The sequence below is a fragment of the Myotis nattereri genome (genome assembly GCF_964212035.1).
Source record: "Myotis nattereri genome assembly, chromosome: 19".
Lineage (NCBI taxonomy): Eukaryota > Metazoa > Chordata > Mammalia > Chiroptera > Vespertilionidae > Myotis > Myotis nattereri.
Genome location: NC_138095.1, coordinates 23,324,386 through 23,396,474, shown reverse-complemented (window position 1 = coordinate 23,396,474; position 72,089 = coordinate 23,324,386).

Sequence of the window (72,089 nt, the reverse complement as noted above, 5' to 3'; positions counted from 1 at the left end):
GGGTGGCTCATGGGCCCAGGGGGTGGTTACCACTTACAACAAGTGATGTCACAAACACAAAGCCTTACTGGCCCCGTAGTAAACGCCCGAAGCATAAAGGTCCTCACACTCAACCCACAAAACCCTGAGCGGGAAAGAGGGGCCATGCAGATGACTACAAGACAAGTCAGAAAAACACCCAACATGTATTGAGCACCGATTTGTGGGAGGCAGTTCCCTGCGCTCCTTTTGAGCCCCTCCCTTAATCGTCACTGCAGTCCTGGGAGGCAGGGGTCATTGTGCCCATTTTACAGATGAAGCTGGGGCCTAAGCGACTTCCCTGACTCAAGCTCAATGCATTGATTTAGTGGCAGGAGCAAGATTCCAACCCACGTGGACCTGACTCCCTAGTTCATGGTTTTCACTGGTCTACCAGATGCCTCCCAGTCCTCCCCCTGGTACCAATAGCTGTGACCTTCCAGAGGATGAACCAGTCACTTCTAGTGGAGGCAGAGCAGGACTAAAGGCTTCGTGGAGGAGGTGATCTTGGAGGAAGACCTGCTGGGCTGGATGGGCACCATCCACAAAGGCAAAAGACAGGCCAAGGCCAGATCTTGCAATAGATTCACCTACTGATGTGGTCACTGCCTGATCCCACAGCATGACAGCTGGGGCAAAAAACAAAACAAAACAAACAAACAAAAATATTGGCAGTGTCTTGAGATGGGAAACAGTATACTTAGGCTCTACACATATGCGCTCTGGAGCCAGACTGCCTGGGTTCAAGGCTTCCCTCTGCCACTTACCAGCTGTGTGTCCTTGATGAGTCACTCAACCACTCTGTGCATCAGTTTATCCAACTGTAAAATGGGGTTAATCGTACCAGAACTTAAGAGTGACATGGAGATTAAACTGAGGCACATGACACATTTGGCACAGCACCTACACAAAATAAGCTCTCAGTAAATGTTAGTTATTACTGTGGCTTTTGCCAATACCATTCTACATCTGAGATGCTTCTCGGGGGCCCTGAATATTGGACTGTTGGCTTAATTCATCCTGAAAATGTAAAATACCTGGGGCAGTTGGACACATGGAATTTCAGCATCACAGAATCAGGAAACATTAGACTCCTGGAATTCTAGAACTTGCTTCAAAGCTTAGAATAAAAATACAGTTTGAGCCAATAAAACTTACAACATAAATTTCCCCTAAATGGCTCCCCCCCCCGCCCCGTCTTTGGGGACCGGAACTATCATTTTGTCACCCGGATCTGTGACTTTTCTCCCCCGGAATATATGCTCTTTTGTTTTGTTTTGTTTCGTTTCAAGGAGAAGCATTTATGTTCTTTCCTCCCCTCCCCTGTTCCTTTCGCTCTCTTGTACCGAGAATATGATGTGATGGGTAAGATAGCAAGTGCAATAAGTCAACGTTTCTGACAGAATAAGAGAGCCCGCATCCATTTCCAGCCGTTTCCCCAGTGATAACAATTAAATCCCGGACAGTTTGAACTTTTTACAAAGAATTAATGATGCACGTGAATGCATGGTGGGGGAGAACATGGCTAATAATTTATGAAGTCTTCCCCGGCTCCACGTAGGAAGTTTGGTAAAGTGAGGGGGGAAGATTTGAAAGGTAAACACTTTGAAAAGCCATTCTGAGGAGCTGCCCTGTCAATTGAGAATTTACTACATTCCATTAAACAACCTAAAATAACTTCTATGGTAATCACCCTTCAGATGCAGGCGCCGGCGCCGACAAAGGTATTATTAAGTTAAATTACCCTAAAAGTGTTGGATTGACAGAAAGGCTCGGTCAATGGTTTGGAAAGCTGGGGTCTCTACGTGACACCAGCAAACAGATACTGATGTTCCGGGGCTGGAGAACTTGGCGCTCTCCGAGGCCGGGTGCTAACAGGATTTCAAATGGAGCTTTTAAATATTTCATGCTCCCCCTGCCGATCTCAGGAGGAGGCGGTGGGATTCGCAGAGGTGGGGCCCGGGCCCCTCCTTGCCTTGCGTTTCCTTTTCCAGGGCCAGGATCTGAAAGGTAGGTCTGAGTGGAAATAAACACAGAGGCATATGGTGAGGAGGGTTGCCTCTCTGAGGGGAGGAGAGAGCAGGGCGGAGGGAATTCTCCCGCTGGGTTTGATGAGGGGAAAGAGTTAGGATTTTCAACTTATAGATAAGTGAGATGAGACCTCCCAGCGACCAGTCACCTGAAGGCGCAGACGGTAGCCCACCTGGAATTCCAAAGACCTCGGATAAGGCCTGGCTTGACTCCTAATGTGCTGTGTGACCTTGGGCAATTCACTTAACCTCTCTGAATCTGGGAAATAAGAGTAACTCCTTTTCCAAACTGCCAGGGACATTAAAAGCATTTATGTAAAGGGATAATCACCGTGCCTGGTGCATAGTAACAATAAATTATCATTATCCTTTATAATAAAATGGTAATATGCAAATTGACCCTAACAGCAGAAAGACTGGGAATGACTGGTCACTATGATACACACTGACCACCAGGGGGCAGACGCTCAATGCAGGAGCTGCCCCCTGGTAGTCAGTGCGCTCCCACAGGGGGAGCTCTGCTCAGCCACAAGTCAGGCTGATGGCTGCCAGCACAGTGGTGGTGGTGGGAGCCTCTCCTGCCTCCTCAGCAGCACTAAGGATGTCTGACTGCAGCTTAGGTCTGCTCCCTGTTGGTAAGTGGACATCCCCCGAGGGCTGCTGGGCTGCCAGAGGGATGTCTGACTGACAGCTTGAGCCTGATCCCCCAGGGAGCAGGCCTAAGCCAGCAGGTGGACATCCTCCAAGGGGTACCAGACTGCAAGAGGGCATAGGCTGGGTTGAGGGACCCCCCAGAGTGCACAAATTTTTGTGCACCAGGCCTCTAGTCTATATATATAAAAGCCTAAATGACCATCCAATCGTCCAACCAGTAGCTGTAACACACTATGACCACCAGGGGGTAGATGCTCAATGCAGGAGCTGCTGAGCTGTGGTGACTTGGCAGCTGCAGGTCTTAGGTGATACACCCAGAACCAAAGAGGAGGGAGCCTGATTCCAGGGTGCATCACCTAAGAACCGCCCTCTCACAATCCAGGACCCCTCGGGGGATGTCGGAGAGCCTGTTTCAGCCCCATCCCCACAGGCCAGGCCAAGGGACCCCACCAGTGCACGAATCCGTGCACCCGGCCTCTAGTTACTTTATAAGTATTATTATTTACAGTACTTAGGGTAGGCATTAGGACTAAATGAGATAGTGTGTCTAAAGCTATTAGATAGAGTCCTGCACAGAGAACTTGCTCAATAATTATTCATTCCCATCCCAAATGTGGAGAGGCACCAATTAGAGGAGACTGGAGTCTCCAGCCACCATATGGTCTTGGATAGCCTTCAACGTACCCCCAATGTTCAGATGGATGGGTGGGTGAAAAGGAAGAGCTCAGGTAACCTGATGCACATCTTCGTAGTGGCCTCATGAATGCACCGTCCTCATCTCGAGCTAGGAGGCATGGAGTTCTCGGTTTCAGAGTGTTGGGTACCAGGGCCTCTGGAAGGGATGTTCTAGAACCTGTGAAGTCAGATGCACTGTATCCCACCTCACCACCAACTTGAGCGATGCTTCCTCCCACAGATTCCGTCACACTTCCCAGCATGCTTTGGGCCAACTCCTTTGGAGATTCCCATCAGCCCCTGTGGGCCCTGATGCAGCTCTTATCTGGATGGAAATGTCCTCCCTCCCCTCCAGGCAGAATCCTAGAAGGTTGGAGCTGTAAAAGGGCCTAGGGATTATTGAACACGACTCCCTCATTTAACAACTACAGCCACTTAAAGAGTTCTAGGGGCAGGAACTGGGTGAGGATTAACAACAAAACAGTATATGACTCTCTGAGTCCTCTCTCCCTGGTGTGGCACCTGCCTCTGACTCACCGGGTTCACTGGGTGGCCATCACCAACATAAAACGAGTGAAAATATCTCAGTGACGTTTTCTCCTCTTGCTGGGTGAGAATGTTCCAGGTCTGGGCACCTTGGCAATCCCCCAACGTCAGCCCTCATCAGCTGTAACTGGCACTTCTACTAATAAATTGAGAATGTCACATCTCCCCAACTGCATTATTACTGTTTATAATTTTGATTGTTCATTTGCATACGAAAATTAGTCCTGTGACATGCGCGGATTTTATTTTATTCTTGAACTAATTATAAACAAGAATGCCACATTATTTACATAACTAATTATTGTTCCTTATGTTCCCGTTTTTTAAAATCGGGGGGCCCATGCGCCATTGGTTAACTACGCAGATGAAAAACCCGAGAACGTTTCTAAAGTTTAGGAACTTGTGCTATTTGCATCAAATACGAATTCCTTTGAATGAGAGATAATATGCTTTCCATTTTAATAGGCCTAAATTAGGTTGATCTTAATTTATAGTTAATTTGAATGAATAATTTCTGTCTACCTGAGTCTGTTTTTTCAGCCGCGCGTTGTAAATGTTTATTAACCCATAAATCTGCTGCCTTCCTTTAAGAGGGAAGTCGAAGGCCTCCCAAACAAGAGGGAGTACAGTGCCGAGGGGGGGGTAAAGCACAAGAGTGGTTAAGAAACCCAGGAATACATCCTTACACTGTGAGTCACATGCTATGTACCTTTGGGCACATACCTAACCCTCTCTGAGTCTGGGTCATGACATGAGTGGTTTGAATTAGGTTGTTGCTAAGGTTCTGACTCACATTCTTGGCAGGGCAAGGAGGGACAAGATGGAGAGGTCCAGGTATCTCCTTCCTCTTGCCTTTGATTATACCTGTTCCCAGAGCTCTCTTTCGATTAAGATCTTGAATCTTCACTCATGGGAGCTGACCCATTTAGTTGGTCTCTGCAAAAGAGGCAAAAAGATTCTCCCAAGAAGAGTTCTGGAAGGGCTGCCAGGTTCGTGTTGGAATTCCAGGCACCGGTGAGCCTGTGGGGAGATGGGGGTTGGGCAAATGGCACTGCTGGGGACTCCGTGGAGGCCCCCACTAGCTGTCAGTCATCCCCGGCAGCTGTGCACCACGCTGCTCTGTCTGCAAGGGGAAGAACCTTGCAGCCTGAGAGACCTGGGTTTTAACCCCGGTTTTGTCCCTGCCTCTGAAAAATGGCGTAAGCTCCCTGAGGCTTTGGGTGCCCAAGGAGAAGAACAACCCTACCTACTTCCCCAGAGATTGCTGGGGGGTCACATGAGACAGTAACGTGCAAATCGCCTGGTATGTAGCCCGTGCCCAAATGCTGAATCCATAAACAAGACGGGATGTTCAAAGTCCACAGATTAGGTAAGGAGTTTCAGGTAAACGTCCATCTTGCCACACAATTGCCATTTCTTTTTTGTGGTTAGAACGTAGAAGATCTATTTCCTTGGCAACTTTCAAATATATAAGGCGGTATTATTGACTAAAACCACCTTGTACATTCGATCTCCAGAATGTATGCATCTTATAACTGGAAGTTTGTATCCTTTGACCAACATCACCCCTACCCCCTACCCCTAGGACCCACCATGCTCCTCTCTATCTCTATGATTTGGCGCCTTGGGGTTCCACACATTAGTGACACCACACAGTACGTGTCTGTCTGACTGATGTCACTTAGGATAATGCCCTCAAGTTTCACCCACATTGTCACAAATGGCAGGCTTTCCTTCTTCCTCGTGGCTGAGTAATATTCCATTGTGTAGATATACCCCATCCTTTTACCCACCCCTCCTCTGACGGACACACGTTGGCCGTTGTGAATAATACTGCAGTGAGCATGGGAGTGCAGATAGCTCTTTGAGATCCTTCTTTCATTTCCTTTGGATAAGTACCCAGAAGTGGAATTGCTGGACCATATGGTAATTCCATTTTTGAAATGTTGAGGAACCTCCACGCTGTCTTCCACAGTGGCTTGTACCAATTGACAATTGCGCCAAAAGTGTACAGGGGTCCCTTTCTCCACATTTTTGCCACCACTTGCCGTCTCTTGTCTTTTTAGCGACAGCCATTCTAACGGGTGAGGGCTGTCTCATTAAGGTTCGCATTTGCATTGCCCTGATCATCGGTGATGTTGAGCACCTTTCCATTTACCTTTCACGGCATTCCTGTGTCCATGGGTAACTGACACACGGTTGTGTGTCACCTTCCACTTCACCAGGCAAACTCCCATCCCTCATTCCATCTGAGCCTCTGCTTCCTCATCCAGGCGAAGAGATGCATCGCTTTCTCTAGATCACGTGATTCTCAAAGCAAGGGAGACCTCGTTCTCCTTGCATTCATTTCCACAGTCACACATACATAACTAGTGACCACCTACTATGTACCAAACATTGTCCTAGATGTTGGGTTTTCAACAGGAAAAAAAAATAAAAGACATAGAACCCTGACTTCATGGGGCTTAAAATCAATTTCCCTTCTAACATGTTTCATTCATTCATTCATTCATTCATTCATTCATTCATCATTCACTCAGGGCGAAGGCAGGGGAAGTTAGTCATCTGCCCTTGAGGGTCTGAGAGTCTCAAGGAGCAGAGACAACTTGGCTTATTGCCTGTTGTCGCACCTGTCGCAATAAGGTGGGATTTCTAAACATCTGAAGAGCGGGGACAAGAACCCCAACGAGGTCACCAATGCATATTTAAAATGAGTGTGTTTGGGGGGCAGAAGTGGGAGTATAATCCTCCTTCTCCTGGCCTGGGAGGGACTCTGCATTCACACAATTACCCTTCTGCTAAAGCGATATATTAACGTGTTCACACAGTTGTTTCTCTGGTTAAATGAGAGCACGGAAGAGAAGCTACAGCAAAGGGGTCTCACTGAGCTCTGCCATCAGCCGGAATCTGGTCACCTCCCCCCCCCCCCAGTCTGTGCAGCGATCAGGCAGGGCAAGTGCGACCATGAATTGCGTGTTGTAGGTACAGACACTTAGGTGCAGGGCTAAGTGGCCCCCACGTTGCCTGTGATCGGTGGTCCGCGGCTTATTTAGTGACACATCCTTTGTTTTGCTAAGTCTCGTTATCTATTTATGATTCAACTAGAGGCCTGGTGCACGAATTCGTGCACTGGTGGGGTCCCAGTCGGCCCGCCCCAATGGGGGCCGATTGGAGGCAGGGCCAGCCGGGGCGAGGGGTTGCGGTTGTTCTGGTCATTCCGCCATTCGGTCGCTGGGTTTTATTATATAGGATGCTGTTTATGGTTGGAAGGGACCATAATTAGAATGAGCAGCAACTCTCACTTAACACAGGCAACCTCTCTAGAGCGTTCCCGAGAGATGAGCACCCTCCAAACTTCTCAAAAATGTCCAGCAACGTGGAGCTAACCGCCTTATAAGGAAATTGGAACCAAAAAAGCAATTCCTTCTGAGAGAGCCATGTCAGCAGGGAATTCACCAGATCTGGAGATCCACTGGCCAAGGACCTTCTTTGCAGCACACAACTCAGCCAAGCGTGTGGGGTAGCCGGCTCCTTTGTCTCTGTCCATGGTCCTTACGGAGATCTTGGCTCATGATGGCCCTGTGGTTTCTCCTGGCCCTTGAACACTGGCGAGAGAAAGAGGAGGGAGAAGGAGAAAGGGAGGGAGAGGATGAAAGAGACAGAGGCAGACGCTACTGGAGAAACACTACTGTTTTGACATGGTTTTCAAATAACTGCAGTTACCAAGGAAGAAAATTGTTTTCCTGGGGAAGTCAAGAGAGCATTTACTTCCCCTTCACCAGCCCCAACACGATGCCTGTGAGCACAAGGCTGTCTGTCAGCCTGCGGTTTTGTTATGTTCAAATTCCTGGGTGGGGCTTGGCCCTGCACAGGCCTTGGGGAGAAGCCAATGTCGGGGATCCCAGCTTCAGGGGCTAAGTGAGGCTATTTCTGGTCTCCCCCGTAAGGTTAGGCCGTGGGCCACGGCCACTCTGCCATCACCCACTAGAAAGGGTCAGAGGGCAAATGGAGGACCAGGTTCTAGTCCTGGTTCTGCATTCACATGCTGGGTGACCGTGGCCAAGCACCTGCCCCTCTCTGCGTCTCAGGTAGCCCAACCTCAAAGTGAGGGAGCCAGGCTAAACGGATTCAAGGTCATCCATCTCTCTTCTGACATTCTGAAGTCCCTCACGCCAACTTTTTTTTCAAGGAGTGAAAGAAACGAGCACATTTCTCACTCAAAATTGCCAAGAAAACGTTTCACTGCCACTAGGCAACGACTCGGCCGAGCAGCAGAAATTTCGGAATTTTATACTGAGCTTTTCCGTCTAAAAAAAATAGACCTTTGCCAGCCACAGAGCAGCCGCTGACCACCCAGGGCCTTCGGGCTTCCCCACTTTACTCAAATGCTCATCCCAGCAACCCCAGGATGCAAATACTGTTGCTATCCCCAATGTCCAGAAGAGACACTGAAGTCCAGGGGAATGGAGTGACTTGTTCGAGGTCACCCAGGGGAGCTGGCATTCGGCAGCCGAGCTGTTTGCATTTAAATGGTTTCCACTATATCCCTACCTGGTTTGACTCAGTGGATAGAGCGTCGGCCTGCGGACTGAAAGGTCCCGGGTTCGATTCCGGTCAAGGGCATGTACCTTGGTTGTGGGCACATTCCCAGTGGGAGGTGTGCAGGAGGAAGCTGATCGATGTTTCTCTCTCATCGATGTTTCTAACTCTCTATCCCTCTCCCTTCCTCTCTGTAAAAAAATCAATAAAATATATATTTTTAAAAATAAATAAATGATTTCCACTATAGTGGGCTGCCACTCCAGGGTCATTGTGAGCTACCCCCAGCCCTGGCCAGCCCCACTGACCTCAGGCAAAGTGCCCAGGCTCCCCCCAGCCCCTCTCCGGGGGCTCTATCCTGACTTCCCGGGTACCAGGCACTCACTAAGGCCTCTGCCAACTAATTAGGTTTCTTTTCCAGAACACGGGTGATGCCACGCTCCAGTCCCAAGCAGAGAGACCTACGGCTGGCTTTTAATTAGGAGGCCCGTGATTTTTGTTGTGACTTGGATAACAAGCACTCCGTCACCTGGGGAAATCATTAAACAGGCGGAGAGGCGACGCGGCTTGCTCAAGACTCAGGCTAGAGAGCTCAGAGGGGGATGGAGGGCGGAGGGCCCCCCTCGGGAAGTGGGCTGCCCATCCAAGGCCGGGTCTAATGCAAACAGGACCAGGCTCTGGGGTCAAGGAGGGAGCGCTGGTCTGTTTCCAGCCTCCTGCCCAGGGAAGGCCGCTCTATCTTCTGGCCACGTCTGCCCAGCCGGGGAAGGGCTCCTGGAGAGTTACGTCTCAGAGCTGGAAGGGACGTGAAGACCCTGGCGATGGCCCCCCACGGCCCCTCCCCCAGCTTGTGCCGGAAGTCCTCACTCTGTGTCAGAGGCTAACTGGGCGAGATTCTGGGGACCAGGCACAGTCCCGGGCGGTGGGAGAGCCAGGAAGCAGAGAGGAAGCCCTCGTCCCTTCCAGAGGAGGCGGGAGAGAGCGCAGTTCCACGCAGCCGCCTTCTGCAAATGCAACATGACACCTCATAATGGGCGACATCAGTGCAAATCCAGCCTCATCGCGGCCCCAAACCTCCCGGTAATTCCTCCCATATTGTGCTCGTGTTACCGTAAATACGATCGCCAAGCTCGGGCCTCCACCACGGCCGGCCGATCGGGGGGATCGTCCCCATTTCTATGGCGGAGAAGACTGAAGGCCGCGGGAGGTCACAGGTCCTCGATCACCCAGCGGGTGAGTGAGTGGCACAGAGGAGCAATGAGCAAGGTCGCATCCCAATTCCACATCTGGGAAGAGGTTGGGAGTAAGACAGGGGGGTTTAGGGGGTCAAGGCATGGGGGGTGAGTTGGAGGAGAAGTGAGGAACGGATGTGGTCAGACAGAAAATAGCTAGGCACCCAGGTATAAGCGGGAAAGAAATGGAGCCCAAGGAAGGCATTAGAGATAGGTGGACTTGGGCAAGAGGCGAGTGGGCTGCTGAACGGGGGAGAAAACCAGTCAGGCATCACAGGGGCAGCCCTGGGTGTGGACAGAGAGAGATCCCCAGCCAGAGGCAGGGACCCGCATACCTCCTCCTGAGGGTGAGATAATGGAGCTGTGGTGGATGAGGGATCAACCAGTTCCAGATGCTAAAAGGCCAGAGGACAGGCCACCACCATGAGGAGAGGGACTGCTGGAGGGTAACGCCGTCACAGGAAAAAAAAGAGAGGCTGAGAGATGAATGCCCGTGCACCTTAGGCAGCACCTGGATCCAGCCATGCCTGAAGGCCTCCTACTGCTGGAGTTTTCAATGACATGATCCAACAAATCCCCTTCTTCCCTTAAGCTAGCCTCGACTCCGTTAGATGCTCCAGCCAATTGAGCACCCGCTCTGGTTTTATTTACGCATCATCTCATTGAGCCCTCGACAACATAGCTCGGTGAGGCTGGTGACAATGTCCCAGCAGCACAGACGGGGAAACAGCTCAGAGACGCGGCACTGCTCACCCGACGGTCGGAGCTGGGATTGAGCACGTGTGCCCAAATCCAGGCCCGGCGTGTGTAAGGACTACATGACACCGCCGCCCCAGGGCGGCGTCCCCACCTGCGCTCAGCCGGCACGCTCCCTGAACTTAGAAAGGCATCCTTTTGGCTCGCGACAAGCGCAAGCCCTCCGGAGAAGGTTCCCACGTTCGCTCCTCCAGCCGCCCCCCTGTGCGAGCACACTTTCTGTTCGTGTGAATGAAACCCACAAAATGGTACGGTGTCGGTCTAATTATAGGCTCCCCGGCCCGTGCCAAGTGGAAGTGGGTTAATGTACACTTGAGTAGGTTTCAAATCAGATTCTGTGCGTCCCCAGCTCGAGGGACGGAGGCCAAGTTCTCCTTTGGAAGAAAAACGGCAGGAAGTGCTGGCACCGACCGCGTGCGCTCCGGGCGCCTCTCCTGCCGGAGCAGGTGCCGCCTTCTGCTCCCAGCTGCTCTCCCTCGGGCCCTGCCCTCTCCCGGGAGCTGGGATGCTGGGGGCCCGGAGTGGGAGAAGCAGTCGGAGGTGCTGGGGTGGAGGAGGTGTAGGGAAGCGGAAACACTACCGTGGGACCAGAGGAGACCGGACTCTGCGCACAGCTGGGCCTCACTGTGGCTTGCACTGCCTCTCTGAGTCTCCACCTCAGCATCTATCCAATGGGGGTGCCGGTACCTTCCCCCCATAAACCAAGGATGCGTATCACGGTGTGGACTCAACATCTACCCACTACTGATGCCTGGCCTATCTTGTGCTGCGCTGTCCCAGCTGCTGCCATGAATAAGGTGGCAGCCCCGGGAGCCTCGGAGCGCCTGGCCCAGCCAGGAGCAGGCCGCTGCGGCACATCCTGGTCCCACACTGCAATGAGAGGAGGAGAGGGCTCGACAGGAAGGACGGTGCATCACGGAAGACTTCCTGGAGGAGGCACATCTAAACCACGACCTCAGGATGAGTTGAAGTAAGGAAGGGTGGGAGGAGGGCCCTCCTTCACGTGGGAAGAGCCCCTGCCAAGACCCGGGAAGGGAAGAGAACAGCACGTCACACACGCATCATTTGGAAAGGCCAAAAAAAAGGGGGGGGGGGGTTACAGGGCCAAAATACAGAAATGTTTTTAACAATCATAGAATTAAATAGAGCCAGTCAAAATAACATGAGCAAAAACTAGTGTATAAGGTGGGGATTATTTAGGAGGAGTGACTGGGTGAGTGACACATGAGCCATAATGATGTAAAAAGTAAAATAAAGTGATATATGTGTGCGTGTGTTTTTAAAAAGTCTGACCAGATACACACAAAAATGGGGCCACTAATGATCTCGAAGGGATGGGATTATAAATGGTTGGGGGTTTTTCAATTTCCCAAGTCACTGCAAGGAGCACGGGCTGCGTTTGTCGTCAGAATGTAGTGCTTTCGCAGGAGGCGTGTCACTTCTAGGAAGTGATGTGTAGGCACAGCTCCCCTCAGCCTCGTGGGGTGCTGTCCGGTCACCGTGCAGACGTCCTCCCAGGCCAGCCCGGGAGAGGCCCCGGCTCAGGAATGCCAGCGCCTGGAGCCGGGACGGCCCTTCTCTCCTGCCCGTTCCCTCTCCTCCTATAGTGTCTGTGGAGCAACCTGGGCAGGTGGGGCTGTGGCCACCGTGCTTCCTCAGACCCCCACCTCCTTCAGGGCACAGCCCCCGGGGGGCACAGGCAGGACCTCCAATGGTACCAGCTAGAGCCTGGCCGGAGCGCGGCCCGGAGCGGGAGAGCAATCCACCCAGCACTTCCGGCAGACACACAGCACACACTGGTCACCCCCACTCACACTCACACACACACTCACTCACACCCTTACACACGCACTCACACACACACACTCACTCACACACACACACACTCACACCCTTACACACACACATTCACACACACTCACACACTCACACTCACTCACACACTCACACACACTCACACACACACACGCGCACACACACACACTCTCACACCTTGGGCTTGCCTGCCCCACCCACTCCTCAGCGCATTCGTGCCCACACTCAGACTCTTACACTCGGCTCACACATTCCCACCCCTCACCCACACACTCGCAGTCAACACACACACACACACAACGCAGGCAACCCCATTTATTCCACCACGCACCCACTGACACCCAGCCCATGTCAACTCACGTGCACGTAAGTTCAGCCACAACACACATGTGCATTTACACACGCCCTCACACACACTCAACACACGAGCTCACCAACAACACATGCATACATACACCTAGGGCACACTCACCGCACATAAACTCCCCAATACACACTCACTCATACACATTGACACACACACACTCAGCACCCACACAAGCTCACCATCAACACACACACGCACACATTTACACACGCCGGGCGCAGCTCGGGTCAACAACACACTCCATCTCTTGGAGCGTCTCTTTTGTCATCGCTCCCCCTCCCTCCTGGAGGTGAGGTGGACAAAAGCAGCTCCAAGTCCCCCCAAACCGACTCAGCGACCACCACCGAAGCCCAAGGTCATTGCACCAGTTTGGGATCATGTGACCATCCAGCCCTCTCTCTGCGAGCACGAACACGAGGATTGGCCCTGAGGCTGGGGAGGCGTCCGGGGTGGAGGAGAGGACCATCCCCATGAACGAAAAACAAGAATCTTGTACCCAAACCCACAGAGCAGAGGCCAGGCAGCCGCGCTGCCTCCACCATCACACGGGTTTGGCCCAGCACCGCCTGGCTCGCGGCCTGCGTGTTAGCCAGGCCCCGCAGTCCCCTATCGGATGGCCTCTCTCTCATTCCCCGGCCCTGGGCTGACCCCTCTCGGAGTCCTGGGCACTGAGCGCTGGTACTTAGCGGTCATGCCAGCCGAGTGATGGATGGAGGCTGCCGCGAAGGCTCTTCATGGGGGACAGGCAGCTGCCAGCTTGGAGATGACTCTTCCGGAGGGACGGAATCCAAAAAGCCAGCAGGCGCCATGCAGCCACCTCGGGTTTCTGTATGCGTCTGGTCCCCGTTGCCCCCCACACACACACACCCCCGCCTAAGGATGTGAGCACAGCGAAATGCCCCAGGCTGCTCTGGAAGGCAGCAATCTTAGCAGAAACGGAATCGCGTGTCCATCCTGTGTGCCCCTTTCTGTTCTCAGACTGTCAGCGCTGATTGACGCCCCAGGGAGCCTCCTATCCCGTCTCCCCATCAAGCAAGGCAGGCTCAGAGAGGGCGGGGCCTCGCCCAAAGGTTGCACAGCCAAGGAGTGGCAGCAGAGCTAGCACTCGTGGAAGGCAAGAGAAAGAGAACCGATTTGAACTGTGCACCTACTATGCGCCAGGCCCGCGCAGGGGGCTTTCATCACGTTTTAGCTGTTTGCTCCAACCACAGGCAACTCTTTAGGGACCAACCTTCGGGACAGAGTCTGAGTCCTGTACTCTGGCCCAACATTGCCATGTGTTCTTGCTCAAGTCGCTGCTCGTCTGGGACTCCGTGTCTCCATTAAGAAACAGAACTAACCCGGGGGCACACTCAGGTGCTCCCCTCTCAGCACTCCGGATGGAGTGATAGAGGCCGTCCTTGGGGGTGGGGGCCCCTCTGGATGCCTTTTTAGCTGTGAGAGCCTGAGCTGGAGCCGCAGAGAACTGATGTGAGCAGCCGTGGCATTGAAGGAGGGCAGCCTTAACGAAGAGGATGAAGCCCCAGCCACAGACTAGCGCCCCCACCTCCCCCCCCCCGAGATAACTCCAGGCAGCCCCCTCTGACCGCCACTTCCAGCCTCTTCTCTCACACTCTGCACCCAGCCGGTTGGAAACACTTGAACTTCTAGGAAGAATACAGATGCCTCACCTCCTGGCCTTTGCCAGGGCTGTTCCCTCTGCCCGGGACTCCTTGCCTCCCCACCCCTCACCCCCCTTGCTAACTCCTGCCCACACTTCTGTTCCTGCTGGGGCATCTCTCCCGCTTCCCTGCTTCACCCCAAATTGGTCTAGGAGGCCCCACCCCTGTGCATCCCCATGTCCCCCTACTCCCCATTAGAGCACTTTTTACAGTTTTTCAAATTTTTCAATTACATTTGACATTCAACGTTATATTAGTTTCAGGTGTCTGACATAGTGTTTAGACGTTTATATGCCTTACAAAGAGACACCCCCCACCCCAAGAAGTCTGGTACCCACCTGACGCTGCATACAGTTATTACAATATTATTGTCTCTGTTGCCTACGCTGTACTTTCCATCCCCAGGACTATTTCTGTAAAATGGCCAATTTGTACTTCTCAGTCCCTCCACCTTTTCCGCCCATCCCCCCAACCCTATCCCATCTGGCAACCATCGGTTTGTTTTCTATAACTATGAGTTTGTTTCTGTTTATTTTTAGTTTTAGAATCCACCTGTAAGTGAAATCATACGGTATTCGTCTTTCTCTGTCTGACTTATTGCGCTTAGCATGAAACATTCTCGATCCAACGGTATTGTTGCAAATGGTAAGGTTTCATTTTTTGTGGCCGAGTAATATTCCACTGTGCACAGGCTACTACGCCTTCTTTATCCATTACAGTTTGGTTGGAACATTTAACCCATTTACATTTAGAGTAATTGTGGGTAGGTCTGTAGTTCTTGCCGCTTTCTTGTTCTCTGGTTGTTTTTGTAGCTCCTCTCTGCTCCTTTCTGACCCTCTAGCCCTCTCCTCTTGCATGCTGATGACTTTCGGTAGTGTAGTGTCTGGATTCCTTTCTCAGAGCACTTTCTACGGTGTTGCAACCTCCCGTCCACTTGTCTGTCTCCCCCACCCCGCCGGATTGCAAACTCCTCCAGGGCAGGACTGAGTCGGGTCACAGCCGTGTCCTGGGTTCCAGTTCTCTTTCTGCCACTTTGTGGCGACAGGAGCTGGAGGAAGCCGGTTCATCCAGCTGAGCCTCATGGTCTCACCTATAGACCGGGGAGAAGGAAGGGGCCACACGGAGCTGCTCTGAGCTCCAAGTGAAATCAGGCTTATCCAGGGCGTGGCAGGGTCGTATTGACTGCATGAGTCGTATTGGCAGCTTTAAAAGGCAGACGGTGGACAGCGCCATCTGACTACCTGTCCCTCTAGGTGTCCAGCCTCCATCTTTCTCTGGGCCTCACTGAGCCTTCTGTGAGTCGCTCTAGGGGCCCCTGGAATACTTCACTGTGTGTCTCCTTTAATGCCTGGTGAGCTCTGAGAGAGCAGGGCCTGAGAGCGTTCTATCTGTGTCCTCAGCATCCACACGTGGTAGATACTCAGTGGATAATGAATGAATGAATGAATGAATGAATGATGACTGAATGAATGAATGATTGAATGATGAATGAATGAATGAATGAACAAATGTTGACACCATCCAAAGAGGACCAGTCCGCCCGCCTCTCACCTGAATAAAGGTTGAGCTACTCTAATCCCCACCTGGACCACTCAGTCGGCCCCAGAGTGGCCTCTCCACAAAGCCTGGGCCAAGGTCACGGCAGGGAGGGGCTGAGGAGGACGGCACCGGGGCTGGGAGGGGGCTGAGGCCTGAGCTCATTGGAAATGCAGAGAGAATCCCAGGGCGGCCGCCGCTCTGGCAGGGAGCACAGGAAAAGACAAGAAAAATGAAGCCGCCGCAATCTCATTTTCTGAGGCCTGCAAGTCAGCCAGGAAATAGCTATTATTCCATCGCACTGTCGGTATTAAGTTATTTCCTTCACTAAATACGGGAATGTTCATGAATATCTATTGAGTCCCAGGTACAGACACCTCCTGGCTCGCAGGCTCAGCCACTCTGCCTTTACATTCCTCCAACAACACCCCTCAATCTTGCTCTGAAGTGAAAGACAATAGTATTTTAAATTGGTTAATAAATCTCAGGATTGATGCTCCTCGAAGACCCGGGAACTTCGTCTCTATTACCCGAATAAAAGGCTCACATTTTACCCGCTGCCGGGCTCGGAATTTGGGAGAGTGACCCCAGCCAGCTGCTCCCACCGCTACCAGGGGGAGGGGAGGGATGGAAGCTTCCAGAGCCTGGGTCAGACGGAGCCCTTTGGGCAGCGAGGAAATACTCATTTTCTAGCCAGTTTGGGCCAGTGGGACATCTTAGCCACTTTGATTCCGAGGGCTGTGTCTTCAGCCAGTTCCCTTGGATTCAAATAAAAGACTCAGAGCAGAGCTCCCGGGGGGATGTGGGTGTCTGGCCTCCTTTTAAGGAGCACCCGGATGGAGATAAGGATGGGGGGTGGGGGGACGGTGGATCTCACCGATTGGAGACGAACTCCAGGCGTCGGTTTTTCGCCACCTTCCTGGTGAGCGCACGTGACCTTGGGCATCCCCTTCGGGGTGGAGAAAGCTTTGAAAAGTCTGGCAAAGGCCCTGGCCAGCTGACGGGGAATGTGAACGGGACTGAACTGTCTTCCCGGTGGTAGAGTTTCTTGCCACCTGCGTCACATCCTTTCCTAACCCATCCCCACAGCCACCCTAAGAGGTGGGGAGTCCGGACATTGTCGACGGGCAAGCAAACCCATGGGTCGGGATTTTCCCTGTAGACCCAGCACCCAACACAGGCTGGGACTCGGAACATAGAGGCAGGATGGGCTGTGGTACAACACCCCCAATTTACAGATAGGCAGACTGAGGCTCAGAGTGGGCAAAGGGCTTTCTCAGCGCCACGCAGTGAGCTGGCCTGTCAGTGATTCGGCCAAGACAAGCCTATGCACAACCCCCCACCCCGTGCTCAGGCACGGAGTCAAGTACTAGAGACCCAGATGCAAAGTAAAACGATGTGAAGGCCACTCTGATGGGGCTCACCCTCACTGAGGCCAGTTCTGAGCCTGGGCCTTAAGAAGCTCTGTAGCTTGTACCCTTTAGGATGTTGCCAGCCCCAAGGCAAGCAAGTCCAGGTCAGCCTGCTGGAAGTCACATGAGACATGTGATCTAGTCACCTCCATCACCCCAGCCAATAGCCCGCCAACTCCTGAACACGGGAGTGAGTCCATCCCAGACCAGCCAGCCTCTGGCCAACTCACCAGTTGCACGAGCAAGCCCAGCTGGGACCCACCAAGCCTGCAGAAGTCTCCAGCTAACCTGGGAGCAAAAGAGTTCGTATATGTTCCTGAGACGGTGGTGCTGTTTGTTACACAGCATTATCACGGCAATGAAGAACCGATACATTCATGGATTTGTCTTCCAGGCCCAGCACTGGGTGCGTAGCATGTCACCAGTCCACATCTCTCCCGCAAATTGTCTCCCAACAAAAGGACTCAGAATATTAGGGTCTTTGAGATTTGTCGAAGCACGAAGTGACCCCCAGCTGGCCAAGTGACCTGTGGTCACAGGTTGGGTGGAGGAGCTAAGCCCTAAGGCACGCTCAGAAAAATCTCACAGTTGGCCAGCATGCCGACCTCCATCCAGGGAATAAAGCCAGACACATCACTCTTTTGGACAAGCAATTTTTTTTTGCATAATTGACAATTCTTGGCATATTCTCCCCTTCTCCGTGCACAGACTCCCTTTCATGTCACTCATGCACGTACCAGACAATCCGAGGTGACTTCCCTTGAAAAGAGAACGCCGAAGGGACCTCTGGCTCCCTCCCCTTAAATATTCCACTTGTTAGAAATTCCCCGAGGATTCTTCTCAGCTCCAAATATCGGGGGGGGGGGGGGTAGAAAGGGGGAGGGAGCAGGGGGGAAAACATATTCTCAGAACAGTTCTTTGTACTTGGGATTCTTTGGTTTGTATTAAAATATTCTCATCTCCCTATAATTTATGAGCTCTCCTGGCACTAGGAGGGTTTGCTTTGTCCCTGATCCCCTGTTCTGGAAATAAAACTAAGAGTGTCAGGGCAGAAATCTCCAGGAGGGAGGGGACTTAGCCAGACACTTCCTGGGTGTCCATGGGAGTGGTCAGGGGAAGGCTCAGCAGGCTCATTTCCTGGCCCCTCTAGGCAGGAGGAGACCCAGCAGTGGGCAGGTGCCTCCCCATCTGTGATCTCATTTACTTTTCACCACAGTCCTCCCTGGCTGATATTAGAATCATGGCCACTCCCCTTTCTCAGAGGAAGCCAGTAGACTCCTGGGGATGAAATGTCTTGTTAGGGGCCAAGGCTGGGCAAATATGGATCTAGAATTTAAACCCAGGTGTAGTGGACACCCCGATGCTCTTACCAGCCCACCAGACCATCTGGAGGGGGAGTGATCAGGGAAGGCTGCCTGGAAGAGGCAGGACTTGAACTGAGTCTCAGACCTGCTGGAGTCCCAGCGGACTGTGTCTTCTGGGGGCTGAGACACGGCCTTCTTCATATGCTCACTTCTCCACTAGACCCTGAAGGGATAGCGATCCCTAATTCCTCCAACATTATTTTTTTAAAATATACGGGTTCCATATTTCCTCCCTTTCATAAAAATCTCTGCTGCCTCCACCCTCATGCTCACTGAGCCAAATTGAATCTCCTGAGCTTGGCATTCGAGGTTCTTGATAACTTGCCTCACCCCCACCTTTTCAGCTTTCCACCTCATTACTTCCACACACCCACACACCCACACACACCACACACACACACACACACACACACACACACACACACACACTCATCTATATCCTCAAAGATACCCACGTGTAAGTCATACAACACTTCACCTCTGCCTCTCTCATGGCATTCCCACTACTTGCAATTCCCTTCTCGGCCTAGTAAACTCCTATTCACCCCTCAAAGCCCTAGTCGCGTTCCCCCTTGGCTGGGTAGCTTTTGCCTCACCCCTTCCTTGCCACAGGTCTTTGTACACATCTCTTGTAAGAACCAACACAATCGTCACTGGCCCACAGTGCGAGGTGTGTGCCCCACACAGACAGCAAGCTTCGCGGTGGGGCCTGGTTTTCTAGTTCTTGGAATCCCCACAGCTTTGGCAAGGGGCCTGGCCTTTGGTCCAATGGTCAGCAACCACACATGCCCGGGGCTTACTGCCTGTGCCCCAGGATGGCCATTGCCCCAGCAGAAAGCCAGTGGGGTTTCCTGGCCCAGATTCAAAGGCTCTCTCTCTCCACCTGAAATATCCAGGGGACAAGTAGCAGCACAGAGCTGGGGCCCTGGATCTGAGCCTCCACACCTGCTCCCCTCCCCATCCCCTCACTTCCACCCCCACCCCCCACCCCCACCCCTCCCCGCAGTGCCAGGACTAATTTATTTCCTTCTGAATCCTCAAAGTCCATCAAGCTGCGGAGTGGTTGGATGGATTTTTTAATTAATTGATGCGGAATCAATGAAGAAGTGATTGTGTTGGCCCTGGCGGGGTGGGGAGCCATCTCGGCTGTGGGAAAGAAATAGATGACTTCGAGCCGCAAGGTGGGCAGGGGGAGGTGTAATTTATGGCGCTGTGGTTGGGCGGTGAGTACTAAGCCCCGAGAGGTGCCCAGCACCTGCCCAGGCAGGCAGGATGGAGAAGCGAAAGGCGGTCAGCTCGCCCGCCCCGCGAGTCCGGGAGTTCAGGCCCCGACACCCCCACGTGCCCGCTGTGTGGCCTTGGGAAAGCCACCGCACCTCTCTGAACCTCAGTTGCCCCCGGGGGGAGCTGTGAGGACGCAGTGCTGACACCTGCTACCCCGTGGGCGAAGCTGAAAGCATTATGCTGAGTGAAATAAGCCAGACACACCCGGAGAAAACATGTGTGGCTCCATTTACATGAAGCGCTGAGAGTGAGCAAATGCATAGAGACAGGAAGCCAAACGGAGGTTCCCCCGGAATGACAGAGGAGGAAATGGGGAGCTAATGCTTAGCTTCTGTCTGGGATGATGAAAAAGCTTTGCAAATAGACACGTGATGGTCGCACGACGTTGTGAATGTGCTTAATACCACTGCCTTGCACCCCTGAAAATGGTTAAAATGCGAATTTTAGGTTACGTTTATCACAATAAAAAAAATACCACAAGAATAAGGCATGCCATGTGCTTGGTACTTTCTGGCTTCTAGAAAGTGCTTACGAACCCCTGGCTGGTGTGGCTCAGTGGGTTGGGTGTCACGAACACGGGAAGCAGTTGGCTTAGGACCACATGGCCGGGCGTGTGCAGAAGAAGCCGGTGTCAACCTCAGGCCTGACTGACCCCAAAGCCATTGATCTTCCAACAGCCCCACCTGCTCTAAAATCACGCTGAGTCAGCGCGCGTATCTGTGCCACTGCCTGGCTGGTCCCCAGTCACCCTTCCCACAAACTCCTGCCACCTGCCATGCATCACCCATCCAGCCACCCAGCCATTTGGTGGTAACTTTTGAGGCAGGAGAGCACAGTAGTTAAACATTCAGACTGTGGCATCAGCAGTACCTTCCAGCTCTGTCTCCTCCTGGCTGTGTGACCTAGGACAAGTTAATTCGCCTCTCTGAGCCTCAGCGTCCCTGCCAGTAATACAGGGAACGTGATCGTGTCTACTTTGCTGAAAGCTTTGCCGGTGAAATAAGGAGAGGCTAGGAACGCAGGAGGCACAGTGTCTGGTATGTAGAGGCCCAGTGCACGAATTTGTGCATGGGTGGGGTCCAGCTGGCCCCACCCCCAATCTGCGTTGGGGGGGCCGATCGGGGGTGGGACCAGCCTGGGGGAGGGGCTGTGGGCAGTTGGCCGGCCGGCCCCGCCCCCTGGTCGAACTCCTGATTGAACTCCCAGTTGAACCCCTGGTCAAGGAGACAATTTGCATATTAGCCTTTTATTATATAGGATGACATTCAGCCGCCCCCTTCCACAGCCGTGATACATTCACATCAGGGGCTGGATTCGAAAAGAGAGAGAGAAAAACAGGCAAGAAAGAAAGAAAGAAAGAGGCTGTCTTTGAAGTGAATGACATGAATTATTTCAACCTAACTTACTAATTAAGACCTCATTAGCAGCCCAAATTTGTGATAGATCAGCAGAGGACTCGCACAATGGTTTAATTTAATGATTTCTTGCATTACTTTGTTAATCATCTTTAGTCTGATTTAATTTATGCCAATGTGACTGTCCTAATTTCTAATTAAGGCATTGATGGCGCGGACGGCGCCCTAGCATCAGAATTTCAATCAAGGCGGATACAAAAGCAGATATGCGTTTTTAAGGCCCGTGAGATGGCAATTTGCTAAGCTGGCTGCTTATTGTCTTATTCCCTCTTTCCCAGTCCCCCAAGGTTGGGAAAGATCTGGTCTTTGCCTGGAGCAGATGGTTTCTCACTAATCACAGGCCTTTACAGTAATCGATTTTTTTTTAAGGCTTTTGAGAAAGACCATGAGATTAACCAGATCAGCCTCATTTCCCATGAGGCCACAGGGACCAGAGAAGGTGAGGGGCTCCCCCAAGGTCACACAGCGAGTAATCGAGGCAGTGAGAATCCAGGCTCATGCTCTCCTTGGCAGGCCCCTGTGGCAGGAAATGGCTTCTGCAGGAGTTGCTATGGCCTAGGATTTGGGTCCGTGAACTGAAATCGGCACAAATAGAATAACTCCCCGTACTTGATGGGCCAGACTCGGAGCCTGAACATTGATGCACGTTTTTCTCCAATCCACAAACCAGTCCTCCTCTCGAGTAATATAACGCCCCTCTTCCCATTTTGCAGATGAGAAAACAGGCTCAGAGAGGTAGAACGCCTGCCCAGGTTCCCACAGCAAAGAGGTGGGATTTGAACCAAGCGTGTGCTCTTACCGCTCCCCTGGGCTGCCTCCCCAGGTCACCATTGGGTACCCATGCTCCCTTGGACTAATATTACAGCTAATGTGTGTTTAGGGTTTACCTCGTGCCAGGTGCGGTGCCAAGCCTCTCACATGAGCATCCCATTCGATCCTCACGACACCCTGTGAGGAAGGCGTCGTGTTCACGCACAGTTATAGAGAAGCCACGGATCAGAGAGGTTGTGTGACCTGCCCAAGGTTGCACAACAAGATGGCGGTGCCCAAGTACTGAACCATTCCCTCCTGTCTCTACCTTAATCCAAAAGCTCCCCCACCCCACCTCTCTCCGGAACATTCCTGAGCTTGGCTGAGCTGGGATGTCTGGGCTTTGCTCCCCACCCCCCAGGGGGGTGGGGGAGGTGTGGAATATTCCTCTGGGCTCCTTTCCTGATGATGAAGGCAGCCTGAGTCATAGGAAGAGCAAAAAGCCAAAAGCCAGGATGCCCACGTACGCATCCTAGTCCTGCCACTCGTTTGCAAATCCTGTCTCCTCCCTGGGCCTCCGATTCCCCCTCTGCAAAATGAGGGGGCTAGAAGAGTGGTCCCCCAACATTGCTGTACATTGGACTCCCCAGGGGTTACAAAAAAACCAACCAGCCCCTGTCTGCACCCCCCACCCCCCTCCCCCAGATCTGCTGAATCACAATCTCCAGGGACAACAGATGCTGATGGTAACCAGCATCCCTGGCGATTCTGATTGCCTTAACATTAGAGAACCACCAGACCAGACCGGACGGCTCCGACTGGTCCCTCCAACCCTGATGCGACCAGAAATACACTTTGCCCGCACCCTCTTCCCCGGCCCGGCAAATGGTACCCAGAGGCTCCGCCCAAATCCCCGGGAGCGTCCTTGCTTCCTCTCTCCCTGTCTCCCGACATCTAATCCATCAGCGTAAACTGTCAGTCCGCCCTCCACACACATCCTGAAGCCCGGACTTCTCCCCCACCCCCGCCCCACCCCAATGACTGCACCTGCTTCCTTCCAGATCCCCAGGGCCAGCTCGGCCAGCGCGGCCCTCTGCAGGCCACCCTCCTCCCAGCACCCTTGGTAGAATATAAATCTGACCGTCTCCCTCTCCTCCGTCCAGCCATCCAAAGGCTTTCCATCCTACCCGAAAGTTAGACGCAATCTAAGGGTCTTCGGATCTGGTGCCCCCATATCTCCCGTTACACTCTCCCTGGCGCGCTCTGCTCCTGCCTCACCAGCCTGCACTCTGACCCCTGCACTAAGCTCACAGCCTCCCCCCTGCGATACCCTTGGCCTGGAAGTCAGCCCCCTGGCTCCTTTACCTGTCTGTCCGCTTCCAGGCAATTCTCCCTGACTCTCCCATCTAAAGGGACCCTGTCCATGCCATTCCCCATCCAACAGCCTGCCCTATTCCCTTCATAGCCTGGATCACTGGTATTTGAAAGGATCTCATTTTTGCTTTGTCCGTGGTCTCCCCACTGTGATGTCGTGATATAACAAGAAATATATAGATTTGGTCTTTGTTCCCAGTTTCGGGGACACGCCTCCTAAAACAAGGGCTAGGCGTTTCCTGCGTGACTGGGGAGAGAGGGGTGACTTTTGTCACTCATAAGCAGTCCCTTTCAACCAGACCTGGCTGACTGTTACTGAGGTGGCTTTGGGCTGCCCCTGTGGATGGGGGCTGGTTGTCAGCGGAGCCAGCTATGTAATTCAGTGATGGCGAACCTATGACACGCGTGTCAGAGGTGACACGCGAACTCATTTTTTTGGTTGATTTTTTCTTTGTTAAATGGCATTGAAATATATAAAATACATATCAAAAATATAAGTCTTTGTTTTACTATGGTTGCAAATATCAAAAAATTTCTATATGTGACATGGCACCAGAGTTAAGTTAGGGTTTTTCAAAATGCTGGCACGCCGAGCTCAAAAGGTTCGCCATCACTGATGTAATTAGAGGGTTGGGACTTTCAGCCCCACCCCCACAGTCCGGGGAGGGGCCAGGGGCTGGAGATTGAGTTCGATCACCAAGGGCCAATGGCTTAATCGGCTGTGTGTACATAATGAAGGGTCCACAGAACCCTAAACCACAGAGCTCGGAGAGCGGCCGCTTCGCTTCCGGTTGGTGAACACACACACACCCCGGTGCTGGGGGTGGTGCTGCACCCCGAGAGGAAACGGAAGCTCCGCCCCTTCCCATAGACTTTGCCCGTGCGTCTCTGTCATTTGGCAGTTCCTGAGTTACATCTTTTATCATAAACCGATAATCGTAAGGAAAGTGCTTTCCTGCATTCTTGGAGACATACCAGCAACTTTTTGAACTCCAGGAGGGGACGGTGGGAACCCTGACTTATAGCCGGCAGGTCAGAGGTGCAGACCTGGGCTTGTGGTTGGTGTCTGAAGAGGGGGAGGCAGCGAGGGGAGGAATGTGTGGGACTGAATCATTAACAGTGGGGTTTCCACTAACCCCAGGTAGTTAGTGTCCAAATTGCACGATAGGACACCCAGCGAGTGTCCCAGGATCTGAAGCATCGGTTGGTGGGGGGCGAAGTCCACACATTTCGTGTTCGAGTGTTGTGAGCAGAAGCGTGTTTTCCTTTTAGTTGGTAGGCACAGCCGTCACAGAGAAAAATCGTTTTCCATTTAATCCCCTAGAATGTCACCTCCGTGGGGCCAGGACCCTGACTGTCTGGGTGCACCAGCGTCCCCATGGCACAGCCCCCCAATACACAGCATGTACCCCAAAAGTCTCATCAGATGAACAGTGAGCGAAGGATGCCACTCGTGCCACTGGCAGAGCTGTGATCTGCGCTCTGGTCCTTGGAAATGTCCCAGAACAGACATCCTTAACGAAGGGGACCTTCAGTGCACGGACAGCCTCGGGCCACACAGGTAGAGCACTGATCAGCTCTTTTTCAAAAAACATATATTTGTATTGATTGGTAGAAAGAGGAAGGAAGAGGGAGAGAGAAAGAGAGACATCGATGTGAGAGCGAAACATCGATCTGCTGCCTCCTGCACTACCCCTCCGGGAGTCGAACCGGCAACCTTTTGGGTGACACAGGATGACACCCAACCAACTGAGCCACACCAGCCAGGTCGGGTCACTTTCCAGTGACTCCATGGTCCTGCAAATTCAGGCTCTACTGTGCCCTTGAGCACAATCCTAGAGAATTAAAAAGTTTGAAAGAAAGTGCAGCCGCAAATGTGCAACATTTATGTTAGTCAATATAGATTTATTCCATGCAATAAATGACATAATTGGACTTTTATTTCCATAATATATTTTTCCAAGATAACTAATATTTTGAGTCCCCGTGGCCTGCTGATGTCTCCTGAACGAACATATTTCCTGTATTATTACTCTTGTATAAAACTGACATTTAAACAGTTTAATAAATGAGCAGTTGTTTGACTTGTATCAGTTTCAATACATTCCAGGATATTAATAAAATATATTTCATAAGCCAGCTCAATAGACCACGCCGTAAAAAATTCAATGATTTATTAGCGATACACTTGCTATTAGTTGGGACAGATACTCAAAATGCCATTAGGGTTAAAATAATAATCAATCAAACTAATTAGACCCTATTTTTCATATGCAAATATAATTAAGCATACATTTCTCCATAACTTTAAAGGGAATTATTGAAACTCAGCCTCGCATGAAGAGCCCCTCACTCGAGTTAATGAAATGACAGTGTCTCAAGTTGGATATGCAAACAAAATTGATGAACCGTTCTAAGCTTGGAGGATCGGAAGGAGGTGGGACCGGAGAGGAAAAGCTAGGAAAAAAAGACCACCGTCTTCACCTGAGTCTATTCTCTCTATCAATGCCAACTACGGGAAAGTTTCAAGACTGGACGTGGGCAAGGATGACGGATCCAACGTGGTGCCCACGAGGGCAAGCACGTGGGCTCTGAAGTCACACTGCTGGGTTCAGATCCTAGCTTCGCCAACGGAGTGGACCTTGGGCAACGTAACCTCCCTCTGGGCCTCAGTGGCCCCGGCTGTGAAATGGGAATGGTGCCGATGGCTGCAGCAGCAGACACCTTGAGGCTTGCGGGAAGGGGTAAATGTGTGCCTGGGCCCTAGCAAGGGCTCAGTAGGCATTAGCGGTTCTCATTCAGAAGCAGCTGCTTTTCCCCGCAGCGTTCACTCGCTGACATTCTCTCTCAGCCACTCGCTGGCTACGGGACCCAGGAACATCTACCCTTCTTTCTCGGGTCAGTCCGGGAGTTCGCCTCGATGTTTGGGGAAGTCAGAGCTCACAGTTGAGGAGGATGAAAAGGGATCACTCCTCACCACTTTTTTTTCTTTTTTGTCTCTGGGTCTAATACACAAGCCTAGTTGCACCCAAGGAACGGGGACAAAGGAGCAGAGGAAACCAGGGCCAAGTCAGAGCAGGAAGTCAGAGCATCTGAGACTGGCCCCTTTAAGGAAACCAGCCTTGGAGAGCAGAGACTCTACACTGCTTCTGGCTCTGGCCTGCATGCTCGGTGCATCAGTTAAGGCCAAGTGCACACACGTGTGTGAGCGTGCAGGTGTGTTTGTGTGTGCATGCATGTGTGTGCACTGTGTCGTGTGTGTGCATTTACTTATATGTGTGCACGCATGTGTGTGCACTGTTTGTGTGTGTGCATATGTGTGCACGCGTGTGTGCGCACTTGTATGTGCAGGTGCATGGATGTGCGCGTGTGTGCCTGCACGTGCATGTGTGTGAGAGTGTGTGTCGGTTATGCCGACTGTCTGAGACCAGATCTCAGGACTCCACCTCGCACTCGGTGTGGGTTCCCAGCCCTTTTCCCCTCTTCAGGTCGGAACGCGCAGGGGGCTCTGGAGAGGAGAGCGGTAATTATGCCCAGGACGGGGAGAGCAAACTCAGCACTTCTGCGGACGGCCGTGGGCCCTCCGAGCGGCATCCGTGGCCAGAAACCTGGCTGCAGCCACAAGATGTATCTCCAGCCTCGGGGAGGAAGAAGAATGAGGTGGCTGGGGCTTCTGCGGCAACAGCCTTTTTAAAAAAAATCATTTCGAAATTAAATTAAATGATATGAAATTAGCAGAAGCGCCAGGGGAGCCCAGGAAGTCACTCAGATAAATGGCCCGGGCTGGGCATCCGAAAATGACGGAGCTGGCAGATGCCGGGGCCGGAGCAGGCTCCAGGCGGCCCCCGGTGCCCTGCCTCTTGCCCAGCCCTGTCTCCGGGTCATGTGTGGAGTTCTCACACGAGCAGAGCGCAGGGCACACGCTCTCCCAGAGAACCTGGCTCTGAGGGTCTGCGGGAGGGGGGCTCGGCCTCTTAGGGCGGCTCTGAGGAGGCGATTGGGGCTCACACACCCGCCGTTACAAAGCCTGGCTTACCCGCCACCTGCAGCTTGCCCCGAAGGAAAGCAGGTGGCCTGTTAGGTTCTCCCCAGGAGTCCCTGGGAGAGCAGAGGTGGTGCAGTCCCAATACCGTCTCCATTCCCAAGGAAGACGATTCGGAGGCTCCAAGGAAGAAGGTGGGGTGTCTAGGACCGAAGGGCTTTCCTGTCCTCTGACCCTCACCCGTGCATCCAGCGAGTGTTCCCGGTGCCGCCCCTCTGCTCCGGGGGCTACCCGGGGCACTGGGCACTCAGGGGTGGCAGAGACCCAGCCCATAATAATCAAGAGGATTCCAGCTCTGATCGATGGAAACGAGACAGGAGGAAGAGACAGTGACACGGGGAGGTCACTTTGGCTAAGGCAATCCAGACGGCTGCTTGGAGGCGGTGGCATTTGACCAGAGATGTGAATAATGAACAAGTCAGTCCAAGAATGAAGAGAGAAGAACAAGGAGTATCATGGGAAAGTCTAATGGGGGAGGGGGTGTTAGTAACCTCAGGGGAGGGGGTCCAAGGGTGAGGGAAGAGGTTCCACTCATTCATTCATTCATTCATTCAACCTTTTAGCAAATCCCTCTTGAAGACCTACTGTGTGCCAAGCACTAGGCGGAGTGACAAATTCAACAGCCTGTGCCAGCTTTCAAAGACAATGGCAGATGCTGAGCAAGGGATTTCTATAAAGCCGGGCTCTCGTCTCACCACTATGGACACTGGGGCAGGATCACTCTCGGCGATGGGAGCTGCCTGTGCACTGTAGGATGCGGAGCCACAAACCTGGTCTCTGCCCCATCAGATGCCAGTCGCGCATCCCAACGGCAGCACAACCAAAACCATCTCCAGGCATTGCTACCTGTCCATGGTGGGCAAAATCCCCCTAACAGTAGGAAGAACCACTTCACTAGTTCCATGACAGAGAATACTGATATAATCTATATCCATATATATAAAAGCCTAATATGCAAAGTGTCCCCTCAGGAGTTCAACCAACCAGGAGTTCCATCGATTGCTATGACGTACGCTGACCACTGGGGGGCGGTGCAGAACAAAGGGAGGCCCAGGCCAGCTAGGGACCCTACCCATGCACGAATTTCCTGCGTTGGGCCTCTGATGCATAACATTTTTAAGAGGTGGTGGGAAATGAGTTTGGGGAGGTATCTACCTAATCCAGACCCTCAAATCTTCCTGGCTCACAGGTCTGTGTAGCACATTTCAGAAAAACTCAGTAGACACCCACATGCTCCTCATTTTAGCAAAGACCTTTAACAGGTGATGGCGAGGCCAGGCGGAGAGGCTGGGGGAGGAGAGGAGGGATGGGGGGGCGGGGGGAACAGAGAGGGAGCAGCAGACACCTGGAAGGTGATTCTCATTCCTCCCACTGGGATTTCAAACCACCTCCCAGCCCCGTCCTGCAGGTCCGCCCCACACAGCTCTGCAAAGGGTTAACCCGCGATGTTTATTTATGAACTTGGCCTATTACGGAAGCATCATTTGAATACAGTGCCTATGAAGTTTTTTTATTGCCTGCTATAATTTCATTTTTAAAGCTCTCCCCATGCCATACTTTAAAAATGATATCTCAAACAAGAAATAAATTCTGCGTTGCAGCTGTGTTAACTATATTTACCCATGGGACACACTATTCTGTCCTTGACACAAAGCCCTGGGGATTTTGCTGAGAATCGCTCTGGCAGCTTTCTCTCACTCTCCCCCCACGCTGCTGCAGTGAGGGTGCCACTGTGATGCCCGGTGACACCCCACGAGTCCCAACTGCAGCCTGGGGAGGCCCGAGACTGGGCCAGGGAGGCCTGGGGGGGCTGAGAAGCTGTTGGTCTGAGAATGGCCTCAACCCCTCAGCAGCTGGCTGAATGGCCATGCCAGCACCCTGGGCCCTTCTGAGCCTTTAGACTTGAAAATAAGGGCACTGGGCAGAACATTGTCACCACTCCACGCCTGCCCCCTCCTTACCCCTCCTTGGCAACAGCTGGAAGCTTCCAGAATCTCCCCCTCCTCCTTTCCCGCACTCCTGGAGTTTGTGATAGAGTTTAGATCATTTCTGGGTCTACAGAATGACGGCTCGGGAACCTTAGTCGGCTGGCTTCTATAATTTTAAGCTTCCCCCCCGCACCTTGGCGTGAAAATATATATATTGCAGGGCCCAGCTGACAGTCACCATAGCTTACATTTATTGAGTACTTACTCTTGGCTGGATACTGTGCAAAGACCAGATGGAAGCACATTTGACGTTGACAGCAGCCCCTGGAGCATGCGTGACTCTCCCATTTCATAGATGAGTAAGTTGAGGCTCTGGAGTCAGATGAAATGTCCACTTGGGTCACCCCAGGGAGATCAGGAGAGGAGGGGATGAGAGAGACCATCCTTGGCCCTGCACCCCAAGGTAGCCCACGATAGCTTGTCAGCTGGGTTCCTGTCCCCAGGAAATCAGAAGCGATGGGACTCTGGAAGTTCTGATAGAGGCGGAAAGGTGTGGGATACAGGGCAGCCTGCTGGATGCAGATATGTCCATGCAGAAAGGCATCAATCCAAAGGGGAGCAGGGCGGGCCAGGAGAAGAGAGGGAGGCCAGAGACAGCCAGTCACTTACACAACACACAGTAACAGACCCTACTCAGCACTTCCACGTTGCAGAGACAAATACTCCAGTTGGATGGCAGGCAGCCCAGAGTTCAAGTGCTGCTTCAACTCAGTTTCCCCATCCTTAAAATGGGGACAGGAGAGAGAGAGAGAGAGAGAGAGAGAGGAAACTTCAGGTACAAAGGCATGTTGGCATGGCATTAAAGAGACCTGTGTTCCAGCCTTGAGTTTGTCACATACTTTTTCGTCATGAGAGCTTGGACAAGTTACTTAGCCTGAGTCTCAACTTCCTCATCTGTAAAATGGGGATATGACTGCCTTCAGCCAAAGGTTGTTCTGGATTAAAGATAACCCATGCAAAACGTTGGCACATGGTAGTATTTGATAAACAGTGATGAGCGGTGGCCTGGAGTCTCTGGTGGTTGAGAAGAACATGGTCTGGGAATGTTAAGATCGTAGCTCCCTCCTTAGTGACTTTCTGTCACTGGGTCTCAATTTCTTCATCAGGAAAATGGGAATAAGAATGTGTCCTTTGCGGGAATGTTAGGTGGAAGGATAGACAATATCCATGCCTCTACCATGACCAAGAGAATGACAGGTGCAGGCCGGTGCTGGTCCCAGGAGAGCGCCATGTGGGCACAGGCCAGCCTGGATCAGCCAAGCCCCAGTTTTCTTGAACAAGTCCAGCCAAGATCAACTGAGTCCCGTCTAGAGGAACCAACGGCCAGCCCACAAATCAGTGAGAACAATTCTTGTTTTGAACCACCAAACTTGGGGCCAGTTTGTTACGCAGCATCATGGAGTCCACAGCTAACTGATACAAGGAATTCAATCCCGCAAAATAATGTCTACAGTGTCATACATGTGGCTACTGTTTATGGAGCACGACCTGTGCCAGGCCCTGCATTCAGCACCTTGCACACTGTACCTGATTGTGTCTTCACAACAACCCCAGAAGGAAAGCATGTCATTACCACCATCTTACAGACAAGAGAGCTGAGGTTCAGAAAGGGGTGATCACTTGCCCAAGGGCACATGATCCAGAAGGAGTCACATTTGGGTAAGAAACCCAGGTTCACCTTGAACTACTGGGTGGCGGAGGCCTCCAGACTGTCCAGATGGGAGCCCAGTGCCCAGCACATAGTAAGTGCGGCCTAAATGGGTGACCTCTGTACCTCGGGAAGGCGCCAGGGGCAGACCAGTGCTTCTGGCCAACCAGGCCCCGGAATGCAAGCAGTCCCTTGCCTGCTCAGTGCCCCCCATCAGGACCACCCGCCCCCCCAACAGTTGTACAGGCTGACTCCCTCCCCTGCAGCCCTCTGGCACCAGCCCTATAAATATTAAACCAGCGGTAATTAGGGAAATCAGTCAGTCACCGCACTCCGGAGCCCGCGTCTCCCCACCAGGCCCGCGCTGCCTTTGACTAGGGAGCTTTGTTTCTTTTAATTTGGGGACCTCATACAAGGCATGTGTCAGGGCCCGGGACATCAAGCTCATCCCATGTGAGCCTCGGCCCCTCCGGCAGCGACCCACCCCCTCAGGGGCCTCGCAGGCTCTGTCAAGAAGTAGCAGAGGGGCTCTGGATGTAAGGCGTGGGGGGTGGGGGGGAGGAGCAGGACTCCTGTCAAGGCCCAAGACACCCCCCAGGGAACCCACATTGTTTTGTGGATCATGTGGCATCAGGCTCTGGTGTCACCGCTTTATGGGGCTGGTGACACAGTGCATGGTGACAGTGTGTCACATCAGAAAACACAGCCCCCCGTGCACTCAGGGGAGATGGCAAGCCCCAGGGGTGCTGAGGAAACCAAAGGCAGGGCGTCTCCAGCAAAGGGGGCTGCAAGGATGAGAAGACCCCAGCCCCCCCGGCCCCCTCTCTTAGGAAATACACAGCCAAACTTCCCAGCAGGCCTGGGGGAGTTAGGGGGGAGTCGAGGACAAGATCACCCACACACATCCACAAAGCATCATGGCCGCCCATCTCAATCATTGATCTTGCCCAATCCCAGCAACATCTTTGTTCAGAAGGCATTGACGTTAACCCCCTTATACAAATGGGGAGACTGAGGCACCTGGAGGCAGGAAGGTGTCGCAGCTGCAGACAGAGGCTCTGGAAGCACAGGGACCTGGGTCAGATCCTGGTTCTGACAGACCCTGGCTGTGTGACCTCGGGAAACTTACCTGACCTTCCTGAGCCTCAGCTTTCCCATCTGTAAAATGGACATAAAAATAATACGCACCCCTGAGAGGGTTTCATGTGATCAGGCCTATGGACGGTGCCCCATAGCACCTGGTACGCAGCCAGCACCCATCATCATGGGGCTGTGGGGCCAGGCTGAAGACCACACAGGTCGGAAGACTCAGAGGTGAAATTCAAACCCAGGTCCGTCTCATTTGAAACCCGTGACTTTTCTCCTGCCTCTCCCCTTCCTGCCAGCACCCCACCTGCCACCCAACCAGTCCCCAGTGGAGTTCCCATTTCCCAATATTGGCGACTCACCGCCCAGCCCCTTGGCATCATGGGAACTTCACAGCATCCATGTCCGTGGGTCGGTTTCAGACAAGGTTTCTCCACAGGCATCAGACAAGAAAGATGGAAGAGCCCTAACCTGTTTGGCTCAGTGGATAGAGCGTCAGCCTGCTGACTCAAGGGTCCCGGGTTCGATTCCGGTCAGGGGCATGAACCTTGGTTGCGGGCACGTCCCCAGTGAGGGGTGTGCGGGGGGCGGCTGATCGATGTTTCTCTCTCATCGATGTTTCTGCCTCTCTGTCCTTCTCCCTTCCTCTCTATAAAAAAAAAAAATCAATAAAGTATATTTAAAAAAGAAAGAAAGAAAGATGGAAGATTCCCATTTTGCAGCTGGGGAAACTGAGGCTAGGGCTGCAGACATGCCCCCACCCCCAGGATCTCAGAGCCAGTCAGAGCAGAGCGGGACTAGAATCAGGAGATCCCACCCCCGGCCACCCAGCCCCCTCCTGGAAAAAGAGAGCCCCTGTGTGAAGGGGACCTGGTGGCCCCCAGCAAAGCTGCCCCAGCAAAAATAGTAGCGCCCGGCCACAGCCGGTTGGCTCAGTGGGTAGAGCGTCGGCTGGGGACCGAAGGGTCTCACGTTCGATTGATCCTGGTCAAGGGCACGTACCTCGGGACCCAGCCAGGCCCTGGTCAGGGTGTGTGCAGGCAGCAACCCATCGATGTGTTTCTCTCACATCAGTATTTCGTTCTGTCTTTCCCTCTTTCTTGCACTTTCTCTGAAAATCAATGGAAAAATATCCTCGGGTGAGGATTCAAAAATAGTAATTAAAATAGCAGTGCCCCCAAACACCAAAAGCCTGCTGCACCCAGCCTGGCCCCACGTGGCCGCACAGACCCACGGCGTCCGCACCCCCTGGGGAGGAAGGAACCACCCTCCCACCTGACAGAGCCCACGCGCGTGGCAGGTATTAATCAGCGCCATTAGGCGGCCTTTCCCAAGGCCCTCGGAGCCGCAGCGTCAATAATTAGATCCAGACTGGGACTCCGGTGGCTCTGCGTGTAAACAGGACGCTCTCTGCAGTTGCGGTAAACGATTTGTTCGGAGGGGAAACATTTACTGTAATTTGAAAGGAGCAATTGACTGCATTATTAGTAGATGCGAGTGCCCACCGCGTGACAGGCTCTCCATTATTCTGCTCAGGCCGGAGGAAAGAAGGCTTGGGAGGGAGGGTCTGTCCCCCAGCCATTCCGGTGACCTGGTTTTAGAGTCAGAAAAACCCAGGTTTGAGTCAGAGTCTATGGGTCCCCCACCCAGGTGCTGTGTGACCTTGGGCACGTAGCACAACCTCTCTGAGCCTCCCTTTCCCCATCTGTAAAATAGGGGCAATCCCAGTCCAGACCTCTCAGGGTTGCTGTGGAGGTCAGGTGAGCTAACACACAGAAAGTGAAGGATCCTGTCTAGTCTGAGGGGCTATGCTGTGTGGCTCAAGGGTGCTGGGAACAGCCCCACAGCCCTCCTGCCCCCGGTTGGGCTCTGGGGGGAAGGGGGGACTCTGGGGGGAGAGGGGCATTGAAGGCTATGCTGTGTATGGCTCCACTCTCTCCTGGGTGCCCCCACACTGGCCAAGCACATGACTGTTTACAGCAGGTCTGTAGGCTGTGGTGGGATTTGAACCCAGGTCCCCCGGGGCCACGGAACCCGGGCTATTCCCAGGCCCAGGCTGCCTCCTGTGTCCCGGGAGGACCAGCAGCGGGCCTGGGAGAAGGCAGGGGAGGAGGGAGAGGGCAGGGTGGGGTGGGGAGCAGCAGCAGCGAGATATTTTAGTGCCCCATGAAAACCTGGATAAATAGTGTCTAACCTTTCCCGTTCCCACTTCCTTATCTCAATATTCCGTTTAATAGCACCTTTCAGGCCTCACTAAAAGAATACGAGGGCGGTTATATCCGCTCTCAGTCACAGTTACAATGGCCCGGCTGTCTTGGCTGTTACAACGCCTGTGCTGGGGGATCCCGGCTCCTCCGTTCCGCATGGGCAGGTGCGCCCCTGCGATTCTGGAGATGCCCGGAGCCCCTCAGCCCAGACCCACCGGGGCCACGGAGGTGATGCCAGGGCGTGGGACTCCGCCAACAGCCGGCTGGGCTCCCTGCGGAGCAAAATGTCCTGGACCAAATTCCCCATCAACACGCTAGGGCTGCCCTAACGGAGCACCACCCACCACGCGGCTGCAAACACAGAAGGTCTCGTGCAGTTTGGAGCACAGACGTGCAAACCAGGGTGTGGAGGTGCCGGCAGCGCTGGTTCCGTGTGTGTGTCGCCTGCTGCGTTGAGCCGGATGTTTGCCTGCAGTTGTATGTCTGGGTTGTTCATGTGTCTGGGAACGCTTCGGCCGCCTGGGTGTGAGAGCCTGGCTGTGCCCACGGTGCCCGCCACCAGGGCAGCCCGGGGACTTGGGTGTGCGTGTGGCTGCATCCTGTGCCTGCCGCCTGGCTCCGAGTGCGTGACCACCGCATGCAGGGGCCGCACTGGGGTAAATGAGGCCTTTTCCGCCCCCGGCTGCATCCAGGGCCTGCAGGCCGCCGCGCTAATAAGACTGCTTTCCCCGAGGCAGTGGCTGCCGCGAGCAGGTCAGTGCGTCGGAGCCTCGGGGCTGGGCTCCGCCGCCCATGGCCAAGGCTGCCTCGTCAGCAGCACCAGGGCCCACCATGACCCAGTGCCCTCCAGAAGCTCGGCGTCAGCATGGCCCCAGAATGACCCCTGGGAGACCTGTCCCTCTCCAGGCCCCATCTCCCCTTCTCCGCCAAGAGCCTGGCCCACAGTCCTGCAGGGCCCTGAGGGGGACCAAGACCCACCTGCCTACACCGGACCCCTCTCATCTGGGCTCTGCCCAGCCTTGAGCATGGCCTGTCAAGGCCTCAGTCTCCCTATCTATGAAATGGAGCGAGGCTTGGGCTTTTCTAGCTGGGCCACCCCCTCGGAGCTCCTGATAAGAGAGCCGGGCGGGGTGAGGATGAAGCAAGGAGGGCAGGCTCTCACCTCTCAGGAAGATCCTAAAGGTTAAAGAAAACGCTCCATGCAAATGACAGCCCACAGCCAGGCTGATGTAAGGATAATACTGACAATAGCAATGGCAGCTTCTGTCTACAGCTCTTGCTAAGCTAGCACAGTGCTGTGATGGTTACTGGTATTATGATAGGTATTGTTATTGCTCTCTCTCTCTCTCTCTCTCTCTCTCTCTCTCTCTCTATCCCCCCCATCACCACCCCCCTCTCTCTCCCTCTCTCCCCCTCCCCCCCTCTGTCTGCTAACCTGCTCAGGGGCCCCACACGTCTCCCCACTCCTGGGAGCTGCCTGCCAGGAGCCAATGCCTGCGACCTCTCACCGGGGCTTAATTAAGCCTCTCAGAAGGCGGGCTGGCTCAGGGCCTGCGGGGAGCTTGGGGCAGAGGAAGCTGCGAGGAGGGGAGGAGGTGGCTCCCAGACAAACAAAGCTGGGCTGGGCCCGGGGTCTCCCCTGACTTGTGAGCACGCCTCTCTACCTCTCTTGCAGCAAAACGCAGGCCAGAGCAACCCAAACACACACACACACACACTCACACACACACAGGTGCATGCACATGCACACGCCTGCTTTTTAAGCCCCTGTCCGTTCTTTCACCTTGAGCAAAAGCCCCACGAAGCTCCATCGAGGCCGGACAGTGCTGAGATGCACTCCTCAGAGTCAGAGGCACCTGGGTTCGAGTCCCGGCTCTGTCTCTTCCCAGCTGTGTGACTCTGAGCAACTGACGGTGCCTCGTCCTGAAAAGAGGGATGATTATTGTGCACAGGGCCGCCGCAGGTGGGCTGGGAAGATTCAATAGTGAAATGCCAGCTGAGGGTTCTCCCAGTTGCCTGCTGGATCCCACAAGCCTGGAACAGTGTCTGTCCCCGGATAAACTCTCAAACACTCATTGAGTGAATTGGTCAATGAATCGAACTGCCTGGATGAGCCAGGACTCAGGCCAAGGCTTGCATGAGAAGGAAATCCCAGGAAGCCACGGGGACTAGAGAGGTAGGAATTTCCAGTCCAGCCCAGGAGTCGCAGGCCCGCATTCCCCTGGAGGAGGCACGTGGAAAGCAGCAGCCGATGCCAGGCAACGTCACCTTTGACCTCTGTTAGTGGGCTGCAAGCCCCTTGCGGGCAGGGACGGCTTTGGGGACATGTCCGTCCCGGTGGGTGAGCCCCGTGTCCTGCGGGCGGCTGCGTCCCCGCCGCTCCTCACGCCAGATGGCTGTCCCGGGCCCCGCATCGATCATGGCAGTTGGTCTGGGGGAAAACAGAAGCGATGCTGGAGAGATGGATGTCAAAGGCAAATGGGCTGTGATGATCATGCGTCTCCATTTTCCCCTTAATATACATGATGAATAAACTTAATTACACGGAAAATTGCTGCCATTGAAGAATGCGGTGCGTGTGGCTTCCTCGCGTTGCTCAGTGCTTCCTCGCGCTCCCGTCCGCGCAAAGTTCCCTGGGAGGGAACCAGCCACCCTGGCCGGCTCCAGGACCCGCCTTCAAAACGAGAAAGTCACATTCAAGGAGAGACGGGACAGACTGCAGGTGGAGCTGTGAAATGTCAGCTCTGAGGAGACCTGGACTGTTCGTTTCATCCAACCACCCATTTCTCGGATGCGGATAATTGAGGCCCGGAGGGATGGGTGGAATGGCTGGAATCAGGGCCAGCGATTAAAGCGTGGGCTCTGCCTTCCCCACGTCCTGTGTGTCGCTCTGACTCGAAAGACAGACGTCAAACCCCCTCTTGGTTTCCACTTCTTCAAAAGCAGACCTTCGGGAAACGGGCCCATGCCAAGAGCCCACTCCACCGTGGGCAAAATTCTGAGCACTGTGCCAGCCCGGAACAACAGGGAGCTGTCATTTGTATTGTTTTTGTTGAAACTATCATTACACATTGTAAGTCGTTTATAAAAGCAGTTCGCCTGGAATGGAAGAAAAGAAAAAAAAAATCAGGATCTTGGAGGTGAGAAATCTGGAACAGCCTCTGTTACTAATTAGCTCTGTGCAATCTACAAAGCCGCAGCTACCTCAGAGCCTCGGTTTCCCGTCCTGTACAATGAAAATAAGCATCTTTTCTGTTAACCATCAGCAGGCTGTCAGAGGCTCCAGGAAACGAAGTGTCTGAGCTGCACAGACTTGTAAGAGGTTGTGAAATAGTTGGAACGGGAGACCTCAGCACCGGATCCCTGCACAGCCCGTTATTAACAGAGCATAAGGTCGGGCAAATGTCCTGTGGTCTCCCAGTCCCTGCTGAGATGAAGACAAGCTTGCCTGAAGCCAGGTGGTTGGGCTGGGATGGCGGAGAGGGAATAATAACAGTGGATGTCTGTGCCCAGCTTCCATTATTATCCTGCAGACACCTACTCTGGGGTCATTGTCTGCCAAGGGAGGGTGGGCACAAAGATGAGTACTAAGATGTGAGCTCTGCCCTCAGGAGCACACAGTGTAGAAAAGGAGACAGACACAGCATCAATCAGAGTGTGCTGACTGGACAACAGCCAAAAGTAGCTGCAAAGCATAAGATGCAATCAAGGAGGACTGCCTGGAGGAGTGTGGGTTTGACGAACCGTTCATGCGAGCATTCGTTATGTATGCGTGCAGTGTGTCTACGAGGCTGGGAATGCAGGGCTAGGTAAAACAGATGCGGTTCTTGCTTTCATTGACCCTGCAATCTAGGACAGGAGGCTTGTCTGACAAACAAGGGGTGGTCGGGAGGGCACTTGGAACAGAGGGAACAGCATGGGCAAAGGCCTGGAGGTATGAAGCAATTTGGTGTTGCTTAGAACATAAACCACTAGACAGGAGATGAGTCTGGATGAGACACCTCTCTTACGCAGTTTGCAAAAAAAGCAGAATTATCTCATTCCTCGCATACTCATCTTCTCTACAGAGGATGCATGGATAAACAGATGCGATCCATTCATACGATGGAATATTATTCAACCCTTGAAAGGGAATGAAGTACTGACACATGCTACATGGATGAACCCTGAGGACATTACTAAGTGAAGTAAGCCAGACCCAAAGGGACAAATACTGCATGACTTCCCTAGAACAGGCAGGTGTGTAGAGACAGGAAGTGGAATAGAGGGTGCAGGGGTTGGGGAGGAGGAAGGGGGACTTACTATTTCATGGGTAGCGTTTTTATTCCGGAAGATGAACCAGTTGTGCAGGTGGAAGGTGCTTATGGCTGCCCAGCAACAGGAATATACTAGTCCTTGCTGCCATGAACAGTACACTCGGAAATGGTGCATGTTATTTATATTATGTATAGTTCACCACAATAAAAAAAAAAAAATGCCCTGTGCTACTCTGACCTATCTGTATGCCTAGTAAATGCTTAGAAGTTCATTCGTTCATTCATTCCCCCACAAATATTTATTAAGCGCCAACAGCATACTAGACACGGTCCCCAGCACTGGGGAAGCAGAGGCAAAAGACTCAGACAAAGACCCCTGCTGGTCCGGGGACGCCGGAGATGCGGGAGCCAGACAGTAAACAAGTAAATGCATTAATAAACCAGATAATTATAGACGGCGACGCACTCCGGATATAAACAGGGCCATGAGCCGGGGAGAAATGGGCGGGAGGTTTTTTCCCCCATGCAGAGTGCAGCCCGGCTCCCTGCGGAGAGAGAGGGAGCAGGTCCCCTGAAGTCTGCAGGAAGCGGCCGTGCAAAGAGCTCGGAGGACAGCAGTCCTGATATGTACTCTGACGCCCCAGATTCTGATCCCGGCCCCGCCCGGGTACTAGGCCCTGGGGATGGGGACAGACATCGCTAAGACTCGGGATCCTTCCTCAGGCGTTGGCCACACCTCCCCCTCAGAAAGTCCTTCCAGGTGTCTGACTTGCCTCTCTCTTGCTGCAGGCACCTCTCTGAGGTCTTCAGGGAGACCTCTTTTAGGAAATGGCTCTCCCCTTGGCCCTGGCAGCCACCACATCCCCTCCAGTCTCTGTCGGTGTCACCTGAGACCCCCCAGTGGGAGAGAAAGGAGCCCACGGCCATGGGCCATGCCGTTGTTGTGGGAGAGAGGCCCATTAGCGATAATATAATTAAGTCCCAAGCTGGGGCCCGGCCCATTAGCGCCTTTAGATCATCCGAAGGCAGTGGCTTCCTTAATGAAAGTTCTCTATTACAAAATTGGGCTTCCATCCATCTCCATTATGGGGGGCAGTTTACCTGCTAATACACACACGGCGTGCACTGCCTGGCAGGGGGTGGCGGCGACACAAGGGCTGGAATGGCTTTCCGGCACGGGGACAGTGATGAACACCCCGTCCCTGCCGCCGAGGCAGACAGAACACCCGATCCTCCTGGGGGCGGCTGCCTGCCAGTCGTGTCTAGGAGATGAGAGTTGACAGAGACTTCTTGGGATGGGGAGATTCAGGCCGAGACTAGAAGATTCCCTCCCTGGGTGGCAGGTGCATTCAGGGTGATCTGCAGAATGACTTCCAGGCAAACAGCTGGGTGATAGGACTTCCTCCCAGCCTGACGCGGAGACTGCATCGTGGTTCCTTGTTGCTCGCTGGACACCGTCAGCACCTCCTGTGAATTCGACCTTCAAGACGGACAGAGCCTGGGTAAAATTTGGTGAATGCATGATGTCCCCGTTTTTATAATAAAACTCCCAGTCCTATGCGATGCGCTGAGATGGGGAAAAAATTATCTCATCCTAATAGGCCTGGGAAATGTGAACCAATTCCTTTTGGAGAGTCACGGTGCGTATCAGGAGTTCAAGTCACTGACAAGGCCTGCAGCAAAGACACTTGTGCGGATGCTAGCTTGTGTCACATATTCAATCCTGGGTCTGAGTTTAGGCGATTTTAGCAAGAAGTTTCTGTTGCTTTAAGTTCCAAGTTAGGAAGTCCCTTGTTTGTCTCCTCGTGCCCCAGGCGAGGCACAGGAGGGTGGTAGAGTGACCAGCATCCTTCGGGAATCCACCACGTGCCCCTCACTGGATTACACACTTCACACAACTTGTCTCTTACGATCCTCGCAATGATCCTATGCGGTGAGACGTCCATTTTGCAGATGAGGAAACCGAGGTTTACACGATTCTCTCCTGCCCATGTGACTAGGAAAGGAACCTTTTCCTGGCTCCAAGTCTGAGCTCTTTGGCTCCAAGCCTCCACTTCCTACTACCTGGGAGCTTAGGTGTGGCTCACAGACCTTTCTCCCTCCCCAGCACCTCCCCGTCCCCCCCCCCCCATCTTCTCGCCGCCTCTCCACCACCACAGCCTCCTTTGGGAACCAGGAGGTTAACCTCTGCCTCCTGTTTGCCCAGACTCGAGTTCATTACGCTGACTAATTGCTTCAAAGTCAGTGATTCCACCACCGCTAATGGAAAATGTATCTGCAAGTAATAGATTAATTGGCCGCTTATGATCAGCTCCCAGCCAGAGGCGCACGGGGCATGCTGGACTCACCCAGCCCATCCTCTGCAGCTAGGAAAGGAAGCCAGAGGCTGGAGTTGAGGGGCTCAGAGGGCACCTGGACTTTCACTGGCCATCACCCTGAGAAAGCCTGCCGGCTGGTTCTGCCCCCGAAGAGATACATCCTGCGCCCTTTTCAAATCATTAAAATGCAAGCACGTTAACTCCAAAAGGGTGGACATCTTAGCAGCAGAATGAACTGCCACATGCCGGAATACCAGCTTCCCCTTTCTCCAGAACAGCGGTTCTCAACCTGTGGGTCGCGACCCCTTTGGGGGTCGAATGACCCTTTCACAGGGGTCGCCTAAGATCATCGGAAAACACATATATAATTACATATTGTTTTTGTGATTAATCACTATGCTTTAATTATGTTCAATTTGTAACAATGAAAATATATCCTGCATATCAGATATTTACATGAGGATTCATAACAGTAGCAACATTACAGTTATGAAGAAGCAACGAAAATAATTTTATGGCCGGGGGGTCACCACAACATGAGGAGCTGTATTGAAGGGTCGCGGCATTAGGAGGGTTGAGAACCACTGCTCCAGAAGGAGGACAGAAGGGGTGCTTTCCGCCAAGAATTTAAAGTCACTAAATATGAAGTAACAGCTGCCCATGTACACACTGGCTATGCGAAGTCTCCAGCATTGTCTCACGAGGCAGGTGCTGTCCTCATCCCATTGGACGGAAGGGAAATGGGGCCCAGAGAGGTGCAGCAACCTTCCCAAGGCCACACAGCAGGGAAATCAAAGAAGTGGCCTGGGGGAGATCGCAAGTCTGCCTGACCCCCAACCCCGATCTTTTATCCTCTGTTCCAAGGGTCGGGGAAGGATGGGCCATGGGTGGGTTGAATCCAGCCCACTGCCTGTGTTTGTCAATAAAGTTTTATTAGCAGGTGGGCCATGCTGTTCAGTTACATATTTGTTTGCAGACCTTGATCTATTCATTTACATACTTAGCCATATTCATTTACTTACTGTCTTTGCACCACAGCAGCTGTGTGAGTCACTATGACAGAGACCCTATAGCCACGAAACCTGGAATCTGTACCATCTGCCCATTGGCAGAAAAAGTTTGCAGGTGGCGGCCAGACCAACTTCCCCTTCCCAGCAGGTGGGACTTGCTGAAGGGAGGGAGAGGCAACCTGGAGACTCCAAGGGAAACCAATACTGAAGATTCACTGACTGCCCCGCCTCCCCCCCCACCACCACCAGATTATAGGAAGGTCTCTGTGAGGAATGAGGCAGAGAGGGGAGAACCCAAAGGAAGGACATGCTTTGCAGGCACACAGTGGGCGCTCAATAGGTGCTTGCAAGCCGAATAAAGAAAACAGCTGGTGGTCTCCGAGGTCAACCTTTGCAATGTCCCCTTTGCATTGCTGCTCAGTTACCCCCTGGCTCCTTGCTCCCTGGCTGGGCTGGCCGGGGAGTTGGACTGGCTGAACGAGTCGCTGGAGGCTGTAAAAACACGAGGGCATTTTCCTTTAAGTCTCCCCTGTAAGTCACCTCAAAGCATTTTCCTGATGGATTGGCTCTTCTCCTCCTTGTAGGAGCCCTCCCCCGGGAACTGTTTGCGAGAGGAATCGGCCAGTTTGCATTTAGTCACCTTTATCTGACCCAGGAGATAAATCTCTCTCCGTTTGGTTTTTCCGCAGGGGGTGCGGGTTCTGGGAGGCCCCCCGTCACTTAGCAAATGCTAATTCGGAGGTTGATGATTCCAGCGGAGAGCCGATGGGAGGGCCTCGCCCTGGCCAGCTCAGGTTGCCTGGGAAGAACGGGTTTTTCTAATAGAAGGGACCGTGTGTGAAGGCAGGACTGCGAAGGTGCATTTGCGCTGCTTCAGAGCATCAAGCCTTCTTCTGGGGACTCGGGTAACGGGTCGTCGCCCTGTGAATGGGGCACCGTCGTACTAATGGGGCCCCATGGACAGGGAGAAAGGGGGTCACTCTGGTGGGAGGGACTTCAAGCTGGACAGAAAAGGGGTGAGTATGTGGTGTGTCCTAGAGACCACGTGCTTGTGTTGCAAAGCCCTGGGTTCAAATCCTAGCTGCTCCGCAGCCCAGCAGCAGGATCCTGGGTCATCAGCTCCCCTCCCTGAGCCTCAGTTTCCTCCTGTGTGAAATGGGCGTGATCCTGACCTCCTTGCGACTAACCCAGCCGTGGGCAAACTACAGCCCGCGGGCCGGATCCAGCCCGTTTGAAATGAATAAAACTAAAAAAAAAAAAAAAAAAAAGACCGTACCCTTTTATGTAATGATGTTTACTTTGAATTTATATTAGTTCACACAAACACTCCATCCATGCTTTTGTTCCGGCCCTCCGGTCCAGTTTAAGAACCCATTGTGGCCCTCGAATCAAAAAGTTTGCCCACCCCTGGACTAACCTCACAAAATGGCCTTGAGGCGTCCATGACCTTCTGAAATTACAGAACGGGCTCTGCAGGGGGGGGGGGGGGGGGGCGGGTTGCAAAGGCTTCGTGAGGTCCTTATTCCCACTCCTGGCACCATTATTATTGTAGCTGTCAGTTGGATGCTGCAGAGAAGCAGTGGCTGTTTATACACCCACCCGAGACCTCTCCCCTCACCGCACGTAGTTAGTTTAGCCCACCCCACACCCCACTTCTGCATCCGCTAGAGAAAGTTGCGCTGGTGGGGGTTATGTCTACCCAGAAGAAACCACCGGCTTCCCCCAAAGAGCTGGGTTTGGTACCCAGAGATCCTGAGCCCCTTCATGAATAAAATTCCTTCCACCCTTCAGAGACCCCGCCCCCCTCACAAGCTTCCCCTGGGCGCAGAGCAGCTCCTTTCAGACACTGTAGAGTCAGACTCTCTGAGAAGGTTAGACTGTCTCCCTCCCCCTCCCCGTGGGCCATCCCCAGGAGATGGGGCGGCACCACGGCCTTGGTGAGGAGGAATGTCCCGAGAAGGCGGGAACCTGGGCCCTTACCTTTCACCAAGCGTAGCGACCCAGGGTCCGGCCTCCGGCAGACAGACCACCTTTCCAACCCAGATCTGTCCCTTTCCGGCCTGCCTGGTGGTCGAACGTCTCTAAGCCTCCGTGTGCTCATCAGTAGAATGGGAACGCTGTGGGTTACCAGGAGGTTAGCAGGGAGAAGCCCTCACTGAGCCCTCTGCTCAGAGCCCGGCTCACTGTCCCTGCTCCGCAAAGGGTAAATGTCACTGTTAGCCAAGAGCCCGCCTCCCCCCACTGCAAGTCAACTCCATGACACTTCATCTAACTGATGGCCTTGGGCAAGTCCTGCCCCTCCCTAGGCCCCAGTTTGCCCTTCTTGCGCTACCCCCCACCCCCACCCCCGGAGTCCACATGCTGTGGCACGCTCCCTCCTCACCCAGGGTCAATGCCACATCGGAGCATCTTGAGTCTTAAATCTCTGCAAATCTCTAAATAGGTGAACTGCCTATTCATTGTGTCTTTTTTCCCCCCGGAGCATAAACCGGGGTGTGCTGAAGCCCAGGTTTACCCTCCGTCCCCGGGTTCTTTGAAGCACGTGTGCACACGCGCGCGCGCGCGCGCACACACACACACACACACACACACACACTCTCGCCCTGATGGAGGAGCCATCTCCTGCCGCCCTCGTCCTCCCCCCGCCCCCATCCCGTGTTCATCCAGGAGTCCTTGTCAGAATGTCCCTCCCGGGACCAGCAGGTGGGAAATGTCATTTTGGATCCATTACTAGAGCTCGAAGGTGCTTAGCGATGATCAACGCCAATTCCCTCTTCCATCCGGGGAGGAGGGGTGGCCGGGAGCAGCCCGTGTCCCCGCTAAGGGGACCTGCGTCGGCCACCCCCAGCTGCCGGGTGCCACCAGCCGGGGACAGGCGGGGGGGGGGCCGTCTGGGGACCGGGGACCCCCCGCTCTTTGTGCTCAGGCTTCCCTGCCACGCTGATCTGAATAATTCAGCAGTGCCAGGTCTCCTGGGCACCGTCGTCTTCAGTGAAGGCAAATCAGTCGCCTGCTCGGCCTGTTAAGAGGGCCCTGCCTGCTGCCTTTTTCTGTAAATCAGGATTAATGAGATGGTGAGGGGAAGCGCGAGCCCTGGGCAGAGAGCTGGCAGCCAGCTCCCGGAGCAGCGGGCCTCAGAAGTGGCTCCGTCTCCATGTCCTCGGGCAGTCTTCGGTGGCAGTCATCAACCTGTCGATAACTAGCTATCACCCAGCCTGCCAGACCCGCCTCGCCTCTCTGCCTCTCCGCCCGGGCCCCCATGGCTCCAGGGGAAAGAGAAAGCAAGAGAGAGGGGGGCTGTCTGCTGGCGGGCTTTGCCCTGCACCCCTGGCAGCCCTGCAGGCTGGGGAGGTGCCAGGGGCTGGGCTCCTTTCCTGCTAGCTACACCCAAGAGCCAGATGTGAGATCCTCCCAGCTCCGGGCTGGCAGAGAGCTTGGTCAGAGACAGGGAGCGCTCCGTGCCTGGCGTTTTGACAGCTGTCACTCACACAGGGCACGGGGACAACGTCCTTGTGGTGCCTGCCTCTCTCTCTCTCCTTCTCCCTTGTAGTGGCTACACGGGTGAGCTCTGGTTATTACATCTATATGCTGTGTGACCTTGAGCAAGTCGCTCAGCCTCTCTGGGTCTCAACTGCCTCATCTAGAAAGCGGAGAGGAAAACATTTACTTGCCCTAAAGGATGCTGGGAAGATTCCAAGGTACATAGGCTTGTAAATCCTCACCACCAGCCAAAACCCGGCCCTCAATCGTGTGTGATTGATTATATTGTATTCGTGTCATTATCATCATTAACTCCAGAATTTTGCTACACAAGGTGTGCTCCACAGCCCAGGCCAGGTTGCAAACGGTCACCTGTCCACAATGAGGGACGTACCAAGAAGGAGCTTTTTCAAACTTTTATAGTAATTTGATGGGCAGCAATTTCATAGTTATTGACTCCAGTCATAAAAAAAAAAAAAAAAGCAGGGGCTTGGGTTTCAGATGTATTTGATTTTGCATTGATTGCGCTTTCTAAAATTCGTACTTTACAAGGTGTCATTCTGCAATAGATTGGAAGTTAAAAAGAAAAAAAAAGTCTGTCCCTCAGCACAGGTAGGGAGAGAGAACGTGCCTGGACAAACTCTAACAACACGTGAGTCCCTGGGGATCTTGTTAAACTCGGATTCTGGTGCCTGGGCCAAGGCAGGACCCGAGAGTCTGCATTTCTACCAGGGGCTAAAGGGACGCCAGTGGTGCTGGTCCAGGGACTGTGCTAGTGATGGGCGAGTATGGAGTCAGATCCCCTCTCGACCTGACTTCATTCCCTCTGACCCCCTCACCCATATTGATGCTGCCTGCTAGTCTCCCCACAGTCATGTATGATTATATTGTATGAGGGACCCAGTGCACGAATTCATGCACGGGTGGGGTCCCTCGGCCTGGCTGGCGATCGGGGCCAATGGGGGCCGGCTGGCCGGGGGAGGGACCATGGGAGGTTGGCCAGCCATGGGAGGTTGGCTCTGGGAGCACACTGACCACCAGGGAGCAGCTCCTGCATTGAGCGTCTGCCCCCTGGTTGTCATTGCATGTCATAGCTACCGGCCGGTCGTCTGGTCATCTGGTTGTAATGGTTGCTTAGGCAACCATTCATATTAATAAGAACTCTCTTAAGTACAGGCTAAGTGCTCACCAAGGCCTCCAGACACAGAGATTATGAGGTGTGGGCCCCACTCCCAATCAGAGGCATTTTTCAGGAGTCCCCACAGCAGCAGGTCCAGCAACTAACACGTGTCACGCATGTGCTATGGTCAGGCTCTGTGTGTGAGGCAGTACGGTGCCCTGCCCTAGAGTGTCACCTGCAGCTTATCTCTGTGCAGGTGTTTGAGATGATGCATGCCAACCCTGAGCACGGGGACCGGCAGTCGGCACTCAGGCAGTGGTAACTATTATCACACTTTCTCCTCATAGCAACTCCTTAAGATGGAGGTGTATCTGTCAGCTGTTGCTGCATAATAAGCCAACCCTAAACCTAGGGGCTTACAACAATATCCATTTATCTATTGCTGCCCATGGGTCTATGCATCTGCTAACTCATCCACTTTTTTGGGTCTCAGCAGATACTGGCTGGCTCATGTATACATCTGTATTCACCCGGGTACCAGGTGTTTTAGAATGGCCTTGAATGCAACAGCCCATGTCTGCTCCACATAAGCTCTCATCCTCCAATAGGCTGGCCTGAGCTGCTTCTTACAGAGGCCAGAGAACTCAGTGAACAAGGCCTCTTGGAACCTAGGCTTGGGATTGACAGACCATCACTTTCACCACATTCTATTGGTCAGAATAAGTCACATGGACCACCCAGGATCAAGGGGTGGGGAGCAAGACCGCGCCTTGGGATTGGAGGAGCTGTAACATTGCATTGCAAAGGACATGAATACAGAGAGAGGGAGGATCCCTAGCTAGTTTGGCTCAGTGGATAGAGCATCAGCCCACAGACCAAAGGGTCCTGGGTTTGATTTCCTGTCAAGGGCATATACCTTGGTTGCAAGCTCCTCTCCTGCCTGGGCCCTGGTCAGGGCGTGTGCAAGAGGCAACCAATGGATGTGTTTCTCTCACATCAGTGTTTCTCTCTGTCTTTCCCTCTCTCTTCCAATCTCCCTAAACATCAATGGGAAAATATCCTCAGGTGAGGATTACCAAAAAAAGGGGGGGGGGGCAGGGTTGTTTTTATAGACTTAGCATTATCCCTCTTTCTAGATGAGGAAACGGAGGGTCAGAGAGATTCACAAACCTGCCTGAGGTCAGAATGCAGCTGGCAAGGGTCAGAGCTGAGCTCTGCCTGAGACTGGAAATTGATCTTAACCCCTCTTCCAGACTCTTCTCTGCGTACAAAAAGAAAAGAAAAAAAAATACAGTTTGGTAACTCAATTCACCAAAGGAAGAGGATTTTCAAATATTTTGACATCTCCAGTGGAGGCGTGTGCCTGCTCCGGCTCCCGGGCCACCCCTGCCCTCTAATCACAGGCCTGGTTTCCATCACCTGCGGCCCCTCTCCTCGGGGGCCTTGCGGCGACAGGCAGCTCATCTCTCCCTCTTTTTCTAATGGTCTCTTCACACAAGGGCTTTCTAACGAGACAAACTGAAGGGCTTGGGCATCGAGCAGAGCTCGCGTGCTTGATGGGGGTGCAGCGAGGAACAAGAGGGAGTCCAGAAAAGAGACGTGCACAGGCTAAGTGGTCCCCAAAAATCCAGGATTGAGGAGTTACATGTCTTCAGGTGCCCTATGTGCCCTTTCGGGGTGACTCGGACATGTGCCCGACCAGGAATTGAACCGTGACCTCCTGGTTCATAGGCCAACGCTAACCATGGAGCCACGGAACCTTGAATGGGCCTCCCCACTGAGCTACTCAGGTGTCCTGCCAGCGTGGCTTCCCTCAGAGCAAGGGATCCAAAAGGATGAGGTAGAAGCTGCAAAGCCATGTCTGACCTCAGCTCAGAAGTCACACATCACCTCCCCTGTGTGGTACCAATCCCATGGACACTCCTGAGCGAACAAAGGGGAGAATGCCTGAGCGCACAGATTCCAGGAGGGGCTCTCTGGGGTCCCCTGGGAGATTGGCCACCCACGGGGTCTCGGGAAGAGGGGTCCTCTGGTCCTTGGTGGCGTATTTATCCCACTGGCTTCTGCGGAGCTGTCCTTGCTCCTGTGTGGCCCCAGGCCCCCTGTGGGCACCCTCCTTCCCCCCTGACCTCACACCCTCTCTGCCCTTTCTCAGGATGCACCCCTGTCCACGTTCCCTTCACATCTCACCAACTCCATCCCGCAGCCCAGGGAGTCCTTTCCAGTCTCTGAGACAGGGGTGCTTTGCTTTTAAATCCTTCCAAAGCTTGTGTCAGAGGCCCAGTCCTTGGCCGGCTTTTAAAATTCAAAAGCCAGGAATTCAACTCCCTCCTTATCTCTGTTCTGCTGCGTCATTCTTCCCCCCAGGCAGTAAATGCTGCCTGATCTGGCTGCTGCTTGAATGAGGAGGCTGGCCACGGGACATAAAGGCACAGAATTTTAAAAAGAAAAAAGAGAGAGAGCACCTCCATCAATATTTTAAACTATTTTCCGGCCAGAGGGAAAGCGCGATGTCCGTGTAAGTTGTCTTTTTCATCTCTGTCGGTTTCCCTGTGACCCTGGGAGAAATCTCTGCTCCGTCCCCATTTGTAGATGAAGAAACAGGATCAGAGGTCGGATGGCTTTGTGGGTCCATATCCAGAATTGGTGGCACAAGTGGGACTCAGCCTCAAGTCAGCATTCTTGCCTCAATTACACCGCGTCTGTTGCCTACTCCACCCCACCCCATCCTGAAAGCTGCTTCCTTCAAGGTTTTCCACAGCCCTGGTTGGGTAGCTCAGTTGGTTAGAGCATTGTCTCGATATACCAAGGTTGCAGGTTCAATCCCCAGAGAGGGCACATTATTAGAAGCAACCAATAAGTATATAAATAAGTGGAACAACAGACTGATGTTTCTCTCTATATATATCTTCCTCCCTCTCTCTCATCAATAAATAAAAATTTTAAAAAATTTCTTAGCCGCTGAACAGACAGATGCACTCTTGGGACATGGTGACCGGTCTCAGGCATCTAGACAGGAAATGAGAACTCTCTTAAGTACTTGAACGGTGGGATTTCAGGCACCAGCACCAGTAGGAGAGAGACCAATAGAATGCCCCTGAGCTTAGACACCAGGTGGCCTCCTGCTTCACCCACAGCGAGTGTGACCTTGCGGGTGAGGGGGGCCCGATCTGGGGGCAAGAGCAACAGATGGACTTACGGACAGAGCAGAGGAGGATAAAACTCCGAGCGATCCGTTCCGTCCTCTGGCCACAGAGCACCTCTCCGAGGAGTGTCAGCTTCTGAAGTTGATACCAGCTCTCGGAGGTTCTTCAGCCTGAACTGCTGATGAAGAACAGATGAGAAATGGAGGAAAATCAAAGATCAAAATGTGCTTGCCGTATTGCCTGCCTACATGAAAACATCGCCAGGAACCACGGGCTGCCTTTGGTGAGGTGTCACATCCGTGATGTGGGTCCCCGAGTCAACAAAGGGTGTTCCTTCTCGTGGGTCTGGGCCCGGTTCCCATGCGCGGACAGGCAGTGGTTTTTACCCTGACACTCGAGGGTGAAGGTAGTCACCCCACCACGGCAGGCAAACCTGAGCTCAAGTTTTGGATGTGCCATTATTTGCAAGCCTTTGAGCGAGTTATTCAGGCTCTCTGGTTTCCTTATCGGTACGGATCTCTAAGGATTTAAATAACTAATGTAGAGTAATGGTCTTAAGGTAACTACAAAACAAAGAAAGAAAGAAATGGCAGTTGGAGTAGGAATGGTACCATGTGTTCACCACATGCTCTTTCATATCCATCCTTCCTGAACCCACAGAGAACTGCTCTCCGCCTTCTGGATGGGTGGGGACACGGGCCTGGTTCTGTGAGTGGAGGTGATGAGCATCACTTCCAAGCTGAGCCAATTCATGGTCCCTCTCGTGCCCCACAAGTAAAGTGGCATCACATGGAAGGAGGCGCCTGGATCACTCAGTCACCACATGGAGCACAGATGCCCCAGCCCGTGGTGGACTTTATAGAGGCAAAAAAAACCCCACAAAAACCTAAAAAGCTTTGCTCATCAGTTTGGGAGGTTTTGTTACAGTAGCCCAGCTTATCCTAATTCAGCATTCATTGTTGTGCTGTGTCTAATAGGCCCCATTCAAATGCAAATAAATGACCTAGGTTTGTTAACTGACTAACCGACCCACGTGACAGGTGGATTGCTTTAGCCGATCCTTGGCAGGGGGCAGGGAATGTGATGGCAGTTTCATTTGAAGAGGAAAGGGGGGAGGGAGAGCCATAGAATCCATCCAAACTCAATGGTTTCCGAGCGTCCTGGTCCTCTCATATCAAATATATGACGTTGGCTTCATGTCCATCATTGCTTATCATCACCCACTTCATCCTCCATGTGTCCAGCCCTTGCCCATCTGGCATTATCTCGCTCTCCCGGCCACACACTGGCCCCTCTTGCCTGATGGCAGGTGTCGCTACTCTGTTTCCGACCTTGGACTCGGACAATACATGAGGCTGCATCCCAGTCAGCATCTTCCCCATCACATTCCCACCCCGGGGTGCCTGCCTCTGTACCAACCAGTGTCCCGCAAGAAGGGTTTGGACACATGGATTAAAAAAAAAAAAACCTCTTAGAATAATTGAGCAAGAAAGTGCACATTCCAGGATCATCGTGTCTAGAATTTTTTTAAAAAATAAAGAATCAAAGGGCTATAGAAGTTGAGGATAGAGTGCTCAGGAATCAAAGAATACTAAGCCCGTTGAATCGTAAAAAGCCACAGAACGACAGATCCCAGCTGAGCCGAAGTGGAAATCTGGCAAGATGGGCCTGTTCTACCCTCGGGCAGCTATTTGCATGAGTTGCTATGCATGAGGGCTGCGGGCTGGCGAGGAGCGAGGTGTGTGCTTGGGATCCGGAAAGAGAGAAGACATGTGAGAGATCCCTGACTCTGGGGTTCCTACAACCCCACCAGGGGATCGCTGCAATCTTTTTGCTGAAGCTACACTGACCCCCTGGCAACGAGTTTCCCCTCGACCAACCTTCGTCAGGCTCCTCGGAGCTCTCTTTTTGACTAGGCTTGGGCCTGGGCCCTGTTCCCGCTGCTCTGCATCGCCCAGTTGTAGCAAGAATCCTGCTACGTCAGTTTGGAGAGAACCGCTGACCCTGGAGATCTGGCACCCTGGCCTGCCTCAGCCAGGATCCTGTGAAGTCAGCAGCGAGAATCCCCCTGCCCCTGAGGTCCGCTCTTAGTAACGTTCCATCCATCACCAACTCCTCAGCCTGCCCCTTGGCTACAAATCCCCACTTGTGTGTTTTTTCTCTCTCCCCTGTTGCAATAGTCCTGAATAAAGTCTTCCTTGCCATGTTAACAAGTGTCAGAGAACATTTCACGTTTTTCAACCAGTGCACTGAGATACGGCGAGAGTTAAACTTCATGCCTGTAGGATATATTTTTAGATCCAACAATCAAAATGGACAGAGTTGCTCAGGTTGGGGTCCTTCATTATCAACCCCCTTGGTAGCCCTCACATTCCTTGGGGTCCCCCAAGCATAGTTGGGAAAGCGCTGGGGAGGTGAAGCCAACACTCGACTGTTGGCACCTCAGCACCATCCATGCGCCCTTCACTGCGCTCCCTCCCCCCGTGTCACACGGGCCGGAGGCCTGCAATGATATTTCCTCACTCCCTTGCCAGCAGAACCCCAATTCTGCTTTCCCTGAAGCTTGGTCATCATTTTATTCTCATACTAGTACCCCTCTAAGGCAGCTGTCATTCCCTGCAAGCCTATACCTCAAACCGGGCTTCAGGATCAGCGTCATCACCCCCTAGGTAAGCAACCACTTCCTGACCCTGAGCCTCCATTCTCCTCATCTGTAAAATGGGACCAATCCATCCCTCCTCTGCAGAGTCGCTGCAATGGGGTTGCAGACACATAGTCAGTGCTCTCGGTCTTTCCTCTTGCTTTCCCTGGGGGGGGGGGGGAAGAGGGGGCGCAGGCCTGGCCTAAGGTTACATAGCACTTTAGTGGGGCCCTTGGGGTTTGGACCCAGAGCTCCCCAGGCCCAATCCCATGCTCTCTGACCCCAGAAGAGGGCATTGCCCTACATTCTCACCAGGTGTCTCCGGAAAATACTTCCACTGTAATTCCTTGGGCTTCGGGCAAATGTTAAAGTTGCTGACTGCCTTCCTGCCACGGCGCCAATTTGTAATATTGATGAATCAGGAGCCCAGCCTGGCGCTGGCTGTGGGTACAAGTGCCCAGAATATTCATGAGCTTGATTGACATTCCCTAATGGCATCGCTTTGCCTTTACAGTGTGATTATTCTACTGCACGTCCCTGGTTCCAAAGTGATCTTGCAATGTCGCCCACACACCGCAGCCCGGGCAGGCAGCTCTCCGGCCCGGAACTAGATCCCAGGCCGCAGTTAGGACAATCGGGCTGTCACCAGTATATAGGGGCATTACAGGACAATGCAATGGCCTGCACTCCCGCCTGCATGTAGCAGGAGGCATTCTTCAGTCTCCACCTGGAGCTCCACTTGGAGGCAAGCAGCTTCTCGTTCAAGCCCATTGAAACACAGCAACATTTTGCTAACCCCCACCCCCAAGACCTGACCTGGACATTTGGGGAAACCGGGGACATTTTTCTCGATAAATGTCTTCTCCCCAGAGTGAGACGGCCGGCCTGTCCTTGCACCCCCGGAAAGGCTGGTGTGTTAGATAATCTGAGTTGCTGTGTGCTCTTCTGGTTAAACATGTATCCTGCAGCTTTTGTGGATAAATAGAGCCATACATGTGTCTGCATGATTAGGATTAAATATTAAGAAGATGCACAGGCAGGGATCTGGCCGGCCTGAATGCCATGAAACCTGGAGGCACACACGTTGGCTCTGAGTGGGGATGAGGGGGCAATCATTCAGAGCCTCGAGGTTGACCCATGGCTAGTCTGGTCCTAGTCCGCCCTGGTGGAAAGCAGTCCTAATCAGCCTGAACAGACACCTTCTCACCTATCTTTCATCCCTTCCCTCCTCTTCCCTCTCTCTTTCTCCTCCCTCCACAGCTGGCTTGAGCAGCCTTCCTTCCCACTGTCCCACTCCCAATCCAACTGCATTTTAAATTTTTATTTGATTAGGTTTTATGAGCTGCCTTGCTCGACGTGGCACGCGTGGCGGAATATGTCACAGGCCTGGCGGAGACTTGAATTGAAATGATTCTAATTACGTGCGATAATTTTTGCATTCGAACATAAAACAATGTTACCCAAAAAGAATCCCATTACCATGGTTAAAAGACAAATCATTTAAGCAAGCCCCTGCCTTTATTACTTTATTAGACAATTTACAAGGCAACATTTTTGAACATTGGGATCGGGTGATGGCCCAGGGCGATCCAACTGTAAGTTGCACTAAGAAAAGGGAGTTCATCTCTTGTCATTAGTCAGAAAGTCAAATGCAATCACGGGGGCTCCAATTGGCTTGTCAAATTAGCCACTGTTTCAAATCATTAGCATGGCAGCGCCGTGCAGACGCGGAGAGGGGGCCCCCAGCTCTGGAAAGAAGCCGTTAGCCACGGCCCAGGTGGTGCAGATCACCTTCTCCCAGCAGCGTCCAAATACCCCAGCTCCCTTCTCAGGGGCGCCCCCTCCTGGAGGAAAGATGATACACCATCCTGCTCCATGCTGGGCGACATGGTCATGTGACCTTGTTCTGGCCAATGAAAGGAGAGCAGACGGGATGGCGTCACTTCCGGGAGCCGAATCTTTAAAAGACCACACGCATGCTTCTCTCGTCTGGGGCCCAGCGCTGTGCTGGGGAGAGGCTGCCCCGGTGACCTGAGGTGCAGGTAAAAGCCATTGGAAGCCGAGCAGCAGCTGGCGTGGCATGGGATGCACGTGATGGAAATGGAAATGTAAGTGACCGACGTGCAACGCGAGGGAAACATAAGCCTTTATTATGTTAAAGGGCGACTGGCTGTCCTGGTTTCCCAAGGCCGGAGGGGGTTGCCGTGTTCAAAGCAGGGCAGTCCCCAGCGAATGGCCTCGATTTATCTGGCCCCGAGGGGTTTCCTGGAATGCAGGACTTTTAGACTGAAAATCCGGGGCAGCCGGGACCGGTCGCTCACCCTGTCCTTGTGAGCCATGGTGAATCTTGGAGGTGCTCGTTACCGCTGGGTGGGCTTAGCTGGACTGAGCAGACTCGTGCAGACTGAATGTGTGTGTCCCTCCCAAATTCTTCCTATGTTGAAGCGCGGCTCTACTTGGAGATGGGGCCTCTAAGGAAGTCATTGGGGTGTCTGATCTGGTAGGATTTGTGTCTTCATAAGAGAAAAAAACATCAGATAGCTCCCCCCACCCCACACCCCCGACTTCCTGTGAGCAGGAAGAAGAGGTCATAGAATCACACAGAGATAAGGCCGGCGTCTGCAGCCCAAGATGGGAGCTTGCTGGCACCCTGATCTTGGACTTCCAGCCTCCAGAGCTGGGAGAAAATGAATGTCTGTCGCTTAAGGCCGCCAGTCTGTGCTGTGTTGTTACGGCAGCCCGAGCTAAGACAGGGATGGATACACCCTCACTTTGCAAATGAGGAAACCTAAGTTCAGAGAGTCAAAGAGACCCACCCGATGGAGGCAGTGCGGCAGAACGGAGGCTCTGAAATCAAACGAATCAAGGTTTGTTTTCTGGCCGAGATGGTTAGCTTTATGCGTCAACTCAACTGGGCTAAGGGATGCCCCGAGAGCTGGTAACACATGGTTTCCCGCTGTGTCTGTGAGGGTGTTTCTAGAAGAGGTTGGTATTTGAATCTGGGATGGACTGAATAACTGAGATGGCCTACACCAGTGATGGCGAACCTATGACACCCGTGTCAGAGGTGACACGTGAACTCATTTTTTTGGTTGACTTTTCTTTGTTAAATGGCATTTAAATATATAAAATAAATATCAAAAATAAAAGTCTTTGTTTTACTATGGTTGCAAAGATCAAAAAATTTCTCTATGTGACACAGCACCAGAGTTAAGTTAGGGTTTTTCAAAATGCTGACATGCCGAGCTCAAAAGGTTCGCCATCACTGGCCTACACCAATGCAGGTGGGCGCCACCCAGCCGAGGGGCCCGGACAGAATGAAAAGGCAGGGCAAGGGCGAGTGCTCGCTCTCAGCTTGAGCTGGACATTCATCCATCTTCTCCTGCTCTTGGCTATCGGCACTCGTGGCCCTTGGACTTCAGACTTGGACCAGGACTTACCCCTAGTTCTCAGTCCCTCGGTTTTGGACAGGAACTATACCATCTGCTTTCCTGGACCCCCAGCTTGCAGGCTGCAGAGCATGCGACTTCTCAGCCTCCGTAATCATGTGAGCCAGTCCCTCATAATAAGTCTCTTTCTGTGTATCAATAGATCCGTATATGTCCTATTGGTTCTGTTTCTCTGGATAACCCTGACCCGTGCACTAGCTCTGCTGGTAACTGGTGGTGCTCCCCTTGGACAAGTGCCATAGTCAGTCCCCACTAAGCAGGCCCTGAGACTGAAGTGAGCATGCAGGAAGTGCCCTTGGGGTCAGACCCCGTGGAAGAGAGGGGTAGGAAGCAGGTCAGGGCACAGGGAGATGTTGAGCTGTGAGGAAGGTCCAACAAATGTCTCAGTGGACCCTATGGCGGCTCTGGAGCTGGGATGCCCTTCAGTGTGGTCTCAAGGTGGAACAAGGGGTCAGGCCTTTCTTCTTCTGCATCTATCAGTCATTGGATGCAGGCAGCCCCAAGAAGGGAGTATCACTGGGGGAGGCAGCCCCCAAAGAAGCACCACTTTCAGCAGTTAAAGAATAAGTATTTCCCTCCCAAGGATCTTGGATGTCCATCCCGGCATCCAACACGGCAAGTCGCTTACAGTCTGAACCTCAATCCTCAGCTACAAAATGGGGCAAACAGTACATATAGATTGCCAACACCATCTAGATAATTGGTTGATATTTACAATATTCCAGGTCCCAGATTAAGAGCTTTATATGCACTTCAGCTCATAGGGATGTTTGGGGATTGAATGAGTTAAAACATGTAAATGCTTAGAATAGTACCCAGTGTTCAGTAAGTGACATATGGTAATAATGATTATTCATATTAAATATCCTGCTCTTGCACAATTACAGCCATCTATTCGCTGGCCAATATTGCTAGGTCACTCCTTTGCTCTAAAGCAGTGGTTCTCAACCTTCCTAATGCCGCGACCCTTTAATACAGTTCCTCATGTTGTAGTGACCCCCAATTTCATTGTTACAAATTAAACATAATTAAAGCATAGTGACTAATCACAAAAAATATATATAATTATATATGTGTTTTCCGATGGTCTTAGGCGACCCCTGTGAAAGGGTCCGTTCGACCCCCAAAGAGGTCGCGACCCACAGGTTGAGAACCGCTGCTCTAAAGCCTTTTATAGGTCACTATTACCTTCCAGCTAAAGCCCAAGTTCCTGCCCACAATTTCCAAGGCTTTTGCTAATCTTTCCCCCTGTCCTGCCCATACTTCTCCAGCCTCATGGTCAGGTGCACTTTCTGGTTTTCTATAAAACCCTATACTTCTGAGCCTTTGCGCATGCCATTTCACCCACCTGGAATGCCCACCTGTTCGTCTCCCCAACTTTTTTCTTCAGACTCCTCACAGAAGCCTGCCCTGCCTCCCAGGCTGCTCCAGCGCCCACTTCCCCAGCGCCCCCTAGTCTGGCTGCAGTCATCCTACCTGGATCCGGATTATCCAGGTGTGAGACTGTCTGCCCCATTAGACCCTGCGCTCCATAGGGTGAGGCAGCAAGAGTGTTTTGGGATTCCCAAAGAGCTTTCATTTTTAAATCTCTGAATTCCTGCCCCTCACCTCAGTGGCCTGGCACACAGTAGGTGGTCAGGAAACTCTCCCTGGAGGAACGAATATTTGGCCCAGTCCTTTATAGGATACGCATGGCAACTAGGGATCATTTCTCCACGTCTCAATGGAAGCTACCTAGAAATTCCATTTGAATCCCTGAAAATTGGTTGCAAGTTTACCAACCCCTGGAGATGTTGATGAGCAAAACCAGGCAAACGGCTTCTGTTGTCACCAATAATGGCTGTTGTGTTCTGAGTGAGCATTTTGATAACTGCAGGCCTGGCCAGGTGCTCTCAGACTTGGAAGCAAGAAGAGCCGCCTTCCAGTGGCCCCCCTTAACCTTTGCTGGCTGCGTGACCCCCGGAGCGTCACTGTCCACTCAGAGCCTCAGGTTCTTCCCTGAAAAATGAAAGCTGGAGATGAGCTGAGTTCGAGAACACAGTCTCCCCCCTCCAAACCAACCAACCAACCAGCATCGCTCCACAGCTCCTTAGCTCATCAACCTGAGACTACTGTTGACTCCTGAGAATGTCTGAGTGGTTCAGTTCCTAACTCCAGCACCTGGCACTCGACGCTGCATCATCAGCTCCACCTTCTTCTCCAGGCCCGTCTCCTGGTGCACCCGCTGCAGGCCCAGCGGCATATTTCACCTCCCCTCGCCCTCAGTCCTCAGGCATTCGATGGTGCCCACTTCTAGCTACTGCTTCTCCATCCCCACCTCTCTCCCTCATGCTCTGGTCCCATGTGCCAGGCATACAGATGGTGCTCAAAAATACTGCCAATGTATATTTCATTATGGGTGGATTTGTGTCCCCGAAAATGACGCCGAAGTGCTAACCCTGGCTACCTGTGCATGTGACCTGGTTTGGAAATAGGGTCTTTGCAGATGATCAAGTTAACATGAGGCCATGAGGGCAGGCGCTAGTGCAATATCCGGTGTCCTTATAAACAGGGCAAATTTGGACTCGGCGTGACATGTACAGAGGGAGGAGGATGTGGAGACACAGGGAGAAGGCCTTCTCCAAGCCAAGGGACGCCTGAGGCCACCAGGAGCTTGAGAGAGCAACAAGCCAGGCCTCACTGTGCAGATGACGTCAACCTACCACAGAGGGAATGGGGACTCTGGCCCTGGTCCAGGCCTGGCTCTACATGGACTCGCTGTGTGTCCTTGGATAAGTCACTCTCCCCTCATGGCTTCGGTGCATCCAGATTTGAACCCAGAGCCTGCTCCTCTGACCCCACCGTGACCTTGTGTCCGGAGTGTCTCCACATGAAGCCACACGGAGAAGACTATACGTGGCAGGACAAGACTGCGTGGACACAGCCCGGGATGCCGGCACCCTCCTCACACCACGCACAGCCACAGCTTGGGGAGCTGGTCAGTGGTTTCAAAGTTCCACCCTCATCTCTGAAGAGATCCCCCCCACCCAGCCCCCAGCAGATGTGAGCGGGCGCCTGCTCTGAGCTAGGCCCCGGCGATCACAGGGAGAAGCAAGAGCCAGAAAAAGAAATTTCTGGGAGGATGCAACAGAGGCAGGAGGCAGCACCCATGAGAAATGGGTGATGTTCCCCAAGTGGCGTGGATGTGGGCCTGTCTGCCTATCAGTCTGTCTGTCTGGCCGGCTTTAGGACAGGAGCCCAGCCCTCCTGCCAGCCTGATCCGGCGCTGCCTGGGGTCAGCAGAGTCGTGACCTGAGGACTGCTCATCTGCAGCTCTGCATTCAGGAATTGGCCTGCCACCTGCGGCCTCCGGGCCAGAATCAATTTTGTCCACCTCCGTCCACCAGCGGACAGCACTCTCAGCTCCCCCTGCCCTAGAAATACCAGCTCAGGCCCGTGCCTGGGGGCCCAGAGGCTGGGGGAATGGTCTGGCCACCACACCCCAGTCCTCCCTAGTGTGAGTTTCTAGTCTGTATCTGTTGCAAAACCTTCACCTGTATTATTAATAATCCTCGTAATAGTCTCAGTTACCAAGCGCTCACTGAGGGCCAGGTCCGTACTAAGCTCGTACAAGGCTCAGCTCCCGTTTTCTATTCACAGCCACCCTAGAGGCAGGAGCAAGTATCCCTATTAGATGAAGAGACCGAGGGTCAGGGAGTAAACGGTGTTGCTGGATCCCAGCCCAGATCTGTGTAGCTCCAAAGCCTCTTGTCCTCATGGGGAGCAGGTGCATTGTGGGTAGGGGCCTTCCCGAGGTCATGACCCCACGTGGAGAAAGTCCACTGTCCGGGGCATGTCCCAGGGCAATGCCTGAAGACTCTCAGGCCTGGGGGCAAGGAGCCCTTCTCTGTGTTACTTTTCAGCACAGATGCTGTGTGACCTCCATCAAGAGGCTTTACTTCTCTGAGCTCATTGGTAGTCTAGGGGTGATGACACCTCCCTTTCAGATTTCTCTTCCAGATCCAGGTCTTTACCAACCTCTAAACTCCCAGGGCAGACAGAAAGGCCCTGGGAGCCAGGGGAGGCCGAGAGAAGGCCACGGCTGGACTTCAGCCACCGCCACCCTCCGCCTGACGGTCTAATGGTGCCTCCGGTTCTCTCTGCTGCCCTCGTAGTTTTCAGCAGGACTCAGGGTAACTATGCTTGGTGTTCAGGCTCCAGAGAAAAATCCATTGGATGGAGGCTCAGGGCCTCCCAGCCATGTGTCCCGATACCTGTCATCTGAGGGCAGGTGTGTGTCTCCGTACCCAGCGCCCTGCAGCATGTTGGGGTGAGGGAGCTGGGGGCCCTCCTTGGGGAACCTAGAGGCCATTGTCACCCTAGCTACGTTCATTAAGCATATTCCTTGTGTTGGCACCCCCTTATTTAATCTCACAGCAACCCCAAAGGTAGGCGTGACTATCTCCATTGTACAGATGGATAAACTGGGATTCAGAGGCATTGAATGACCTGCCCCAGTCACCAAGAAAAGCAGCTGCCTTGCCAGGATTGGAACCCAAATGTGTTTGACTCCAGGGCTGTTGGTCTGACCCACAGCTTCACCCTCCCCAGCCTGAGATGACCACCAAACCCTGGCCAGATCCCTGTGGGAGGTCGAGTGCCCCTCACCTGAGCTCAGCCAAAGAGCACCAACTTCACAGTCACACGGAGCTGCATTCTTAGTCTTCATTCCCAACACGAAATGCACAAGTGACAACCGGAAAAATAGAGACACTGGACTCCCACCAAAATCTAAACCTTGTGCTGCAAACAATAGCCTCAGGAAAGCAAAATGACAACCCACACACTGGAGAAAATATCCGCCAATCCCAGATCAGATAAGGCATTGTGTCCGGAATATATAAAGAGCCCTTACAACTCAATAATGACAGCCTGGCTTTCATAAATGGGCCAAGAATCTGAATAGACACTTCTCCAAAGAAGACATACAAATGGCCAAGTAGCACAGAAAAGATGCTTGAAATCATTAGCCATCAGGGAAATGCAAATCAAAACCACAATGAGCCCTGGCCACTGTGGCTCAGTGGATAGAGCATCGGCCTGTGGACTGAAGGGTCCCAGGTTTGATTCTGGTCAGGGCACATGCCTGGGTTGCGGCTCAGATCCCCAGTGGGAGGCCTGCAGGAGGCAGCCCATCAATGATTCTCTCTCATCATTGATGTTTCTATCTCTCTCTCCCTCTTCCTTCCTCTCTGAAATCAATAAATACATTTAAAAAAAAAAAAGTCAATAGCAAGTTTTGGCTAGAATGGGAAGAAGTCAAAACCCTCCTAGGTGGCAGGTGGGTATGTGACATGCTGCAGCCACTTTGAAGACAGGCTAGCATTCTTCAAGAATCCAAAAGTGGAGACCCACCCAGATGTCCGCCAACAGGTGAATGGATAAACAAAATGCAGTGCGTCAGTACAACGGAATACTATTCAGCAATGGAAGGAACAAAGCACTGACCCACGCTACAACACAGCCAGTCCCAAAAGGCCGCGGGTGACATGGTTCCATGTATAGGCAACGTCCAGACTAGGCAAATCCATAGGGACAGAAAGCGGATTAGGGGTGGCCAGGAGCTAAGGGGAGAGGGGACAAGAGAATGACTGCTAACAGGCAGGGGGCACTCTTGTGAGGGCACTTAGAATGTCCTACAATCGGATAGTGATGGTAGTGGCACAACTCTGCATATTCTAACACTGAACTGTGCACCGTAAACGTGTGTGAACGTTATGGTATGTGAATCCTATCTCCGTAACGTTATAGGACAAAGCCATCTCTGGCGACCCCCGGAGTTGTGTGGCCCAGGAATAAAGACTCACCAGCTTCAACCCTCAGTTTCTTCCTCTGAGAAATGGGTTGGAATGAAAATCAAGGAGTCCGCGTCCGGGGCCTAGCACACAGTAGGTGCCTGCTCCACGGGGTTCTTTCCCCAGAGGGGAGGGTGACCGTGGTGGCCCCAGCCCGATGAGGCCCAGCCTGGCCCTGGCCGGCAAGACGGACTGGACAGAGGAGGATGCTCATCGCCCATGACATAATTTAGATGGATGGCCGGGGCCATCCGTCAGGCTAGGAGCGGGCAACCCGGGAAGAGGCCGTGGGGGAGCCCATTACCGTACACGTGTTAACAGCGCATCCTTTGTACCGACAGCCAGCCGCGCAGGCAAGGGCCGCTCCCCGCATTGTCTGCGCGCCGCGACCACGCCGTGATGGATGGGCCGCTCGCTCCCGGTGGCACAGCCACCACCCGGGTACCACGGGCCGAGGGCGACACCGTGTGGTCGTGCCTTGAACTGCGGGCCACCCAACACTGGGCAGTCGGCAGCAGGACTCAGAAAACACTGGCACGTGTTAGGCCCTCAAGAAGTCTAGGTGACCATTATCATCACTTTCATTTTCCAGTAAAAGCAAGCACAGTCAAGCTCAAAACCTGGGGAGGGTTGCCGGTTAAAATACAGGACGCTGGTCATTTTGAATTTCAGAGAGAGAACAAGTACTGTGTAGTGTATGTCCCAAACATTTCATGGCACATACACCTTTTTTAAAAAAAATCATTCACTGTTGATGAATTTCAGATTTAGGTGGGGGCCCTGTTTTCTTGTGTTTTGTTCTTGTAAATCTGGCAACTCTGTAACTAGGCAACTTTGAAAACACTTCACCTCATAGTCTATCCCTATATTTACCTCCCACTTCACACAAAACAGTCATCTAATCCTCACAGCCATCCTGGGGAGTATTATTATCATTTTAAAGGAGAGGAAATGGGGGTTCAGAGAGGGAGAGTAACTTGCACAGGGTCACACAGCAAGTTAGAAGGAGAGCTGGGACTCGAACCCAGTCCTCTGGATGTTCTCAGACCGGCTGGAAGGAAACCCGAGAGGCAGGGCATCCCACCCAGACCAGCCTCCATCCTGCACCAAGTAGACTCCCCCCTTCACTTGCCCAGAAGGAAGCCAAATAAATAATTCCTCTCATTTTAAAGGGGACTTTCCCCTCCATCTCCTCCCCCAGCAATTGCCCCCCTTCCCTCAGCCTCCTCCCTCCCCATCTCTCTCCCACTCTCCAGTGCAAAGAGTTGCCAAGGAAACCGCATCACCAATGACTTAGTCTTACCTCTTTGTCTGGGGCTGGGAGAAAAATTCATAAGCCAAGTCCCTGCTCACAGTGCCCTGATGACTTCCACAGGGCAGCGCAGTGCTGGACTGCCCCTGCTATGCCCCCTCACCCTACCCCAACCATTTCAGCAAGTTATACCCTAGTGGCAACTCCTGTTCACAAACTCCAGGTCCCAAGGTGCAAGAAGCTAGAGGCTGGGGGAAGGTGTTTGGGGGATAAACTCCAGGAGATGCACAGCTAGGAACACTGCAACTGGGGACACAAGGAAAGGACACACTATGTGCTTGGCCCTGGGCCAGCATCGTGGATGGTACAAAGAACACCTACTATGTGCCTGACATTGCAAAGCACCTTGGTGGCACTGAGAATCGCACCTACCAAGTGCTTGGGCCTTGGCTAGACACTGAAGGTACACAGAGGACAGCCCCTACTATGTGCTCCCCTCCATACTAAGATGGTGGAAGGTGTTTGTTGGACAATGAGGTAGTACTGAGAACTCATGGAGAGGCAGCGTTTGAGCCAAGCCCTGAAAGTCCAGTTTGGACATATAACCAACAAGGTGGAAGAAATCAAACAAGGGGGAATCGATACTCTCTGAGCTATAACTATGTACCACGCAGGCCCCTTGCTTTAAGCAACAAAGTCAGAATTTGAAGTCAGACCCATCTGATCCTGTGTCCTGTTACCCCTGCTATGATACCTGATGTTATTCTAGAGAGTGGAGTCTTCATCAGCCTGTATCTTTGAATGAGGGAGACAGGCACAGAGCCCCTACCAGCCTGAGCAGTGTGAACACGAAATCAATCTTTGTTGTTTTGTGCCACTAAGATTTGAGCCACCCTAATTAAAATGTAGGGGCTGTGTGTCGCTGCAGCATATCTTAACCTATTCTGACTGTTAACACCAACAGTCCAAACCAAAATCCTGGGTCTGACTCTCATTGGATAGATGGGCTCATGAGTCCCATCACTGAGCCAATCACTGAAGGCAGAGGGTAGGCGTGCTCTGATTGGCTCAGGCCTGGGTCATGTGCCTGCTTCCAGGGATGGGGGATGGGAAGCCAGCCCCACTCAGACTGGTGGACTGGGCATAGCAGGAGACTTCTTCAGGAAAGTGGGGTGCAGCTACCACAAAGGGGAACAGATGCTGGAGAGGCCAAACCAGCAGGTGTCCACGTCAAGGGCCTCAAGGAGGGCCAGTGAGTGTGAGACAAGTCCCCAGGCTCCTTCATAGGCAAAGACTTAACACGTCTCTGATACTTGCCTGGAAGAAGATTCCATTGAGTTCCACTGGGTGGTTTTGCTCCTTCCCGGGTCTCAGGAAGTCCTTTGGTTGCTGGGTGGGCTTGCTGGGCAGGTGGCTGGCTGTCTTCAGGGCGAGTATAGTGAATGAAGCTTGAGAAGGGCGTCAAGGGGAGAAGGAATGGCCAGCTGGCAGCTCCTAGCTGCCCAGGAGGATGGTGGGGGGCACATTCTCAGAGCAGTAGCTGGAGGCTAGTGTGGGCACCTCTCTCCTTTAAGGAGGGCCGTGCAAGGAGGGGTGGAGGGTTGAAAGGGGACCGTCCCCAAAAGCCATTTTCTGCAAATATCCTTTCCCAACCCAGCCCAGGATTGTAGAGCGAGACCCCAATCCGAAGGCTCTCAGACCAGCAATCCTCAGCCCTGATTCTAGCGGCCTCTCGTCGCCTGAATCTACAGAGAACAGGGGACCTAGAAACTCGGACGCATTAAGCAGGAGTGTTGGGGACCCAGCAGGCAGGGGCGCCTGGGTCTCGGGCTGCTGCTGCCGCTGTGGGTTCAGGCGCCCAGGTAGGACTTGTGCCTCTGGCTGAATGCGATTTTCTACTTTGCGGATTCTGCTCTGGAATTTTTTTCTCCTTGTCCTTTCCCTGGGTCAATGCAGTCCTGATATTTGATTTACTGTTAACGGTATTGACTGCTTAGGATTGAGCCAAGAAATGGAAGAAATTGCTTTTTCCTTCTTTCTATCTCCTGGTTGACAACCCAGCCTTCGCGCTGGTCGGCCAAGCTCAGCGAATGCACTAGGCCGCCAAGGATGCGGGCTGTTGTGCCTCCTCAGTGGGAAGGTGACCTGCTGTGACGCCGCGGAGGGAAGGAGCAAGGGATGGGCCGCTCTGGGGGGGGGGGGGGGCGGGGAGGGGGGGTTGGGGGTTGCCTGCACTGCACCTGCCTCCCATCCAGGTTTTCCCTCCTAAATAAGATGAAGGCTTGGAGAAGGGAGGGTGGGAGCACAGGCTTCAGAGTCCACCAACCTTGAATGGAAGCTGTGTGTCTTTAAGCAGGTTTCCCAACCTATCTGAGCCTCAGCGTCCACATTCATAGACGGCAGTCATAATATCCTCCTCACAGGGGTATTGGACAGAAACTTTCTTAGGCTAGCCATCCCCTTGGGGACGTGGGCTAAGAATTAGTATCTAAGGGTTTCAATTTAGACAGATGACTCATTCCATGGAAGGGGCAGCTGGGCAGGTCTGACAACGCCGCCTTCCGAAGTCGATATTCTAATCCTTGACTCAGACTCCTCACACTCTAGGTTCCCAGAGCATAGATTCATAGAAGTAGACCCCCTGCCTCCTAGGCCCAGGGAGGGGGGCCAGCACCTCCATCTCGCAGAGACCCGAAGAATATCAGGTAGGACTCCGTAGCCACAGCCTTGCAGGGCCTGGAGGCATGGGATTATAAACCAGTAGCCTCACTCAACAGCCTAGGGGAGCTCAGTGGGATTAGGCAGCCCAAGCCCTTAAGAAATGCTACAGGGCCCAGCCGGTGTAGCTCAGTAGTTGAGCGTTGACCCAGGAACCAAGAGGTCACTGGTTCGATTCTCAGTGAGGGCACATGGCCAGGGATGTGAGCTCGATCCCCAGTAGGGGGTGTGCAGGAGGCAGCCCATCTATTATGTTTCTCTCTCATCTCATCGATGTTTCTCTCTATCCCTCTCCCTTCCTCTCTCTCTCTAAAAATCAATAAAAACATTTAAAAAAAAAAAAAAGCAAATGAAATGACAGAAATTTTCTTGGGGCGGTCACCTTGTTTTTCCTAAACCTCCCTCCCGCTCTGCAGCTGCTGTCTGGGGGTCTCCCACCCCACTTTCCAGTCTGCTGTGGCCACACAGCTGCTCCCAGCACCCCTCTGGCCTCTTCCTGCGGGGAGCAGGAATATTTTCTTAGCTAACATTGATCCTTGCGGATAAATGCTGTGTGTTTTTCTCCGCCTCCCACGGTGCCAGAGTTCAACTCAATTTTCTCAGATTAAATAAAATTTCAAAGTGTCAGTCCCTGGCAAACGACGAGTTGGAAGGTGGTTGATTTTCCTAACCCGATCGCCAGTCCAATTACAATTTTTAATCTATATGTAGATAATGGTGAACAAAACCCCATAGAAATGTCAAGAGTGAGGAGGTTATTAGCTTAGTTTTAATTACTGTCGATCATTCTGAGCAACTGGAGGGACCCAGCAAATTAGGGGAAGGCGCATTCCTCCCCGAGAGTTCCGCAGGGGCCCTGGGCTGCCGCTCCACCAAGTTGTCCCCGCAGGAGACGCGGCTGCCCAGGGAGTGTACCCCCACCCCCCACATCCCCCCACCCCCGCGCCTGCCCCACCACCACTTCCTGCCCCAGGAGGCCCGCAGACTTGGACTTGGGCGGAATCAGTCGGCACCAGCTGATGCGATGTGACCACCACAGACCTTCCTGCCCCAGCGTCCCACAAGGCTGCGCGCTCCCCCGCCCACCCCACACTCTTCTGTCTACAAAGTACCTAGGGGTTCTTCTCCGTCCTGATGATAAAAGTAGCACCAGCTCGGGTAGGAGGAGATTTGGAAAATTGCAGAAGATGAAACATGGAGGGAAGAAAGCATAGCCTATCCCGTCTCCCCAAATAAAGCAGCTGTTCATTTGGGGGGGATCATTTTCATTCTTATGAGTGTATGTGTATACATGTATGTGCACATATATGTACATACATATATGCACATGTATAAAATCTAACAATGTATACCTACATATAAAATATATAAAACACATATTTAATATTAAATTAGTAATATATAAATATTTTTATGTTTATAATATTTGTTGTTATAGACTTATGATTAAATAATTAAATAATATGTAATATATAATATGTTACCAGTATATGCATACATGCAAACTGGAGTTGTAATGCATGTGGCCGCTTACTTCCTGCTTTTCTTTTTTCACTTAACATCATATCCTGGCACGGCTGTTATCTGCAAACATCATTTCAGTAGCTGCAGAATATTCTGTAGCCTCGATACACCGCCCATCCCTTATTTTTGCGTATACAAGGCCAATGCATATGTTCATAGAGACGCGACGATGCTTCAGGTTTAATATTGCATCCCGGTTTTTCCACTTCACCTTGAGCGGGTTTCCGTGTCATTATAAACCCTGTGACCGTCGTGTTAATAAATCAGTTCAGCCTCTAACAGGTGTTTTCCAGGGTCTAATCCAGGGGTGGGCAAACTTTCTGCCTCGAAGGCCACAATGGGTTCTTAAACTGGACCAGAGGGCCGGAACAAAAGCATGGATGGAGTGTTTGTGTGAACTAATATAAATTCAAAGTAAACATCATTACATAAAAGGGTACGGTCTTTTTTTTTTTTTTTTTTATTCATTTCAAACGGGCCGTCGTTTGCCCACGGCTGGTCTAATCTGTGCCTAGCTCTGTGCCAAGTGGTGGGGTGTGAAGATGAGAATCCATAAACATTAGAATCTTCTAGGGCTCCTGACCTTATAATGCATACCTTTTGTTAAACTGAGTGTATACAGGAAACGAATTGGCCATTCTGTGACTGAAGACTTAGGTAGATGAGTCTTTCTCATATTTGTATATATCCCCGCCTTTTAAATTTTTGTATGTAAACTATTGTCTCTGAAGTATTTCCTGCCTATAAATTTCCCAGAATGCAATGCATGGGTTGGAGGTATTAATATTTTGAGGGTTCTTAATGACAACTCAGGTTTCTACTTAAATGGAGTTTTAAGGGTGAAACTGATCTGTGACCGGAAGCAAATACCAAAACAAGGAAGTGACACCAATTCCACCCCCAGGGGCTCCCCTGGAAGAAGAACAACACCTCAGACCCACGTGGACAGAGCTGGGCCATTTTTTAAACTGTTCACAGTCATTTTGTTTGTGAAAATCTTTTGGAAACTGAGAAACACTCTCTTCCAAAGAGCAGCTTAGCACAACCAGTCATTGGCAACGTGCTTTGATGAACCTATTTTTCATTTCTCGTCGGTACATTTTTATGTGTTTGTGTGTTAGAAAAAAATACAGGTAGAGCCCGACCGGCAGGAGTATCGACCTAGAAACCAGGAGGTCACAGTTCGATTCCCGGGCAGGGCACACGCCTGGGTTGTGGTTCCATCCCCATGAGGGGGCATGTAGGAGGCAGTTGAACAGTGCTTCTCTCTCATCATTGATGTTTCTCTCTCTCTCTCTCTTCCTCTCCCTTCCTCTCTGAAATCAACCAATCCCTCAATATGTTTTTAAGAAAAAAATACAGGTAGACTATGAAACCCATTCTCATGAGATTCCTTTAGAACACACTGAGGAAGGAACGAGAGACGCGGGCTTTACAATTCCGTTTGAAGAGCGATATTAAGCGCAGAAGTCTGACCACGGACCCATGGGGTGGCTGGGAGGCCATGGGAGACGCCGTGCCCGCCAGTGTGACGCAGGATGGAGGTGATGAGAGACTGTTTTCAAGCTCATGCTGCTGGGTACCAGAAGGTCCGAGATCTCAGGGAACTTGCTATCAACTAAGCATCCTTGTGCGGCAAGGCTCTGATGGCCAAGCTTCGGACGTTCCTTGGCTCCAGAGATTAAAAATGACATTTCAGGCCTCCTTGGCTGCACATGAAACCTACCTGGGGGCTTGTCTAAAAGCACCCATGTCTGCCCCCCCCCCTTAGCAGTTCTGCACCCATAATTCTGAATGAGGCCCAGCATCGATATTTTTAAGGCTCCCCCAGAGGATCTAAAATGCAGTCAGAGTGGAAAACCCCCTCCTCAAGACCACTTTCTCTCGGGGCGTAGTCCTGGCCACAAAGGAGGGCTGGAGTCTACACCCCCGTGGATCTCTCCCCGCTTGGGCACCCTAAAACTTCCCCAGCCCTCTGCTCACAGGATAATGAGGCTAATGGCCACTCAAGCCCCAACGAGGATTGATTCGTTTATTAAGCTGCAATGATGTGCCAGGTGCTTCCGACTCCCCGAAACCCTGGAGACTCAAGGGCAAGCTAGATACAGCCCCCAGAAGACTGGGGGTGCAGGGACAGCCGCAGAGAGAAGGCATGGCAGCTGCCTCTCCAGGGGTTCAGGGTGGACTTGGGGTCCCAGCACCAGGGAGATCTCAGCGGCAGATCAAATAAGTAGCCAGCATTGAGTAGTGAGTCCGGGCACACTGGATTATGTATGTGCGTGTGCGGGAATCCCCTGGGAGCACGGACAACGAGGTGCTGGGGGAGGATGTGCCTGGAGACGGATGGATAAGGGGGGAGGGGCGTTGTGTTAGGGAAAGAAACCCAGCCCACGAAGCAGAGGGCAGTGGGGAGCGAACCGCGCTCAGTCCCGCAGACTGCCGGGCCCATCCTGAGACACCTATAGGCCCTTGGCAAGCGCTCTCCCTCCCCCACCCGGTCCCCCCGGGAGAACTACTGTGCAAACCCGGGAAACTGGCCTGAGCATTGCTCACGGATGGGGGTTAAGGGATGCAAAGGGATTTGATGGCCAACCATGCATTCTTCTTCTGCAGTGAGCACCTGCAATATGCCCCACCACCGCATCCAAATGGGCAGCCAAGTGCCGCTCATCCGTAACTGGACCGCCACCGGATCCTCCTGCCCCCGGCCTCAGAGAGAAGCTGAAGGACGCAGCAGGGAGGTGAGAGCAGGCACCCGGTGAACCATGTGTTCTCTCTCCCCCAAATCAGGGCTGGTGGCTCATTCATCCTGAAATATTCCGGGCTTGGCCTCCTGGAGGCATAAATTGTAAATACTTCTCAGCATGAGGAATGTGGAGAGGGTGGGCGGAGATGACATTTGAGTGGGGGTAGAATGTACGGGAGGGGAGTGGAAGGAATTGTGTGAACAGCACCGAATGGAATGCCGGAGAGTGGAGAGGAATGATATATTACAACGTGGGAGAGGCTGGAACGAACGGGATAAGACGAGATGGAAAGGGTGGATGGGGGAGATGAGGTGCGGTGGGCGCTTTCCTGGCTACTGCACTGAGCGAGGAATTTCACGGTGACATCAGTGGATTTTGATTGAATGAATGAGTCCAATCTGTAGCCTTTGTTCAGTCCCATCCGCTGCTTGATGGACCCTGGGTCCTTCAGCCCCCCATAAAAATAAATACTTCCCCACTTCGGCCTTAGTGGTACTGCCATTTCTCTGTGACGGGGGTGGGGGGGGGGGAAGCTGTGAAAACCGGAGAATCTCAGAGCATTTTTTCAGTTTCATCTGCAGAGCTCAGAGGCCCCGCCGACCCAGCTCCCTCCTGGGCACTGGGAGAACGAAGTCCCCTTGATGAGGGAAAGCCGGTGGGGGGGGAGGGGTGCAGGAGCCTGAGTCCCGCCTCCTGCTCTCATCTCCACAGTCTGCTGCCACTGTGGATTTTGTTGGGAGCGGCAAACAGTAGGCTAAAAGGAGTCGCTGCCATATGCAAATTTCAAGTCCTCTTGGGTAGAGCAAAAAATGGCTCCTCCGATGTGCATGTCCTAATCCCCAGGATTTTATGTGGCAAAAGGGAATTTGCAGGTGTGATTACATGAAGGGTCTTGGGATGGGAAGATTATTCTGGATCAGTTATCCACTGTGACGAGAGGGAGGCAGGAAGGTCAAAGTCACATGGAAATGGGAGGATGCGCGTAGAGATCAGAGCAAAAGGGAGAGAGCAGTTTGAAGATGCTAGTTTGCTAGTGTTGACCATGGAGGAGGGGGCCACGAGCCAAGGAATGCAGGTGACTTCCAGAAGCTGGGAAAGGCAAGGAAACCGATTCACTCCTGAAGCCTCCAGCAGGAACACGGCTCTCCGGACATGCCTGATTCCATCCTCCTAAGACCCAGGTTGGACCCTCAGAACGGTCAGGTGATCGGTGTGTGCTGTTCTCAGCCAATCCGTTTGTGGTCATTTATCGCCGCGGTCATAAGAAACAAATACACCCTCCTACCACTCATGCTGTGTCTCCTGAATGCGGGGATTAGGGTGGGATAAGCCTCAGGGTGGATCTAGAACCCTCCAGAAGCAATGCTTGCTCACACGGAGAGCTGTTCTGAAAGGATCTCAAGGCTGTGACTAGTTCAGCTTCTCTCCAGGCCCTGATAGGCGCTTCGTGGGTTCTCCCCATTCTGGTTAATCCATCTCATAAGGAATAGAGAATTCACGGGACGATGCCTTCTTTCCTCTCCCATCTGTCCTTCCCGTGGCCCCACTGCTGTCCTCCATCACTGGTGAGAAGGGAAAGAAGCCACAAGAGTGGCCATCGCCACGAAGGCTCGGGTTGGATGGGAACCGATATTAAATGGCAGCACCTTGTAGTCGGCTACCATGAAGCACTTCCCTCCTTTTCCACGACGGCTCTCTAGGCCCAACCCTCACCTGCATGAGCTTGGAGTCATGCCTGCCACAGCAGGACGAGTTCCCCTCACTCCTTCCTGCCCCCTGCCCCCGGCACTCCAAACACGCTGTCCTCACTGGACAAAGGGACAGCTGTGTGGATGGGTCACCTCATTCATTCATTCATAGGTCACCCCCAGATCGCCTGTCATTCTCATCGGGGAGCAAGCCCAGGCATTCCAGAATTCTTCAGCTCTGGCATCGTGCCCTGGAGGAAAAAAAAAAAAACAGAACAAAAAAATCCCAGGCCCCAAACCATCAGCCACTTTTCAAAGAAAGTCAAGACTCTTGTCACTTTTTTACTTCCCTTCCCTCCCAAAATTAAAATGTGCCTCCAGTATAAGTTGTTATCAAAAATAGAAGCCTTTTGTCTATCTTTATTGCAGAACAGAGATTACATGGAGACATTCAATTTGGAGTCAATTTAAATTTCAATTGTCTGTGAAATCTAAATCAATAGGGTA